We start from the raw sequence: 72,089 nt of genomic DNA on the forward strand, positions 1-72,089 counted from the left end.
TGGTATGTGAAGCATATTTGAATAATTGTGATGTGAATACATGAAAAATTTATATTTTGGTTTAAGATTTTCTGCGATGAATGTGAAAGTGTATATATATGTGATAAGGCCTAATGGTAGATGTGATGAATGTGAAGGTGTATATATGTGATAAGGCCGAATGGCCGATGTGATGAATGTGAAAGTGTGTATATATGTGATAAGGCCTAATGGCCGATGTGATGAATGTGAAAGTGTATATATATGTGATAAGGCCTAATGGCCGATGTGATGAATGTGAAGGTGTATATATGTGATAAGGCCGAATGGCCAATGTGATGAATGTGAAAGTGTATAAATGTGATAAGTCCCGAAGGGCATTTGTGTCGATTACTATATATGGGTTAAAACCCGCAGCCTTATGCGAGAATATTATATTGATTAACGTCCATAGGCTTCGTGCTTGTACTATATCCGAGCTTTAAAGACCCGAAGGCTAAATGCTAGGATTCAAGTAAGACTTTGATATTGAGTATCTGCAATAAGTTACCATCAAATAAGTGTTATGTATTTAAGATGTTCAAAAGTATTACTTACTCATCGGTGGAGTGATTTCGAGGTGAATTATCGATCGAAGAGGTAAGTAAATGTGATTAATATTATGACTCCAAATATGTGAATGATCTAATTGGTAATGGTATGCTGTATAATGAAGTATGTGATGAAATGTTCTTATGTATTAGAGCATATTCTACCAAAAGCCTTATGATTTGAGTATGGGTTGGGCTAAATGTACCAAACAAGGTAAGAATTATGTTTTTCACATTTACGTATATGTGATAAGGAATATGTTTGTTTCTTTATGTGCCTACTGGTAATTCAAGATTTGTCATGTTGAAATACTTAAAAATAAGGGTGTGATTATGAATAAGTGGAAAGGAACATGGAAAGTTGAAAATTGACGAAGAATGTGCTTTGGAAATATTCACCATCTAGGTCACTATTATTCAAGGTATATATATATATATATATATATATATAAGACACCAAGTAATTAGCTCTATTGATATTATGGTTCGAGATGAAGCTCTAGATTAACTTCATCAAACAGTTGAAATGAATGACCAATGATAGTGAATGAGAACACTTTGTTTTGCTTAAAACTTACTAAGCTCGCAAAAGCTTACTCTGCTCAATCATGTTTTGGTTATAGGTTGTGGATTCGACTACCACTTGGGGATCATCAAGACTTCGTCACACTATCTACCATTGCGGCAACTATGTAATTAGACTTAGCTTATGGCATGTATAGGATAGACAATATAGTAGAATGATATTATGACTATTGTATATAAGCCATACGAAAATGGCATCTGCTTGACGTTTACTTATAGAAGTTTAGATTTTATTCTGGTCGTGTTTAGTACTTATCTAAATGAATGTTCGTTATTTCAAAAAAAAAACAACATTAAAGAAGGGAGTTTAAAATTTTATTCTTCCGATCTTATTCCAAATTTCTGGTAACGCCTCATCCTATTCCGGCGACGGTTACGGGATACGGGTGTTACATATATGAATACACTTAGGCTTACAACCATGTTAGCCAACATAAGTCAATTTACATGGCCAAATATCAAATCAAGCCTTTGACAAATACAAGCCAATACATTGGCTAAAATAATAATGACACATATAACAAAATGACCAAGTCCCTAAATATGTCATACTTTCAAAATACTAAGATCATCAATACCCAAAAATGAGAGTTTGATAGTGTGATTTGAATCTCCGATGACCTTATATCCGAGCTAACTTGGTGACACTATAAAACATAGAAAATAAACGGAGTAAGCTATATAGCTCAGTAAGCTCGTATGCAAGAAATAAGCAATCTTCCTATGCATAGAACATTTAAATATCATAACATAATTAAATATAAATTTACCATAGTCACATGATCATGATTCATTCCATCACAAACTTACCTCATTTTCATCATTTCAAGTATTTAATAAACATGAGCTTTATGTACATACCTGAACCATCTCGAAATGAACTTATACGTATTCTCGTATTTGAAATACCCGTGAACCACTCAGAATAACAATGTCGGATACTCGAAAAATTTTGCACACTAAGTGCCACATATGTAGCCAAAGCTACCCAAGTCTCATATCACATAGTTGCTCGCCATCGAGCTATCAAAGGGCCTGTTCACACAAGTTGTAAGTCAAGATGTAGCTACGCGGTATTGTTCACACATGCTGTCAAGTATCTGCAACATATGCCGGTATACTTAGCCACCAGTAGGACGTACAAGACCAGCACCCGAATCACATAATCACATAACACATAATGACCCTAGTGACATGTCACTTGTATCCTAATATATTCCTAAGGTTAAACGGGATTTCTCACTTGTCGAATCATCGTCGATCTCGTTCGTAGAATTATACTCATTCACATAATTAAACATACAATTCATGCAATATTAAAGAATTTAAGTACAATTATTCTAAAGCTTATTTTTAACATACGAACTTACCTCGGTACAAAATAGTTAATAGTTCAATTTAGTCTACAACCTTGTTCTTTCCCCGGTTTAGGTTAGAACCTCGTCTTTCTTGATCTATAATATCAAATTTAACTCTTCAATCATCACATTATTCAATTTAATCCCAAAAACACCTTATAACAAAAATTACATTTTTGCCCCTAACTTTCCAACTTTTTACATTTTAGTCCCTAGGCTCGTAAAATGATTTTCATCTAATTTATTCATTACCCAAGCATAGCGAATCTTTTTCATTCTCATAACAGCCCATATTTTTCATTTATTCACATTTTTACACACTTTTTACAACTTTTACAAATAGGTCCCTATTTGACATTTTCAACAAAAATCAATTGGTAAATGATGTTTATCTAACACCAAACATACATTTTCTACATTAAACATCAAAATACATAAATATTCAACATGTGTAAAATTTTATACTTCATCTTCCTTTCAAGTTAGTCCTTGAAATAGCTAGATTAGGTTAAAACAATTTCAAAAACATAAAAATCATTAAAAACAGGGCAAGAACGGACTTAAAGTCGAGCTTGAAAGCTTGGCCAAAACCCTAGCTATGGAGACTATTCAATTTTTGGCTAAGGGGACTAAATTGAAGAAGATGGACACTTTTATTTGATTTATTTTGTCTTTATTAATCAAATGACCAAAATGCCCTTAATGCCAAACTTTGAAATTTCACCTAACCACGTTTATTTTTGTCCAACTTAAAGTATAATGGTCTAGTTACCATTTGAGGACCTCCAATTTAAAATTTCATAGCAATTAGACACCTCTAGCTTCTAAAACACATATTTTACACCTATTGCAATTTAGTCCTATTAGTCAAATTGGACACTCTATCGATAACATTTCTTAACTAAATTTTCACACAATCATTCAATCATATTGTAGACCTTAAAGAAATAATAAAATTAACATTTCTACTTCAGATTTGTGGTCCCGCAACCACTATTCTAATTTGACCCAAAAACAGGTTGTTACATTTACATTTCGAAAAAGACAACTTAATTTAGTAGATAATCTAAACAGGATTGTAATCTCGTAAAAGAATCAAAGCAAGTATTTGATTCGAATACTTAGAATGATTATTATGTCGTCTGCAATTTCAATTGGAGAGATAGCTAGTCTTGGCTATCAAAGCAGTTGACTCCACGGGTAGAGACATAGATGTACTCATTGGAAGAATGATACATTAGATTGGACCCAAGTTGAATTAATTCTGAATCCATTTGTGAATTAATTTACTTATGATGTTCATGGCATGATTTACCTAAATCCTGAGTTAGTCATTGACCATGCGTATGTAACTCATGTGTTTTGATATAAGTGGAGACTTATGCTCTAAATATGATCGAGCCCATAGCTGGTATGTTGGGTACATGACTTGTGTATGGTATAATTGTACTAGCAACAATGGAATTCATAGCTCGATTAAAGACTTAATGATACTCTCTCATTGGAATTGTGTGGATTGATAAATATGAAATGTGGTCACAGGTTGCTAGTTCTTGAATGAGCAATTTATTGCAGTTATTTGTTGTAAGTGATCATATTAATCATTAAGAAGACACAATGGTGACAATGAGATAAAATAAGATTGTATTGAGTGAATGGATTTAACTAAAAAGAATCAAGGATATCATATGAGAATAACACACACATAGCGAGATCATTGGATAAAGTAGTTGGATGAATTGCTTTCATAAAGAGTATACAATAAGAAGCTTTTAATCATAGTACTTCTTGTGGATTGACTCCATAATTAAGTAAATTGTGAATTATCAAAATGATACTTCTAGCCATAATTGCAAATACTCGAGCCTAATTGTATATGTCTTATTAGTCCCTTCGCTAGCTCAACAAAAGTTTGTTCAGACTGCATTTGAATTAGAAAAAAATTCTATGAATTTGGAAATAATTTAATTGAGTCGATTTATTTGATGTGAAATTAAATTAGGCGGTCATGAAAATTGTTCAACTAGAGAATTTGATTAAAAAATTTTCTTGAAAATTAATTTGAAAAATCTGTTATATTTGGGAAAATTAATTTTGATCAAGTAAAATTAAAATAATAAAATTAATTAAAATTAATATGATATTTTTAGAAATTAATTTTCAAGTCGATAATTGGCCGAATGGGTAAAAAAATTGGGCCTGAGAACTCAAAACCGAGACCGAGACCTAAAAATTGGTCGAACTAACCCAATATGTGAAACTGAACCGATGGTCCAACTGGTGGCTGGATTAGACCAATTAGGTCATCATTGGCCCCGACTGAACCGACAACAGCCGAACCAACTTGGGGTGTCATAAGGGTGTTGCACTTGTACCACCGAACACAACGGTGCCGATAGTGATATTTCTATGGCCGGCAAGTGGTCCTTCAACGATTAAGCAGTGGATGAATCACACTCCTATTGGGACTCTATCGAATAATTTAATTTCAAATTAACTATTCTAAAAATAATATTATTTTAATATATTTAATATTAAATTAAATTTAATACTTATCTTAATAGTATTTTATGAATTTAATGTTAAAGTGATTATCTTAATATTAAATTTAATGTAATATTTATCTTGATAAGTATTATATTAATTTAATATTAAAGTGATCACTTTTAATTATAGTTGAACTCTAAACTCTCCTTATATAAAAAGAGTCATGGGTCAATATTTTCACACATTTGAATTCAAGAGAAAGTTATAGAGAGAAAATTCTCTGAAAAAAATTATTTTAGAAGATTTTTAGAGATATTTTTCTTATTTACAACTTGACCTAAAATTTTAAAAAAATTACAAATTTGCCCCACTGGTAATTTTGTGGAAAATTTTCTGATTCAAAGCGAACTCACACTTGACAAACGTGAGCTTGAGGATAGAGGAGAAAACTACTCGATCGAAGTGTTCATCTTAGACGAATCCAAAAGGTACAATTTTGGTCAAGTGTTTATTACTTTAGATATCACAACCAAGTTCTTGTTTTTAGAAAAAAAATTTAAATCTCTGATATTTCCTCAAATCTATTTTCTATTGTGTTTTCCAAACCCGTTTTTTTTAAACATGTTTAGCTTGGACGAGTAACCTAATGTGTCGTTATAAAGGTTTAGCCTGGACAGGTAACCTGATATGTATATATTCCAACTTAGACAAGCAACTGGTGTGGTATAGACACTTGTGTATCTAAGTCCATTTACTAGGGTTCATCGAGCGAAATGATTATAAAATGAAAATTTGAAATGGGATGAAATGAACTTGGTGTTCAAATGGAAAAATATTGAATGCATTGAGCATGAATAAAAGATTGGAGTAATGTCTTTGGCATGCATGTGATTGTATTAAACCTTGATGGATTGAGTTTTTGAGATTAATTACCTAAAGTGACATGAATTGGCATGTTAAACACTTATGTTATCATAAGGTTTTGATTATAAATCAATGCTCACAATATTGGTGTTTTAATTGACAAGTCTAGCCAAAATGTTGCCAAGCTTTTATAACTTATAATTGTTAGGTAAAAATAAGGTAAGTTTTGTACTAAACATATGAACTTACCAAGCATCCTATATGCTTACCTTTTTTGTTTTCCTTTCCTTGTAGACCGTCACCTTGCAGAACTCGTCAAGCTAGATCATCTTAAAGCTCACACTATCACCAAATCGATAGTTATGCGATCATTTTGGGTCTAGGGTTGTGGCATGTATATAAGTGTCTTAATGTATACCCTAATGTATAAAAGTCTTGATGAGTTGAAATATTTTGATGAATATGTTATATGATGATGATTTTGAATTGTGGGTCATGACATGTGACTTAGTTAAGGCATGATTTGGCAATGGTTGATGCCTAGTTGAAAATAGTATGTTTGAGTGTCATACTTGAGAATATGTGTTGGTGTATGGTTCATTTTTAAGGTCATGAAGATTTTTATGATTGAATTGTATATTTATGCAAATATTGAGTTTGGCTAAACATGGTTGACATAGTTGGATGGAAATCTAGGATCAAATAGGCTTAAATGTTGAATGGTTGAGAAAGGTGACTTATTCTTGATTATTGATTTTTATGCTTAAGGCTTATAAGCTATAGATGTGCATAATGTGCATAAGTGTATGTAATTAAAATTGTATGAAATGTTCAATAAGGTAAAGTCTGGTAATTGAATAGTTGGTAGTTATATTTTGGTGTCATTTGAATTGTTTAAGTTTAATTAATGAATAAGTATTGAATGTCTTGATAAGAGGTTGATTTTGAATGTTTGAACTTGTTTGGCATGATTTGTTATGTTTTGAATCAAGTGGAAGTGGTAATTAGATGATCATATTGAATGGTTACGATTGGAAGATATGAAATAGGTACCAAAAGGTGCATCTTACCAAAAAACAGGGCTCACATCTCAATGACCAACATCCCTTGTCGCAATGTCACCAACAGTAAGTGACGTTGTGACGTCAAATTGTATGAAGTTGTGACATGACTTACTATTTTGGTAACATCACGACGTGGAAGTGACGAAGTCGCATGTCAGTCATGAATTTTCAAAACTTTACAATTTGGTCATATTTCTTGCTCAAGTTGACAAAATAGCTTTCGTAAGCTTGTTTAAGACCCATAAATGATTGTTTATCATAAATTGAATGTGATTGATGTTTAGTCACATGTGTAATTGATTAATTATTGCATATTTGACAGTAGTTGCTTCGACAACAAATGTAGCATTCCATAACTCGAACCCTGCGATCGAGTCGAGCGAGGGGTGTTACACATACAAGCCCAACAGTTATATTTTGTAAAGGAGGGTATCAACAACTAAAAACTATGTATCAAAACATAAGGCTCTACAATTGCAATTAATGCCTTAATTAATACTCCAAATGGCTCCAAAACATCCCCAATGGTTATAAATGACTACAAATCACTTCATTGATATATACTTATTAAGAACACTTCAAGATTGAGTAGATCTATATCCAAGCACAAAAATCAAGAGAAAAGCCTACAATTCTTCATTTCTTCATTTTCTTTTATACTCTTAGGTGCTTAATGTTAGATATTTTTATCATTTTCATTTTGAGAGAGAGAGAGAGAGATAACACTTATAATCACACACCTTTAAGAAGTCTTCATTGTTAACATTTCTTTCTCTTTGTTGTTATGTGTATGTATACTTAAGGTTTTTGAGGTACAAAACCTTAAGTGGATTGTAAAGTGTTTTGAGTTGAGCCATAAAAGCTAGAGAGTTTTAGTTTAGCCATAAAAACTTGGGGGGTCTATCTTAGCCTTTGTAAAAAGATAGATATTGTAAATGTTATATATTGTCCTTGAAAGGTAACAATTCAAGTATAGTGAATTAGGAAATGCTTGGTTCAGGTATACTAAGGTAGTGAAAGTAGGTAACTGGAGTCAAACCATTATAAATTGAATTATCCAAACTTTTTTTTTCCTTTCCTTATTATTTAGAAAAGTTTGCAAAAATTTCAAAATCCTTATTCACCCTTTATTAGTATTTCTATGCCTAACATTTATTTCGAAGTTTGTTTTAAGAATGAGAGGATCAAGTGGATTCGAAGGTATTAATTTGTAACACCCCATATCTGATTCGATTGCCGAGCCCGAGTTATAAGGTGTTACAGGCATATACAAAACAATTTATTTCTTTTCATAGTATAAATATCAATTTATTCATATCTAATTCAATACGACATGCAATTCAATCAATTTCGGGTTTATATTGAGCTTACGAAAGCTTACAACCAACATAATACAATCAAGGATCAAATCATAATAAAAATAAAAAGATAGGAAATTTTACAAACATAGGTCATATGACTGTGTGTAAGGGATGAGGTTGTTTGGGTGGATCACATGGCCATGTGGGTGAAAAGTGTAAATATTCAAAAGACGTTACACGATTGTGTCATCGGGCCATGTAACAAACTGTGCCCTGTGCACCAAATTCGATCTAAATATGTAAATCACATTGATGTGCCATATGCCCATGTATGGCACACAACCATGTATCAAGCCATGTCAACCTGTAAATACCTTCCAAAACAAGCTTTTTAACCTTAATCACTTATACCACAAGTAACACTTCATACTAAGTTTCAACAATTTTGAATGCATTAAATAACATAAAAAACAACACTTGTATCAATCAACCTAAGTGCCTAACTAATATGCCACAATTGACACCTCAATTTAACAATTAGAATTCAAACAAAACATCATATTCAACAAATCCAATATGACTTCCAAGGCACCTTAAAACAATTAAGATAACATACATCATTTGACCACTTTAAAGACCATTTAACAATGATTCAATATCAAGCATATAAACATGCACAAGCCATACCAAAACCCTTTAACCTAGCAAGTACAAACTATACTTTTACTAATTACCTCAAGCATATTACCTTATCAATTTATAAGCAAAACACCAACCAATTCAACAAGACAACGTTGCCATCACTCACATATTTATACATATATATACAAGGTTCTCAAAATGCCAACAATATCCAAATTAAGCCTTATTTAACCAAAGACTCCTTAAGTACATGTCATGACCCAAATTAAACTATTACCAACTTTTGAGTTCGGGATTGTCGTTAGATGCTGAGTCAATGATTGAAATGTAAAGTACCTAACTTGCGCATGAAAAACAAAACCGTACGCTGAGTAAACTTAGTGGTATTTCTATAATCCAAACATTAAAACATAATATAGTACATTCAAATGCACGAGTTAGAAGTAATGGATGATATGCAAATTAACATGTAAATTTCCACTTCTTCATAGCTTCTATTAACAAAATTAACAAAAGTACTAATATGTAGCATTACACTACCATTTCGCATTCATTGAATCATCAAATTTTAATATCCTTTTTCATCTCAATTTATAATAATCAATTTCTCAAGTCCACAACATAATCATCAACCAATCATCAATTTGCATGTGTGAAAGTATAACTCATAACAATTGAATTCAATTGCATAATTATAACATTATATCATATTTTTAAAACTATTCAATTTAGTCCTTATCACCAACTATTAATTCAGATCGATTTATTTAGCTCGTTTTATCATTTCCAGGTTACCTTATGTTATTACTGTGCAGCGTAGTTTGTAAATGCAACAATTGAAAAAGGTTTGAGTTATAGAAATACAAACCGTAAGCTCCGAGCTATTCGTCAACGACTTTGTCTTTTCATTTCTTTTTTGAGAAATCCAAGTCGATGTTAGCTATGCATTAACACAAATATACTAGTTCATCAATATACAAACAAATTCATATTCAATTGTAAATTTATGAAAATTTTGCATTTTATTCAATTTAGTCCCTAAGATTGGGACTATAGTACTTCTAGGACCTTTTATTTCTCATTTTTACCACTAATTTTTAAAGTTATGCACTTTAGTCCCTATTGCACAAAATCATCAATTTACTTTACAATTTAGTCAATTTTCAACTCTAAATTTAAATTCTATCAAATTAACACCAAAAACTTCAACTATTCAACAATGGTAACATCCTCAATCTTTAATAGTATCGAAAATACGACATGGGTCAGCTAACTTAAATTATTAGGATTCCGAAAATATAAAAGTTACAAGAAAAAAACTAAATTGAACATACTAATTGAAGCTTTAAACTTTGAAACCCTTGGTCATTGGTCTCCTATTTTTCTTTCTCCCCGATTCGATTTTTGCATGAAAATGGATGAAATGTTTTTTTTTACCTACTTTTCCCCCTAACTTGTTTATTATTATGTTTTATATATTAAATTAATTTAGTAAAATTTTATCACATTTTCTTCTATTACAAAGTACATTACCGTCCAGTACCACTATAATAGTGGTTTAATTGCTATAAAAATCCCTCAACCAAGTTCTACTTATTAATTCATTAACAATTAAAATTGATATTTTTATGATTTAGTCCCTATACCTTAATTTAGCAGTAATTCGATAAAAATTACCTAACCCAAATTCAATTCACTTCTAACACAACTCCATAAATATTTAATAAAAAAAATTTACGAGTACGATTTATGAAAACGGGGTTCCAAAACCTCACTTTTCGACACCACTGACTTTTGAATCATTACATAACTGCTAAGACATATGGTTATGGAGATTAAAATGGAGGATGGACTTTATCACTATACTTTAGGGACCAATTCAAACATTGTCATTAAAGACATGATGGAAGATAAGGAGAGACGACCTCCTAACTAGTAATAGCTTGAGTTTGTATCTATCTGTTACCCAATGAAAGAAAGGGCACTACCTTTGGTTGCTAGATTTGGTGTATGTTGTGGAGCTCTTTTATGTGCTGATTATTTTTTGGTTGTTGCATAAGTAAATGATATCAAGAATTCTTTCTTCAATAGAGACATGCCATGATATTGGCTACCGCCTATATTTAGGCATTGGCTTCAAAACATGACCTCAGTGGTATGGTTGAGATATGAGGTTGGGACCCTTGTGCTATGGTTTGTTGGTCTCTTTTTGGATTGCTTTAGGGCCCAACTACATATTTAGAACAAGAACTAATGGGCTTATGGAAAGCAAATGAAGTCACCAAATAGGCCTGGACGAATATCCAAATTAACCGACCACCGGAGAAAATGAATCCGAATTGTTCCTGATCCTAACCCGCCCCATTTTCAGAACCCGAACGGGAAAGTAAAAGCCCCTTATCTTGGGTTTAGGGTTTTACCCGCACCAAGCAGCACTACCCATATTCCACCATGGCGCGATTCCAAAGATCCGCAGTCCCGCGCCTCCTTTACACCTTGTACTCCACCAAAGCGGCGCCCTACTCTTCCCCCTCCCCGACGGCCGCCCTCCTACTCGGGAACTTCGAGGTCCGTCATTTCGCTGCTGGCAACGTCGCGCGAGCAAAGGACGACAAAGAACCATGGTGGAAAGAGTCCATGGAACGACTCCGAAACATCGGAATCTCCGCTCACATCGACTCCGGAAAGACCACACTGACAGAGCGGGTTCTCTATTACACCGGCCGGATCCACGAGATCCACGAGGTTCGCGGGAAAGACGGCGTCGGAGCAAAGATGGATTCCATGGATTTAGAAAGAGAGAAAGGAATTACTATCCAATCTGCTGCCACGTATTGCACCTGGAAAGATTACCAGGTTCGTATGGTATTTTGAATTTGACCTAATTTGACTCTTTGTGTTACTTATTATGACGTGCAAATTTTCCATCTGCTGTTTCAGATTAATATAATCGATACGCCTGGTCACGTTGATTTTACGATTGAAGTCGAGAGGGCGCTGCGTGTTCTTGACGGTGCCATTTTGGTTTTGTGTAGCGTTGGTGGTGTACAAAGTCAGTCAATTACTGTTGATCGGCAAATGAGAAGATACGAGGTGCCAAGACTCGCATTTATTAACAAGCTCGATCGAATGGGAGCTGATCCATGGAAAGTTCTCAACCAGGTACATTCATGTAACTGAATTGATGTTATTGAACTTCACACATTTAATAGTGGCATGCTGATCGTTTCTGTGCCTGGTGTCAGGCAAGGTCTAAGCTTCGGCATCATACTGCGGCTGTGCAAGTTCCAATTGGTTTGGAAGAAAACTTTAAGGGACTTATCGACCTTGTGCAGCTAAAAGCTTATTATTTTCATGGTTCCAGCGGGTTTGTTTCGATCTCTCTGGTTCACTTAATTTTTCTTCGTGTGACAGCCATTTTCATTTCCTGTTATTTCTTTTTGGTCATATAATAACTATTGCAGAGAAAAAATTGTGACTGAGGAGATACCAGCAGATATGGAAGCCATAGTTGCAGAAAAGAGACGTGAACTAATAGAAGTGGTTTCTGAAGTGGATGATAAACTAGCTGAAGCATTTCTAAGTGATGAGCCTATTTCCCCTGCTGATCTTGAGGTCTGTTCGGGGACTGGTGATTTATTTAATTCTTTTTTTCTACTGATAGAAAGTCTATTTGATGCTGCCCATCTAGTGTCCCTTTTGCATTTAAAAAATGGCAGGGAAAATAGCATGCCTGCCTTCACTTTGACTTGATGCCCATCAAATATTCAGAGTCCATGCTTGCTTCTGAAATTTGAATATGGATGTTATGGGCTGATGGCCTTTCAGTGGATTTACAATGATCCTTCATGTTGAATGGTCTTTCATTGTACTCTATACGTGCTGTACGGGTGGACGATGGAGGCTTTTTCTTGCATCGAACGTTACAATGTGATATTAGCTTAACTATTACCCAAGTGTAGACCACAACATTTATTTTTCTATTGTTTTAACTTACAGTTCTATATGTTGCTGCTTCTTTTTACTTGATTTATGAACTTGATGTGAGTTCTAAAATTTATAGCCTGCTCTGAGCAGGAAGCAGTTCGTAGGGCAACCATAGCAAGGAAGTTTGTTCCTGTATTCATGGGTAGTGCATTCAAAAACAAGGTATTTTATGATTAATTCTGTTCTTTGGTTCCCATTAATTTCAGTCAACCAACTTCTGACAATAAGGCAGCCATCAGAATTTCGATTATTTTATTTGTTTATTTATCTGTTGGATTATTAGATGCCACTTATTTGATACTTTCTCTTCTGCACAGGGTGTACAACCACTTTTAGATGGTGTCCTTAGTTACTTGCCATGTCCAATTGAAGTCAGTAACTATGCTCTTGATCAAACAAAGAATGAAGAAAAGGTATAAAATTGATTACTTCAAGTCCTCCCAAAAAGGTTTTGATGAATCTGGTCAGAAACTTTTTTTAATGTAATTCTTTTGTAATTCTCTTGTAGGTAATGTTGCCTGGAACCCCAGATGGACCACTTGTAGCATTAGCTTTTAAGCTGGAGGAAGGGCGGTTTGGTCAGCTAACATATCTGAGGTAATGTTGCTGCATCATTTTCCGTTGTTGTAGTGCATGTATTTCATGCTATATTACCTAACAATAATTTATATTGGTGAAGAGTCTACGAGGGTGTGGTTCGAAAGGGTGATTTTATAGTCAACGTAAATACAGGAAAGAAGATTAAGGTAAGTTATTATTATTATTTTATTTCATGTTCTCTTGCTCTAATTTTTTCATTCCTTTCTTGAGCTTTTGTTTTATTTGATCTTTTCGGGCAAACACATCCCATTTTTTGTAGTGGATGTTTTATTTGTTGTCTGTGAGTGTGAATTGGTCTTGAGCTGAGTTAGATGGACCTCCACAAATTCATTTATCAAACTAAAATTCGTTTTTGGTTAGCATTTTGTGATTTTGATAGAAAACACTATCAGTTGAGATTTTGAAATGCTGTTACCTATGATGTTTGATCAAGTATCTTCCATATGCATGTTAATTCCAGCCTGATATGCAAGGTGACTTCTCATCAAAATTGGGTAACATTGGTTCTTTTATTAATTGTAATGTTCATATTTTGTATGGTTCTGTTAAGTCAGGACATGTGTCATTTTTGGTGTTCTGTTTTATGTGATAGACTTCCATGACACTGAAATACATTTTTTCATTTTAACGTATTTTGTTTGTTTGTCTCCTCTTTCCCTTTCTCTATAACTGCTAACCTTATCCTCGGGGTTTAGTATACAATAATACAAGCTAAATATTTTTTATTTTGTCCCAGGTACCTCGTTTGGTTCGGATGCATTCTAATGAAATGGAGGTTGGGCTTTTCTTAACATCAGTCTTAGTAATTATGCTAATGGTGGGACCTTTAAATAGTAGTTTTATTTAATATTTTCCCCTTTGGGATTTATGCATGCAGGACATTCAAGAGGCACATGCTGGGCAAATAGTTGCAGTTTTTGGTGTAGATTGTGCTTCAGGTCCTACTACTCACTTTTCATACTATTTTTGGATGTTTAAATTGTTTTCAAGGAGCTTGGCTATGCTAGGGAAATAAAAATACCAAACTGATTGTTGGTTAAACATGCAACGCTATTATTTTCCCTTAAGAAAAGCCTGAAAAGCTTTTAGATTATCATAATGTATGGTTTTGCGTTTCCAGGTGACACATTTACAAATGGGTCTGTCAAATTCACCATGACTTCTATGAATGTCCCTGAGCCAGTGATGTCATTAGCTGTTCAGCCAGTTTCGAAGGACTCTGGAGGGCAAGTGAGTGCTTTCTGGTCACATATAAATGCTCGTGTGCACACATTTGTTCATATCATTTGGTATTTGCTAATGATGAATCCTGTTTCATTGAAATAGTTTTCAAAGGCTTTGAATCGTTTCCAGAGAGAGGATCCTACATTCCGTGTGGGCTTGGATGCAGAAAGTGGGCAGGTGTGATATGGAAAATTTATTTTCAATGATTCTTCTTATTCTTATACTATAGACTACTTTCGTCATTTACTAACAACGTATTTATTTATTACATAGACAATTATCTCTGGAATGGGAGAGCTTCATTTGGATATATATGTGGAAAGGATCCGGAGAGAATACAAGGTTTTCACCTGTTCTTTTGTTGAGTATATAAAATAGAAGGTTATAAGAATAATAGAATTGAAATTTTCACTTTTCAAGTAACTCAAGTTCCTTAAAGCAGGTTGATGCAACTGTTGGAAAGCCTCGTGTGAATTTCAGGGAGACTATAACTCAACGTGCTGAATTTGATTATCTACATAAGAAGCAATCTGGAGGACAGGGTCAATATGGACGAGTGTGTGGGTAAGCAGCTAAGATATTGTGTTTTTTTTTTTTTTTGGGGGGGGGTGGGGGTTGGGGCAGTGCTCATCTTTCCATTGAAATCTTATTGATATATCTATCATAGGTGTAGTTTCATGATGCCTGATTCGCTTGTCTGATACTGCTCTTTTCTGATCTGGGCTGACTATATATGTTTCAAGATTTTGTTTTCATTTTCTTTGTATAATTATTACTTGGCAAGTTTGTCCAGCCTTTCCTACCTTGTCCAATGATGTGATCTGTTGATTTCTTGTATTGATAGGTATGTTGAACCACTTCCGCCTGGGTCTCCAATTAAGTTTGAATTTGAGAACATGATTGTTGGACAAGCTATACCATCAAATTTCATTCCTGCGATTGAGAAGGGTTTCAAAGAAGCTGCAAATTCGTGAGTGCAAATCTTTGGCTCCCATGTTTCTGAAACTCATACGTAAGGAATGATGACTTTTTACGTAGTTTTAGTGTATGATTTGATGTTTTGGCCTTTTATTCTCATGTACAGAGGTTCATTAATTGGACATCCAGTTGAAAATATCCGGGTTGTTATAACTGATGGTGCTTCTCATGCGGTAGATTCTAGTGAGCTTGCATTTAAGTTGGCTTCTATCTATGCTTTCAGACAGGTAGGTCTAATGCTTATGATGTGAATTTATTTATTCTTTTGGTTTCCTTCCTATTATTCTTTTTGGCTCACTGTTGCTGGATTTTCTTATTTTCACTTGTGAGACAGTGTTATAGTGCTGCAAGGCCTGTGATATTGGAACCTATTATGTTGGTTGAGTTAAAAGTACCAACAGAATTTCAGGGTACAGTAGCTGGTGATATTAACAAGTGAGTCACGGCCTTTGTCCTTATACTTGAATGGTTTTTTGGACTGAGCAATTCTTTGATCGTCAACCTTTTTCATCTGAATTTCTGCATGTCAATTATGTGTAGGAGGAAAGGTGTTATAGTTGGAAATGATCAAGATGGAGATGATTCTGTAATTACCGCCAATGTAAGTGGAAATTTACTTCTCTTGAATAGTTTGGCTTAGCTGCATTCCAAACAATTGATTGAACTTTTGACCGCAGTATCTGGTTCTTATTGATGTTCTTTCTATTCTATTGAATTAATCATTCATTCTTTATGGATAAACTTTTAAGGTTACTTTTAAGGCTACCCTTGTGTTAAGTTAAACTCTGGTTCATCTTTCTTGAGATTGAATCAATCCTTTAATCATGTAAAGTAAAAATCTTCAGGTTGTCTTGACATTTGAGCATCAATGTTGTAGATAAAATTATATTTAATTATCCTTTGATGTGTGTAAGTCATGTTATAGTTGTGCATATGGTGTATTTCATGCTTATGCTATGCTGTACTTTAGAAACGTGATTTTCCATACATGCTACTGACATCATAGCTGAAAAATCATTTGCTCCTCTTTCCAGGTACCATTGAACAATATGTTTGGTTACTCAACGGCACTTCGTTCAATGACACAGGTAAGACAAAATCGATTCATAGACAGGGCATTTGGGATTTCCCTCCACATGTAAATTTATTTTCATACATGTATTGCATTGTGTGTGCACAGGGTAAAGGTGAGTTCACCATGGAATACAAGGAGCATTCACCAGTTTCTCAGGATGTGCAAATGCAGTTAGTGAACACACACAAGGCCAATAAAGCAGTAGAATGAAGGGACGGCTGAGGAACTAACCATAAGCCCTTAATAGTCTTTTCAAGTCTATAATTTGTTGTGATATTCATTTTTGCTATATTTATTTAGGCTATATGTTTGATCATATAGTAACATTTTTGGAAGCACAATAAGTTTAAACCGTCTGTTTGTTGGCCAACATGAGCCGGCAAACATTTATAGGCATGTTTTTTTTAGGGAATACGGTACTGTAAGGACTTATTTCCATACTGTCCCAAGGAAGCAGAGAAAAGACCTTACATTTCTGGATGCAGAACACATACATACAGAATTCCATGTTTTTTGAGGATGAGAACCCTTACCTTCAAAACTTTAGATCCTATGTATGTAATATTGCCATCACAGTCCTTCCGTTTAACTTGTTCTGAGTCAGTATTAAGGTATTGGTTTAAATTGAAATTTTTAGCAATCGACCAAGAAATGGTTTCTTTCGTCTAAGCTTTTGATGAAATCATTGGAGATACACGATAGGTCATATCTTTTGGATGTATAGCTTCTATTCGTATGTGGTTGCATTATTGTTGTTTCATTTGTATGTTGTGTTGGCTATAAGTTGATAACAGACGAGATGTTGACAAGGCAAATAATATGGCATTGCATGATACAGAGCTACTTTTGTCCGTTTCCACATTTTTCCACATACAATACGTGGTGCTTGTGCCTCTTCTATTTTTCTTTCGGCTGTCTTACAGTTTCTTTCTCTTTTCCTTTTTCAAACATTTGGTGGGATTGGGAGGCAGCTTTAATCTTCATTTCTAGTTTCTTGAATACGGTTTTAGTTAGCTTAAGTTGCAGGTTTCATATATAAGAAATGTATCATAATTTATATTTCTTTAATTGCTTACTTTTAGTTTACTTCCTATTTATTGTTTGAGAAACAAAAGAAGAAAAATTGACATCGGCACACTTCCTAATTTTTAAACACTGCATCCTCAGAATATAAGAATAAAAAAAAAAAAATCTTTTCAATAACTCCAGTATGATTGAAAGTAGAAGAGAAAGAAAAATGAAGTGAATGTCTTGAGTAAAGTAAGTGGAGGATATCTTCCGTACACAGTGTGTCAAACTTTATCTGTGTCAGCCTCTCACCAAATGTCATCAGAGGATCAGTGTACTCCCATATTTCATTCATTATCATTATCTCAATTGGGTTGATGCAGTGTCTATTGAAACAGTTTGATGAAGGAATTTAATTTCTCAAGAAGTGAATAGAAAATGAAGAGTTTTGTAAGAATTGCATTACTGGGGGTGACGTTTACGCCACATTTAAATGTCTGCCACTATTGCTTAATGATCATTAAATACGGGAAAAAGCTTGATCTAACAAGGAATGAAGTCCTTTCTTAAAATGATCAAACATTTCTACCACCCTCCCATCAATTAGACGCAGCGGGAATTTGGATGAGGTCCGTACTAGGACAGATATTGGCAAAGCAGTCTATTAAGTTCCAAGCTGCAGCTCTAGTGTTTTACAGTTCATCTCAAACTGTAATCGATGCGCAGTCTCACTCCAAACATAATCAACTATGTGTTGAATTACACTGTTTTTCTCTTTTAAAAGGAGAAGGAAGTATGGGATGTTGAATGATTGGTGTTAATTTCAATTTTAATTTATTCTACACTCGCACCACTCAAGTTTTCGGGTGAAATAAACAAATATTCTTTTTTAAATAATTTTGCAAAGCAACTGGAAAAAATTGTTAGTTCTTTTATTAGTTTAATTAAAATGTTGAATTTTTTTAGTGGATAATTATTTCAAGGTAAATTATTAAAATAGTCACTTTTGTTTGTCTCAAGTTATATTTTAGTCATTTATATTTGAAATGTTATGTTTTAGTCACTTACGTTATCATGTTCTAACATTTTAGTTACTGAACGTTAATTGTTGTCAATGGTGTAACAGTAAGCTGACATGGCATGTTAAATAATAATTTCAAACAAAAAATTTAGGTTAAATTATATAACTGGTCCCTATATTTTTTCTTTTTGAGTAATTTAACTTTTTTTTATGCTTTTTGAACTTTCTTTTTTTCTATTATCTTCTCCTTATGTTTTCCTCCCTTTTCTATTTTTTTTAATGTAGCTTTTTTATATTTTCCATTTGTTAAAACTAGTCATTATACTTTTATTTTCATGAACAATTTAACTTTTTCTTTTCTTTCTTCATTTTCCTTTTCTTCTTACCTTTTAATTTTATCTCTTCTCATATTCTTCACTATAGAAACATAATTTTTACCCACGAAATAAACCAAGTCATTATTTCTTTCACATGATTTTTAAATTGTATTTCACTCAAATCCGAATATCAATATTTTTTTAATTAAATATTGATTTGAATATAACCTAATTTTGAAACTAAAATTGGATCTAACCTAAACTCGAGAAACTTTGTTGAGCGTGGACTGCCATAAGTCATGATTGGCAAGGTCTTCGACTGAGGCTAGCTTGTGGACAAGGTCATTGAGAGATCCAAATTGGTTTGTTAAAGTGATGATGGACAATGAGGGTTTATAATTGTGCGGTGAGAATATGCGAAACAATTTTTATTTTGGTTTCAGCTTTTGCCTTTTATTTTTTCATAAGCATAAAAAAGTTTTAACAAATGGAAAACATAAAAAAAAACTATGTTAAAAGAGATGGAGAAGGGAGGGAAACAGATAGAGAAGCAGAAGAGAATGAAAAAAAAAATTAAAAGAACATAAAAGAAAAAAAATTAAATTTCTCAAAATGAAAAAATATGGGGACCAATTGTATAATTTAACCTAATTTTTTTGTTTGAAATGATGATTTAACGTGCCACGTTAGCTTATTGTTACACAGTTAAATGTAATTAATAACTCAGTAACTAAAATGTTACAACACGTTAATGTAAGTGACTAAAATATAATATTTTAAACATAAGTGACTAAAATGTAACCAGAGGTAAATAAAAGTGACTATTTTAGTAGTTTACCCTTATTTCAAAGTAGTCAATAAATTTTAAAATTTTTAAAAAATATTTAAAATATGTGTTTTAATAAATTAAAAATTAAGTTCAAGTTATAAATATAAAAGTGAAATATTTAAAGGACAATGTTATCCCTATGTTTGGATTAAAAGTAGGAAAAAGTGAAAAGCTAAATAAATTAAGAATTACTTATTATTTTGTTTGGATAGTTAAAATTAGTGAAAGAAAGAAAAATTAAATAATTTTAATCATTTTATTTAGATAAACGTGGAAAGGAAATGATTCATTATGATAATATTTTTACAAATTATAACCTTTTCTTTATAAATCTATTTATAAAAGAAAGAGAGGACAAAAAATCATTTTACATCGTAAAATTTACTTTCCTTTCTTTAGCTTTCTCCCCAAAATTGGGGTAAATAAAAAATAAGGGAAAGCAATGGATACTCAATTTTTTATGGCAATTATAGAGAGAACTTTTAAAACGATTTTAGCCATTAGATTAAAATAAATGGCTCTAAGCTTTAGATTTTGTGTTTAACATACCTTTTTTTTTTTAAAGAAACTAGGCTTGTATTATACAGAACAAAAAAAAGGAGGTCCAGTACAAGATAAATAGAAACCAAGCAAGACAAAAAATGAAAACCAACCAGATCAAATCCTAAAAAAGCCCAATACATGGCCCACGCAACAAATAAAAACCCTAACAAACGGAGATGATCAGATATCAAAAAGCTGAATGGCAGCAGAAACAGTTGGAAACCAAAAGATCTATCGAGAAAGAAAACTAGAAAGGCTAACACACTAACTACAAGCACAAAGAGAAATAGTGGCGATCCAAACAAGGGCACAGAGGCATCGCCGGAGCAAAGAGAAATCTTCCGAAAAACCAACCCCAAACCCCTAAACACTCCCAAAAAAAACAACAAAAAACCCACGAAAAGCGCCCCCACCCCTCTCCATTGCCCCTAAAACACCTCACAAACTCGAGAGATGATCACACTTTACCACCCGTTTCATAAAATCGAGAACACCTCTGCACATATAAATTTCATATCTTGGATATAAGCGTCGAGGATCGATAGATCAGGTCGGGAAGATTGGACCTTACAAAGTACCGTGAGGGAGTCGCCTTCAACAATCACATATGGGAAACCAAGAGCCAGGCCTAAGTGGACCACATGAAGACAAGTAGTAGGAAGAGCTACAAAAGCCGAAGGTATGTGTTTACAGACCACTGTGTGTGAACCCAATACAATCCCATGTCTATTTCTGATAACAACTCCCGCGCAAGATGTCTTAGAAGGGGAATGAAAATCCAGCATCAAAGTTGTTTTTCAAACAGCATCTATTTGGGGGTTGCCACTGCTCAACCCCAATCAGGCGCCTAGGAAGCTTCACCTGTGCCATATCTAATTCTAGAAGGTAAGTCTCAACCTGTTGAATTAAAACATGCATTTGTATAATGACATTTTTGTATACACGACGATGTTGAGCATTCCAGATAAACCATAACGCAAACACAACTTTCTTGGAAATTGTAATAGGGTAAACTTGAATGATGTAAAATAACCAGTTCTGCAAGCATGCCTCCAAAAGCTCACTAGGCTAAGTTATGTGCCGGTCCACCCATATACCAACAACAGAGGGACAGTCACAAAAGATGTTCTTTAAAGTTTTAGCAGCAGCCGAGCATTGAGCGCAACAAGCATTAAAGGGCAGCTGTTGGTTGTACAGATTAAAGAAACTAGGGATGAAATTATGGAATATACGCCATGTTGTAAATCTTTTTGATTAAAAATACTAGGTTGTATTAAAAACAAGAATCCAACAAGAAAAGCCCAAAAAACTAAACAAAGCCCAATTCAAAAACAAAACTAAAAACAGTACCAAAAAAGAAACCGAAGCAAACTAAACGTTAAAAATGAAAAAAAAAACATAACAAAAGCAACAGCAACCCAGCCTCATGAGTTGTCATCTTCTAGAGAATTTTAAAAATATCTGCACCTCAACAAACAAGCTCCTGGAGAAGACAATCTGATGAAATTATAATCGATTCAATTTCTTCTCACAAACCACACATTCATTTTAAAACTTGACTAGGTTACGGGTTTCATCTTTATCCACGATCTATTTCTGATTCAGTGATTTCCTGACCAACATATCCATTAACAAGGTACGTATTTCTTCCCATTTTTAAACCTTCAGTTGCCAAACAATGAGCAAATTCGTTTGCTAGTCGTCTCACATGTTAAAACTTACAGCCATGAAAAACCTCACTCAAATTTTTAACATCATGAATATAAAGTCCTATTGTTGATTTGTGCCTCTTAGTATTTTGAACTTTCTTGATTACCGTCAAAGAATAACCTTCAATCACAACATGCATAATCCCTAAATCTCTATCCACAATAACTGCTTGTAAACAAGCAATGGCTTTAACTGCAAAAACTAAAGGTATATTCTCGTGAACCGTCGTATTAGAAGCTAAAATATCTCCTTTAAAATTTCTGACTATGATTTCTAAGCGGGATCTGTTTTCCTTGATATCAAAAGTAGCATCAAAATTGATTTTAAAGAACCCTTGCTGCGGTGGTCTCCATCTATCAGAGTCTGGGCTTAAGGCAAGACTCTTTCTATCAAGCTTTATTAATTCATGAATATAATGCTTAATGAACTTCGTTGTCTCTGCTCTAGATTTCTTTTGCCCCTCATGAATCCATTGATTTCTGCTAGTCCAGATAGCCCAAATGGCACAAACAAATATTCGGCACACATCCACCCTACTGTTTAGCAAAACCCAGGTAAACCAATCCATAAACTCAAGTTGTGACGTTTCTTATAATCAAACATAATCTAAATTTTCCCATGTCTCCTTTGTAACAGAACAATCATGAAAAAGTGTTCCCTTATTTCCAACCCTTGTATATATCTTGGGTAAACAACCTCAGTAGTTAATCTCTTTGGTTGAAGATTCACTAAAGTAGGAAGATAATTAAAAGTAGTTTTCCAAGTTGTAATTTTTATTTTAGAAGGAAGATCAAGGTTCCAAAGTTTCTTTTAGCATTTTGTATTGTCAATCGGCTTGTAATTATTTGGGTTATTAAAATTACCTTGTAAAAGTAACTTGTAACCGCTATGCACCGTGAACTCATCCATCAACTCGCCCCTCCACACTAGAAAATCATTTACACAATATAGAAAACGTGGGAATAACCTACAAGACACTATTAATAAAGACCTCTTTTCCACCTTGAAACAAAGGTTATATACACCAATTTTCAATCTTATTGCACAATCGGTCTTTTAAATGTTGAAACACCCTCTTTTTATTTCTCTCAATGATATTTGACAAACCCAAATACCTTTCTAGCTCAGTAGAAATACAGACCCTCAAAGAGGTCACAATCTGCACCCCAAGGGACTCCTCAACATTAGAGCTAAAATAGATAACCGACTTGTCAAAATTCACACATTGTCAGAAAGAATGCTCATATTCTTTCAAAATATGTTTCAACACCAAAGCCTCTCCCTAGGTTGCCTCTTTAAAAAGGATACAATCATCTACAAACAATAGATGGGATATTGGAGAACCCCTTGACTAATTGTGGCCCCCTTTACTAGATCATTTTGAAGTGTTGATCGCATAAGGGAAGACAATCCCTCGCAATAGAGAAGAAACAAGTACGGACTAAGAGGGTCATCCTGTTGTAGTCCTCTAGCTAGAGAAAAAGGACCCTGTAACACCCCTAACCCGTATCCGTCGCCGGAATAGGGTTTCGAGGCATTACCGGAAAATATACAACTTTCATACATTCACATAATCACTCAGATCATATTCGAAAGCTTACCTTTGTAACTTCAATTAAATAATTCTTGAATCATTAATACACAAAGCACAAAACAATTTTATTGTATTCGCATATAACCATTTTGTTATCTTATAGCATAAACTATTATTCATATGGTCAAATATACTTCTTTTACATTGAAAATTCATGCACAAATTACCATATCAATATGAACCATTTTAAAACACAAATGTTAAGTCATATCATCTAATTCGTAAGCTAAAAAACATGTCTAATCATCATATATTCAAACAACTTATGAACCATTTCTAAGCATAATTACTAAGTCAAAACATACCTAAATTTATATGCTAGCACAGTAACAAAATTACTAATACACAACCAATTCATTTTATCACCTATTCAACTATCAAAATTAACCCTTTTAGTCATACCAATTCCACCATTAAATTTTAAGTTAAAATTAACATTTAATAATTGAATACAAATATCAACTCGTTACTTTAAATATCAAACCACAAACAAATATGTCATTTGCATACGTATCTAATTTATCTATCATTAGCCGAATATGCATGCACATCATTTACCAATTCCAAGCAAATTTTACAAGAAAAAGTATATATCAAATTTTATGTCAATAATGAACCACACCAAATAACCAAAATCACAATATAGCAAAATCATCTCATAGTTTAACAAAACATGTACCACATTTCACATAATAATCCATTTTCAATCTTCATTGCTGAATACATCCATTCATGATATCATGCATATCTCACACATATCTTATATCATTAAAATACACATTACCTTTGAACATGATCAAGCTAAAACCAATCATTAGGCATATTACTCAATCATATATATTTCCAACAATAATTTCACTATATGCCATAACCAAATATTCTTTAATACCAAATCACATAATAAAACCTTAACCAAACATAACAACCAAGTTCACATATATTTTTATCTATGCATGAACCATAGCCGAATCAACCAAACACACATCCAAAATCACCAACCATTTTCAATGCGTATAACACATATAAACTTGACTAAAGTTTCATATACTCACGTAAAATATTAGCCATTTTCGCATGGCTTAATATATACATAACTTCAAACTTAACCAAATATAATCTAGCCTATACATGCCATAGGTTCAAATTCAAACTTATAAAGTACCAAAAACAATCGATAGTGTGATAGACTTTGCTGACGATCCTCGAGCTCGTAACTAGCCTCCAAAATCTATAAAACAGAGGCAAACATAGACACACACAATAAGTTATCATAGCTTAGTAAGTCATAAACAAATAAATAACTCAATGACAATATCAACTCAATTTAACCAAACCAATTCATGCTATCATAATCACATTTAATTTCAAGCTTACAATTTCATATACAACATATACTTTCATATATAAATTTTACCTTGGCCGATTATACATATATCTATTATCAAAGTAACATTCAATTTCAAAACCATAGTACCATTATATAACTAAATATATATACACTCATAAGCATATACTCTTGAATTAAACTTTAATATCTCATACTTATACATAGCATGTGGCTAAATATACTTCACAAATACACTTATATTTACATTAGCATCATGCATATTTTGCGTGACATATCAAATAACCAACTTACCTTATTTTCAAATAGGTAATCAATTATCACATATCTGTTCATTTAGCTCAATTTACACATTCGATCACAACTTAACGTTGCCCATTGAACCATTCGGAATTGAATAGGATACTCAGAGAATCACACATATCATACAATGCCAATGTCCCAGACATGGTCTTACATGTAATCACATATCGATACCATTGTCCCAGACAGGGTCTTACACGAATCAAATACGATACTGATGTCCCAGACATGGTCTTACACATAATCACATATCGATGCCAATGTCCCAGACGTGGTCTTACACGAGAACACATATCAGAAATCCTATGTCATGACATATGTATCCTAGCTATTCCTAAGGTTCGTACGGGGCTTTCAAATGTCGTAACTCGGTCGAATCGAACTTGTACACATAGCTTTCAAGCATATTCACATTCGGCTATCATATATATATTTTCATATAATTCATTTCAGCATATAAAACTTGTATTTATTTAAAATTAACAACATCTATTTGCTTATAAACTTACCTCGGACAACAGTAATCGGAACGGGACGACTAATCGACAACTTTAGTTTTCCCCCAATCTAAGTCCGATTTCTTTGGTTCTTGATCTAAACATATTCAAATTAAAATCATTCAAACATATTTTCATTCAATTTAGTCCAAAAGCACATAAATGGTCAAATTGCCATTTTACCCTTGACATTTTACACTTTTTACAATTTAGTCCGAATTGTACAAAACACAAAACATGCAAAATTTGAATACACTATGCTTAGGCCGAATGTTCCTTATGTTCATACAAGTCCATACATTTCATTTATTTCACATTTTAGTCCCTCAATTTATTATTTTTTCAATTTAGTCCTAATTACTCAAAATCATCAAAAATTCCAATACAAAACATATTAATCCACAACATATCTTTCATAATTCATCAACTAACATCACAAAACTCAATTATTCATCAATGGCATAACTCAAAATATTCATCAAAATAAAAAATTCAAGCATGGGCTTTGTACATTACACTGCAACAATCTAAAAAATGTAAAAATTATCAAAAACCGAACAAAAACTAACCTCGAATCAAGCTTCCAGAGTGTCGAATACCCTAATCTATATTTTCTTTCTTTCTTTCTCAAGTTTCAGTAAGAACAAAGTAATGCATGCTTATTTTAATTTAATGTTTTATTATAAACATATTATTACACTTATTACATATTTAACCTTTAACTTAATATGTAAAACCATTATAACATAAGGTCAAAACCGTCCATCATATATAATTATGGTCTAATTGAAACTTAAATACCTCATGTAATAAAGGCAACATCAATTCGGCCCCTTTCACATTTAACCTTAAAATTTTTATTTTACGCGATTAAGCCTTTTTTTATTAAATCGACACTCAAACAGCAAAATTAAAACACAAAATTTTCACAGATATAATCACACATAAGAAACACAAAAATAATTTTAAAATATTTTTCTAACTCGGATTAATGGTCTTGAAACTACCGTTCCGAATAAGGTCTAAATCAGGCTGTTACAGACCTAGATTACCATTCAAAAACATCCAAATAAAAGATGGAATTGATGCAATGCATGATGAGATCTACCCAAGCTCGTGAAAACCCCATACTTAACATCATTGCTTCCAAAAAAACCCTATTCAACATGGTCGTAGGCCTTACTTATATCCAGTTTTAATGCAAACTTCCTCCTTAGACCCCTTTTCTTTCATCGAAACTTATTAAGAATCTAATAAGCCGAACATGTTATCCGTAATCAAACGACCAGAAACAAAAGTGCTCTGTGCCTCATCCATACACAAATGCAAAATAGTTTGAAATCTATTGACCACAGCCTTGGAAGTAATCTTATAAATGACAGAACAAAGGCTAATAGGGCGAAACTAAGTCATTCGCGTAGGATTCATAATTTTAAGAATAAGCACAATATTGTTTTTATTAATATCAGCAAGAGACATCCCACCATTGAAACAAAATATGCTAGTATTTCTAATAGAATAACGCTGGAAGCCCATCAAGGCCCAATGCCTTAGTTGGTGCCATTACTTTTAAAGCCTCTTGGATGTTATCATACGTATAAGGTGCTAGTAAAGAGGCATTCATGACATCTGTAACACATGGAACAACCCTCTCAAGAATGCATCGCGGATCTTCTAGTTCTTGAGACATGAACAGATACTTAAAGTAGGTAGTAGCAATATCGCACAACCCCTCATCCTCACAGACCAAGGTGCCATCATCTGTAATCAAATAGTGTACTCTATTAATCCTCTGTCATTGATTTAAAAATTGATGAAAAAATCTCGTTTTACGATCCCTCATTTTTAGCTAATTTGCCCAAGCTCGCTGTTCCAAAAACAATTCTATCATATCAATCTCCAAATTCAACTCCAAATGAGCATTCAAAAGGTCCATCAAATTATCATCCGTTCGATCCACCATATCAAGAGCTTAAAGTCTATCACGCAAATGCCGAGTCCTCCCACCCTTACTATCCTGTAATCTAGCAGCCCAACCCTTTAGTCCCTAACAAAGTAGTGTCAACCGCTAGGGAACACAACCCTTAGTACTACCCCAAAGTTGATGAATCTCAGAGTCACAAGAATCTTCCAAAACCCACTAGGACTCAAAATGGAAAGAATGCACCTTATGCTGAAAAGCTTTCAGTGTTAATCAGAATAGGACGATGATCTAATATCAAAAGAGGCAAATACTTCAAAGAAAAAGGCGAAAAATGATCCTGCTAAGTAGAATTAGCAACCCCTCGATCAAGCCATCAACGAATATTATTGTCAGCTATATTACCCTCTTCCCAAATGAACTACGGACCCTCGTAACCCAAATCCTCTAGAAAATAGTTTGACAGGACATTCTAGAATTCTTCCATACGTTGTTCCTTTCTGACTATCTTACCTCTCTTCTCATAAGAATAAAGGATTTCATTGAAATCCCTACAGACCAACCAAGGAAGACTCTAATCCTATCCCAAATTTCTTAAGAAACTCCAAGCCTCTATCTAAAACCACACATCTAGAGACCCATAGAATCCTGTGAAGGGCCTGTAATGACCCAAAATTCACAAGCATCGAAAAAGTACATTAACGGGCCTCCGTCTTAGTAAATCGAGTTCAAAAATAATTACTAGAAATATTTATGAGTTTAGCAATGTGTTTAATTAGGTTTAAATTAAGTGAATTTAGCTTAATTTAGAGTAATTAGTAAAAAAGACTAAATTGAATAAGGAGTAAAAGTCTAATTATAAATTAATAGGAAATAATAAGGACCAAATAGGCAATTAAGCCTATTTGGGAAGATGATGACAAAAGAGAGTAAAAATCTAATATATTTTTTAAAATAATGATTATATAAATATTTAATTTAGTTATAAATTTCATTAAATCAATTTAAAATAATTAAATTTTTATATGATAATAAAGTATGATTTTGACAAGTGGATGGTAAAAATAAAAATAAAAAAAATACAAATGTAATAATAATAAGCATACACTTGTAACATGATTACATGTTTTCTTATTAATTAAGTAGAAGATATTTATATATTATATATAAATAAATTATTATAATATATTATTAGTAACTAAAACAAATAAAAGAAATAGAATAAAGAAAAGAAACAAAAGAACAGAGAAAAGAAAACAGAAAGCATTCGAAAAAACGGGGAAGAAAAAGGAAAGAAAAGAAAAGAGGAAAATTGGGATTTTAAAGCTTCAAGGTTGTTTGCTAACAAGGAAAACGAGGCATCAGCATTCAAAGGAAAAGAAAAGATCGTTGAGGACTAAACTCGTATTCCGGGTTTGTATTACTATAACTCAAACTATTTACTAAATGTATACTGAATTTATAGTTATGGAATAATTAAGTTAAGGTAAGTAATATATTTGAAATTAAATATGAGAATGTGTGAAAATTTATTTATATATGAATTAAGATAATAGATGTTTGAATTGATTGTGAATTGAAAATTTGTATGTAAGTGAATTGAAAATTTGTGTGTAAATGAAATTAAAATTGGAAAAGTAAAATAATACCCTATTAACTTGACGGACTAGATTTGATACAAATGGCATGCCATTGGATTTGTGATGTGATGAGGAGATTGTAGTTCGGCTGAGAAGATGTTTCTGTTATTATATACTTTGGTTTATCCGAAGAGGCATTTCATGCCTTACTGGTGTGTTATGGAGGATTTATAATATTTCAGGTGTGTTTGGGTTGGACATTCTGGTGTGTTTGGGTGGAATCCGCGTATCTGTCAAAGTCCGAGCCTTGTTAATAGGGTAAGTAATTGAAATAAAATTTTGAAAATGAGATTAATTGTTTTGGCACTATTGAAAAGTATGAGAAAGAATATATGAACTAAATTATGATTTGAGTTGGTATGTGAAAAATGAAATATGAATTTAAGATTTATGAAGTAATATAATTATATATATAATCAGTTTAAATGATTATAAAATTTATGGTTGATGTTTGTAATTTATTAATGTTAAATAGTCTTGATTTATAGTAATACCACTGAGTATGAAATACTCAGCGTACGGTTGTTTCCGTGCATAGGTCATTAGGGTTTCGGATCCAGTCTAGCATCCAAAACAAACCCAACTCCAACAAGAAGATTTTGGTGATGTATTTCTTCCTTTGGTTAAGTGGCATGTACTAGGTAGTTGAATATAAATTATGTGTATACATTAAGTTAAATGATTTTGGTTGTATATAAAGGATTATAATGTTTTGGATTATGAATATGATACAAAGTTATGAAATGGTAGATTTGGTATTAAATAATTGAAATGAAATAAATATTATTAACTATACTTATATACTAACATGTTATCTTGTTTAAACTAAGGTATTAAATTATTATTTAATAAAAATTGGATGAAATTGAGTATACTTAATCATTGGTTGGAGTATTGATGTTGGATTGTTTTGGGTTTAAAGTTTGCAGGGGGTTTTATGTAAAAATAAGCAGAAATGCTGTCGAAATTTAAAAAAAAAATTAAATTAAATTATGAAAAATTTTCGGAGAATTTGAACAAGTTCCGTTTCACTTTTAAATTTACGTTTTAGCTTCGAGCTATATTATTAGGACTTAACTATTATATTATTCTATGAATATTATTATTTATTTGTGAATTATTTTGTAAGTTGTCTGATATGTCTGGTAATGCCTTGTAACCCTATTCTGGCGACGGTTTGAGGTTAAGGGGGTGTTACAATTGTTGGTATCAGAGTTATCAGGTTTAGTCGATTCTCGGGCTAAATCGAGCTCAGAAGTGAGTCTAATAGTACATGCCACTTTTGAGTCAAAATTGAGTCGGGATTTTTGGATGCTGACCTATTTGTTTGTTTTTATTTTATAGATTAAAGATGTCAGATGAAAGAATAGAAGATACCGATCAGGAAATGTATACTGGTGATGAAGAGTCGTATCGATTAGATGAAATCGAGTCGGTAACACCTAGCATAAATCCTGTAAGAAACCAACCTCCTAGAGAAGAAAGAAGAAATGATAGAGATGATTCTGATATATGGAGAAAAATTTCCGATGCACTACAAAGAATAGTAGAAATTGTTCCTGCTATGACTTCAGTTCCAACTCAAAGACAGGCCCCGATAAAGGAATTGAGAAAGTATGGTGCCACTGAATTTATGGGTCTGAAAGGAGTCGATCCGTCTGTAGCTGAAAATTGGATGGAGTCGACTAAAAGAATTTTACAACAATTAGATTGTACCCCCCAAGAGTGTTCGATTTGTGTTGTATCGTTGCTACAAGAAGAAGCTTACTTATGGTGGGAATCAGTGGTTCGACATTTACTAGAGAATCAGATAACTTGGGATCTATTTCAGAAAGAGTTTCAAAAGAAAAATATCAGAGAAATGTATATCGAAGACAAGAAACAAGAGTTTTTGACATTACAACAGGGTGACATGACAGTAATAGATTATGAGAGAGAATTCTCGAGACTCAGCAGATATGCCTCAGATTTATTCCAACTGAAGCTGACAGTTGTAAGAGATTTTTACGGGGTCTACGAGATGAGATTAAATTACAGTTGGTATCTCAACGTATTATTGAAATGGTGGACTTGATTGAAAAAGCTAAAATGGTAGAACAAGTGTTGGGCTTCAATAAAAAGACTGATAGTGTTCGACCAGCTGGGAAGCGTACGGGAACTACCAGTTCGAATCCTCAACCGAAAAGACCAAAAGAATCTCAGAGTGATTGGAGATTCAGTTTTAGATCGGACAAAGGTGGAAGAAACAGGGGTAAACAGATGACAATATCTATTGGTAGTGTGATGGTCCATCCCGAAGTATAGAAATTCCAGACTGTGAGCACTGCGGAAAGAAACATTTAGGTGAATGTTAGGGGATAACCCGACGATGTTTTCGATGTGGGTCTATAGATCATTTCATCCGAGATTGTCTGAAAGGTGAAAATGCCACACCTGTAACATCTCAAAGATCAGTACCTACTGTTCGTGGCAGAGGATCTAGTAGGGGTGGTTCGGGTTCTGTGTCTAGAGGTGGAGGTGTCAGAAGAAACAGCGATATAGTTACACAACAGTCAGAGGCTAGAGCGCCGGCCAGAGTGTACGTAGTCCGGACCCGTGAGGAGGGTGATGCACATGATGTTGTTACATGTATATTTCTATTGTATTCTGAGCCTATTTATGCTTTAATTAATTTGGGTTCGTCACACTCATATATAAATTCAAAACTAGTTGAATCGGGGAAATTAGAATCTGAAATGTCTAGAGTTTCTATAGAAGTGTCTAGCCCTTTGGGACAAACGGTGTCAGTAGATAGAGTATGTCGGAGGTACCCATTAATAATACATGATAAAATGTTTCTTGTAGACTTATTGATCATGCCTTTTGGTGATTTTGATATCATTTTGGGTATGGACTGACTATATGAACATGGGGTAGTTTTAGATTACTATAAAAGAGGTTTATTTTTTAGACAGAAAATAGGGATAGAATTGAAGTGAATGGCATCCGTACAAGTGGTTCGACACACATCATCTCAGCAATGAAGGCTAATAAATTATTGCAGCAGGGTTGTTTAGTATACTTGGCATACGTTATTAATTCTGATTCAATTGGGAGTCAGTGCAGTCAGATTAAGACTGTATGCGAGTTTCCAGATGTATTCCCAGAAGAATTACCGGGCTTACCACCTGATAGAGAGGTTGAATTTGCTATTGAAGTGTATCCAGGTACAACACCAATTTCTATACCTCCGTACCGAATGTCGCCCACTGAGTTGAAAGAGTTAAAGGTGCAGTTACAAGATTTACTAGATCGTGGATTTATTAGACCAAGCATTTCACCCTGGGGAGCTCCAGTGTTGTTTGTTAAAAAGAAAGATGGTTCTATGCGGTTATGCATTGATTATCGACAGTTGAATAAAGTGACGATCAAGAACCGGTATAGATGATTTGTTTGATCAGCTTAAGAGAGCTTCAGTATTTTCAAAAATTGATTTGAGATCTGGGTATTATCAGCTGAAGGTGAAGGAAAGTGATGTGTCTAAATCTACCTTCCGTACTCGTTATGGCCATTATGAATTTTTGGTAATGCCATTTGGATTGACCAATGCCCCAGCTGCTTTTATGGATCTAATGAATTGCATTTTCCAGCTGTAGTTAGATCAATTTGTAGTGATTTTCATTGATGATATATTGGTATTTTCGAAGACAGAGGCAGAACATGATCAGCATCTTCGAATAGTTCTACAAATTTTGCGAGAGAAACAATTGTATGGAAAGCTCAGTAAATGTGAATTCTGGTTATCAGAGGTTGTATTTTTAGGACATGTAGTATCTGCTGACGGGATTAGAGTTGATCCAAAGAAGATTGAAGCAATTGTTCAGTGGAAGGCGCCAAAGAATGTATCGAAGGTGCGCAGTTTTCTCGGTTTAGCTGGGTATTACAAGAGGTTTGTAAATGGATTCTCAAAGATAGCACTACCAATGACTAAAATATTGCAGAAGAATGTTCCTTTTATCTGGGATGATCAGTGCCAGAAGAGTTTTGAGACTTTGAAGCAAATGTTCCTTTTATTAACATTACCATTGATAAGGTTAATGGACATAAATGGCCTAATGTTTGATGATTAAATAATGGACATAAATGGCCTAACGTTTGATGATTAAATGGTTTAATAACCAAAGGTAAAAATGTAAACTATGTATTAATGTATTATTAATAAAAAAAAACATAAAAAAATATGGTTTCATTCATCTTTCTTCAACCAAATAACAAAAGAATAAGAAGCCATTGAAGCTTTCTAACATTCGGCCATTGCATGATTAAATAGGTAAGTCTATTTTGCTCGGTTTTTTATGATTTCTACATTTTTGTGATCGTTGCTTTAAATACTAGCTAGCCTATGCCTCAATTTTTGAAAGTGTTGATGACTTTGAAAGTTTCCATTGATAAATTCATGTGTTATTGAATGTTTGATGATGGAGAATGAGTATTTGTTGATAGATTATCATGTTTTGTAAAGTGATTTTGAGTAAAAATGCATATTAGGGATTTTAAATTGAGAAAAGTGTAAATTGAGGGGTTAACTTGTGAAATAAATAAAATTTTTGGGCTACTAGTAGTCCCTATGGAATTTGGTCAAGCATGGGTTAAATTGAATTTTATGAATTTTGTGTTTTTATGAAATAAGGACTAATTTGAGAAAATGTGAAACTTTAGGGGCTAAAGTGTAAAAATGCTCAAATAGGTATTTTTGGATGAAATTGAATGAATTGGTGATTAAATGGGTTAGTTTTGAATACATATAGATCAAGAAAGGAAGAATTCAGATTTAGATCGGGGAAAATCGAAGGTTATCGAGTAATTCTGATTCGTCAATTTTGAGTACGAGGTAAGTTTGTACGTGATAAACATTGTTATAATTATGCTTTTAATGCTTTAATAATGCATAAATTGTATATATATGACTACGATTCCGTAAGACGACAAATCGACTATGTTTGGCACTTAGTGTGCGTTTCGAGATAGCTTCAGCTATATGTGGCACTAAGTGTGCAATATAGAGATAGTTTCGATTTAATGTGATGGCACTAAGTGTGCGATATCGTTATAACTTTGGCTAATCATTTTGCACTAAGTGTGCGAGTTCTTAGAGTATTGAAAGATATCCGAATGATTTAACATATTGAACAAGAGGTGAGAATGAAATAAATAAATACGGGAAAGTACAAGTACGTACGATATCTATGTGGTAGTTGATACTATGTGTATGAAGCTTGATGAATTTATATATATATGATAAATAGTCATGGATTAGAATCGAATGATGATATGAGACTTACTAAGTGTTTATTAATTGATGATTTGTATATTATGAACTATTGAGTAAATATTTGGTACGAACTTACTAAGCTATGAAGCTTACTGTGTGCTATTTGTTTTTGTTTTATAGAGTATCAAAGCTAGCTTGGACATCAGGGATCATCGGGAACCATCACACTATCGACTACTTGTTGGTACTTTTGGAGCTTTGTATTTATGGTATATGGCATGTACAGGCTAGTGTTATTTTGGTATGTTTGAGTCATGATTTTAGCCATGAGATTTGGATTGTAAATGTTGTTATGTATGGCCATTTAAGTTGGCTTGAATTGTGTTTGATAAGTGATATGTATGTGATGTATATAATGCCTTATATGTTGGCTTATTTTGATATATTTTCTATAGTTGTTGATATAGCTAAAAGGTTGTTCTTTTGATTGGTTATTAATTGTTTTACTAATGCTTAGAAGTTGGCATATTGTGGTTTGATTTGAGATGATGATATGGTATGTTATGTGACTTGAAATAAAGGATAAGTTGATGAGATAATGCATTTGGAAATTAGGTAAGTTGTGATGATTTTGGCATAATGAATTGGTATGTTTGAATATGGAATTAAATGGTTGAAATGGTTGTGAATAGATGGCATGATAGGTGTATGATTTGGCATGTTTTTAGTTGCCTATATATGTGTTAAAATGATACCATTTTGATGGCTAAGTGTGTATGAGAAAAATGTGGCAAATTGGCTTTGCAAATAGCCTATTTTTATCCACACGGGCAGAGACACAGACATGTGTCTCAGCCGTGTGCGACACATGGTCGTGCTACACGGCCGTGTGCCCCCTAGGGTACCCTTTCAATTTAAAGCAGTATACCCTACAGTTTTAACACAGCCTAGACACACGGGCGTGTCTACTGGCTGTGTGTGACACACGAGTTGGCACATGGGCGTGTGGTCGGCCATGTGACCCAAGTCAGTAACCTCTCTAATTTTCCCACTACCATGGCACATGGGTGTGCCTCCGGCCGTGTGGTACAAGTCAGTATGTATGTCCTGTTTTCATACAGCTTGTGACACGAGTGTGTCTGATAGCCGTGTGAGGCACACAGCCTGTTAACAGGGGCGTGTGACCTTTAAAACTTGGAAATGTTCTAAGTTTCTTAAAACTTGTGAATGTTATCGGTTTAGTCGGTTCTAAGCATGTTTTAAGGCCTCGTAGAGCCCTATAAGGGACATTGTGAATGTTTTGAATGGATTTTAATTATGATTGCACAAATATATGATTTATGTTGTGATTGATCGGTAATGCCTTGTAACCCTATTCCGGTGACGAATACAGGTTAGAGGTATTACATGCATTTAAGCCTTGTTGTTCACCCATGTAGTTGCCCCAAATTGTGTGATTTTATTCCTCTTTTAACAAGTCAAACTTGCCATAAGTTGTGAGACATATCCCCTTTTTCATTCATTGTCTCACACCCTTGCCAAAACCTCATTTCTTGCCAAAATGTTGTGATACAATGAATCTAGTCATGGTTGACCAAGCTACACACAACCTTGCCGTCCCCTACCCTCATTTTCACCATATTCTTTCAAAATTTTTATTTTTTTCATCTTCTTTCTTTCTCAAATTGAAAAAGATCCCACCACCATCTTTTTTTAAAATTTTTTTTCTTCAACCACCACAACTAACTCTTCCACCACTATCAAGTGACCTCCTAGCCACCTTAAACGCCACTTTCTTACTCCTCTTCCCTTCCACCGCTGTGCACCGCTATGACCGTCGCCACGAACCACCGCGAATCTTCTCCTCCTCTATCTATTTATTTTTTCTTATTTCCTTTTTCTTCCAAACTCTGGTGACCTAACCCTCCTCCCTTTTATATTTTTCTCACTACTATCAGATCGCCACTCCACCGTTGTTGGAGCATCATTGTGTTAGACCACTGTTGCTGTTGGTGATAAATTTTTCCTTTTTGCTTCCTCTTTCTTTTGCCGATTCCTTAGTGAATAAAACTCACATTTTCTATCACTTTATCAATTATTTTTATATCACTCAAAATTGTCGATCTCATTTCATTCTCGATCCTTTGATCATCTAGTATTAAATCAAGTGTAAGTGAGGTTGTTCGATTTGTAAATCCTTCACTTAGAAATACCATGGTTGGTCGAATGGTATAGTGTTTTATTGTTATCAAAATATTTTATTATTTGTTTATCATAATACTAATCCGATTTCATAACAACTTGAAGGACCAAACGACGCCAACCTAAGAAATCCTTAGTAAGTTAACGAGTGCAACGAATCCAAGTGTTGATTTAAGGATTCATCTACAAAGTTTAGATCCAAGCGAAATCTCTTCTAATAGGATTGTGGCAATCGGATCTATGATTTAAGGTGTGGGATCTAAATATTTGATTTGAGTATAATCTGCCATTATTTTATTATTAAATAAAAAGCTATTAAATAATTATTTGTGGGTACACTAAGTACTCAAAGCGGAGTTGAAAAACTCATCAAAAGGGAAATTCCAAGTAAGTGTTCTTAAAATTATTAGTTCATGAAATCTATGACTCGTGATGTATTGATGTATGTGATGATGACATGTGTGCAAATCTCATCTCTGTGTTATGTGATACATGGCTTAATTGATATGTGATGATTTAAATATGTGTTATATATACATGTGTGTGATGAGATCCATGATTTAATATGAAAATATATTAAAACATGCTAAAGTGAATAAAAAGTGAATAAAATGTGATATGCGATATATGATATGTGAGCATGTTTACATGCAAATGTGTAAAATTGAGACATATGCATTAAGTGAGACTATGAGCATGACTACATGCGAAAAGTGATTAAATGTGTTAAATTTGAAAATGGCCATATCATATGCTTGGGGTGGGTCTTGTGAAAGGGGGAATTTATGTGGTAGTTTATCTACGATTATGTGGTCGTTATTGACAATTATGTGGTGGCTTGTCCATAATGTGTTATGTGGCCGTTTTTCGACATTTATATGGTGACTTATCTGCAAATGGTGTTATTGGATGGACGGGTTTTGGGGAGCTCGATATTGGTATGTAGCAGAGATGGGTAGGAAAATTCTTCAAAATGTGTATTGTTACATAAGCACTAACAAAATTACCTAATTGCAGAGCAACAATTTTCGAGAAACAACCTAACGACAAACCATGAACTTGTACCCAAAAATAGGAGTAGACCAACGACACAAGCATTGGGTCTTTATTTGGTTGCAAACAATGAAACACTACCAGGTGATTATTGAAAGTCCACAGGGCACTAGTCACCACCCGGTCAATGTCAACTTGATGGAAGAACTGGAAGAGAAACCATTAATCCCCCAAATAAGAAATTTGAATACCTCCAAAGGATGCCAAAGATTAGCCAACGTTGTGCGCGTAACAGGGAAATGCACCACACTGACAATAATGAAACAACCCAACAAACATAAATCATAAAGAGGTTTTGGTGTTGTCGAAGCCCTCACAATTTGAATTTCATCATCCTTTATTTCTGAGATTTTGAGAGCAGCCAAGTCTTGTTCCATAACTGTGTGGAACCTCAAAACCTCCCACCCACTTGATCCACAAACAAATAAACAGTAAAAGAAAGGAAACTCGAGAAGAAAGAACTTTCAAAGAAGACAACCAAGAAGGAAGTAACCACCGTGCCAAGAAGTAGACAAACCCCAACCTTTCTCTTTTTTTTTTTCACTGTGTAATTGAAGTCCCAGGTTAAAAGAATTTAGATAATTTTACTTATTTATTTAATTTCTTTTTTTTGTAGTAAAAGAATTGGAATGAAAAGGAAGATAATGGGGTTATTAAAATTAAAATTGGGTGATTTCAACCAAGAAAAATTCTCAAAATTTTTAGAGTGAAAAAATTTATTAAAAAAACCCAAAATTTTTAAAGTGAAATGGTCAACCAATTTTTCAATCAAGAAAAACAAATACTAAATGTCCAAATTTATTAATTTGTTTAGAATAATTTTTTAATATTAATAATCCTAATCTCTTTCCATTTTTTAAAAATTAAATCTGAAAATAAATAGTATCCAAAAATTTTCACCTTGAAACTTTAATTGCATGGTAAAAAGAAAAAAAAAGGAAAGATTATGTGGTGGTGTTTTTATTTTAATAGCTAAAAATGATTTTGATTCTCATTTTAAAAGTTATTGTGACCCTCAACTTCCCTTACTTTTCCCTAGCTTAATTTACAAAGTCTATCCAATTAAAGAAAGAATGATACTTTCCCTTACTTTACTTTCCCCTCGTCACCTCCAATTCAAACATAGGCTAAAAGAATAAAAACAATTGAAATTTTTTTTTACATGAAATGATAAATAGTTCATTATCTACTTGTTATTTTCAACACTTTTGATTAAAAAAATTTATCATTTATTTTTTATTGTGTATTATTAAATATGCTTAAAAACTAAATAATTAAAAATATTAATTTTTGTTGATTTAATTTTTCAACGTGTTATCGAACAAGACCCTTCATTATAATTTCACAAATTATAATTTCACAATGGCTTAAATCATAAAATGGTACCTAATCTATACTTCATTACCTAAATTGGTACTTAAGTTATACTCCGCTATCTAAATTACCCAAACCATTAAAAAAAATCTCTTAGTCAATCATTTTATGGCACTTGGCAATTTTTAACTTAAAAAATCCAAAAAAATTAAATATTATTTCCTTAACTTAAAAAAAAAAAAACACTCATACACATATTCTATTCTTTTGTTCTTTCACCAAAGAACTTCCCCACAATTCTTTCTTTGCTTTTAATGCATTTGTTAACTGATAGTTTTTTTTTTTTTTGCTATCTTCTTACCATTTTTCCCACTCAACTTCTTCTCTATATTTGAATTTCATGTTTTATCTGGGTTTTTTCATTATAAAACTTTACTTAACATTAACTATTTTATATGCAAAATATAAAGAAAAGAACAAATAAATTTACTTTTAAGAAAAATAATAGATAGATTTTGCATTGGGGGTAAGAAAGGACTCAAAATTGAGATTTAAAATAGAAAAAGAAGCCTGTCGGAATTTGGGTTGTCAACAAAAATTAGAAACTGGGCTGTCGAAGAAAATTGAATTTGGATTAATTTTTCGACAAGTTTTTTAAATTTCGTCATCGGGTTTCTTAGGTAAAGAAAAAAGAAAAAAATATGTTTATAATTTTTTAAAAAAGTTTTTTTACGTTAAAAATTATCACATATCACAAATTAATTGATTAAAAAATATTTTTAAGATAGAAATACTTTAATAATGGGACATAGTTTAGGTACCGTTTTGAGTAATGGTTGTGATGCAAACTTACAAAAATAGATATAGTTAGCTACCAATTTATTTATGATTAAAATATGAAACAGTGGTTTTCATTTCCCAATCACAGTCCATGAATATCCTAATGTTTGGTTTGGCATGAACTGAAATTGCTTTGGTATGCAAAACACACCATTTCACCTCTTTTCTTTATTGCCAACCAATTAAAACAAACATATAGTGATTTAATTGGTAATGTTAATTCCCAGCAATAGAGGAGGAAGGTGAAGTGGGACCATGGCACCGCGTGGCGTAAGCCTCACAACCCAACCATTTTAAATAATTGCAACTGGGGCGAGATATTGGCCCAAACATCGTGGGAAGGGAACCCAACCTTCCTCTCTCCGTTTTTCTTACTGTGGTTTTGGCCCCCACTCATACGTAAACATCATGTGGGTGTTACTGTAATTTCTTCTCCCACTCTCTCACCTACATTGTGTGAAGTTGGAGTTGGCTTTCACAACGACAGAGACTAGAGAGAGAAAGATGGGGGGTGTTTTGTATTTTAAGGCGTCAAAAATGTGCGACCTTGCCTTTAATCAACAAATATTCCAGAGGGTCCTTAAATGAAGCTTGCTCCCGTAAGTGTAGGGAATTTTACGAGCTGAACCAACTCCCTCTCTGGGAATCCCAAATCCCCCACTGCTTCTTCTATGTGTTTAAGCTTGTAAGGTCAGCTTCTTTTTTCTTTATCATATTTTAATTGCTTTGTTTTTTCTGTGGAGCTAAAGAAACCACCTTCAACACCGACATGTCCTCTCGCCTCAACTGTTCATTCTCTAATGCCCCTTTCTTAAAAGATAGCCATTAAAACTTCAACACTACTTACTTATCCTGCCCCCCCTCCCCCCCCTCGATTTATTTCTTGTAAAAGCTGACACTTTTACCATCCCTTTCCTTGTCTCTCTCTCTCTCTCTATCCCTTTAATACTTTGTTGTTGTTGTTGTTGACAGATCATCAATGGTAAGCAATCATACCGACAACAAAAACGACACCGTAGCCTCGCCGGAAACAAGGGGAAAAAGGGTTTTTCTTTGAAATTTTGCTGCTCCCACACCATGTTGGAATACGAATGGGGAAACCCCTCTTCAATCATGTTATCGGGTGAAGAGACCGCCCAAGAACCCGACCCCAATCGTCAGCTTTTCCATCACTATGCCACCACCACCACCACCACCCACCACCAACCTTACAATGAAACCCTCCTTTCTCATCACAACCCCACTGTTTTTTCTCACCAAAACCTCTTCCATAACCCTAACCAAGCTCAACCCCCCCAACACCCTGCTACTCTTCATTCCTTGTACGACCCGCACTCCTACTCTGCCACCTCCGCTTACTCCACTGCCCACGCTTCCTTGCTCTCACTGGACCCAGTTTCTGCCGTCGGAGGGAGTGGAGGCGGTTACTTTCTTGTTCCCAAGACGGAGGAAGTTTCTAGACCTGTTGACTTTACTGCCAGGATTGGTCTCAACTTAGGTGGGCGTACGTATTTTTCCTCCGCCGAGGATGACTTTGTGAACCGGCTTTATCGCAGGTCTAGACCCGGAGATCTCAGTTCAACCAATTCCCCCAGGTGCCAAGCCGAGGGTTGCAATGCCGATCTTACCCACGCTAAGCACTACCATCGCCGCCATAAAGTCTGCGAGTTCCATTCCAAAGCTTCCACCGTCATCGCCGCTGGGTTGACTCAACGATTCTGCCAGCAGTGCAGCAGGTTGAAGAGTTTTAAACTTAAATTAAAAACAAAAAAAAAAAAAAAAAAAGAAGAAGAAAGAAAACATTTCCCATTTTGCAGTAAGAAATCGTATTAGAGTGTTGGTAAGTAAGCAAGGTCTCTGAAAGAGAGGAGTGAGGATAGTGATGTGTTGGAAATGACGGACGTGCCCCTGTAGCTGTCTGTGATGGCAATGATTGCCCACTCGTTACGTGGGGGGTGATCCCGAGGGCATTTGTGTCCGTGAAAGCTCCCTGTTCCTTCCGTTTTACGTACTTATAGTAGGGTGTTAGTATTAACTGAAACATACATTTAATTAGCAGTCAATTACCGAAACACCCTCCACATGCATTCATATTGTCACTCTCTCCGCAATACGTTATATTGCATTGTGTTATTGTGAATATGGATGGGGCTTATCTAAAGAGTAGCATTGTTGTGGACTGCTATTGCTTATACTTAAAAACATTTGGGCAGATTCCATCTTCTGTCAGAATTCGACAATGGGAAGCGTAGCTGTCGAAAGAGACTGGCCGACCACAATCGTCGCAGGCGAAAATCTCAACAGCAGCAACCCAATACCACTCAGGAACACCAGAAGCACCTCCAGCTTGAAAGTGGTGGCAATCCCTCCTGTGATAATCCCCCAAGTAAGGCTTTTTCACAATGAAAATAAAAATAATAAAAAGCTTCTCTTTGTCATATTGACCTGGAAAATAGTAGCCCATTGATTAGTTCTTAGCTTCAAAATTGATTTTTTGTTTGTTTGTTATGGGTGATTAATACAGGGTCACCGCCGGATTCTGGGGTCCAGTCATCTTCTTCAGTAACGGTGGCAGCTTCGCCGCCCCGAATTTCATTGGATTGTTTCAGGCAAAGACCCCACAATGCAACGGTCTCTTCATCATCATCAGGCACACTTTTTTTCTCAAGTGGGTAACAGTTAACAATGGAGAAGCTAGCCAAGGAATTAGCAAGCTGAAAACGTCCCGTCTCTGCTATATTCTTATCTCTGAATTTTCAATATTGTTTAATATTCAGATGGTGTTGGCTTATACTAACATCAAGAAATTTGGACTAATTAATAGAACATCTAATATATATATATATATATATATATATTTGTTATTATTGTTATTTAGCTGCAAATATATTTGGCAGGTTTATTTTTACATTTGGGGAATGGTATTATTATCCTTTTGTCTGGTAATGGGATTTTCCCGGAAAATATACATGCCAAGAAAAAAGAAGAAAACTAACCCAAATGGTACGAAATTTCTAGGAAAATTCAAAGTTGCGGACTAGGGTCTAAGGGTGAGGTGGATATGAAACGATCAAGTTGTCTCCTCCATGGAGGCCGGCCGTACCAAAGCAGAGTTCTCATTTAAGAAAGAAAGAAAAATAAATAAATATCTGAATATCGTCATCATCATTGCCAGTGGGTTGATGTGTGGCTGAAGACTTAAGTTAAAATGAGGGGACCCATTGGGTGGACAAAGTATCGCCTTACTAGATCTCAACCTAGCAAATTTAACATTTGATTTGATGCATCCCAAACCCCATAAAAATATGAATTACCATAGCTAAGCTTAGATGATGGGTCATGACTTAAAAATCTAGGATTTGTGCTCGATTCCTCAGGGTCTTTTTTTAGTGTCCGTACAGGAATATTATTGTGATGTAAGTAGGCAATGAAAGCATGTTGGTCATTTTGATTATTATTTTGCTTGAAATATAAAAGTGGGTTGAAACTGACGCGACATTCCAGTTGGCACTTTGTGTCCAACTGATGATTACGAAAGTGAAGATGTTTGTTTTTATTCTTATGACGATGTGCATGTTAATGTGGGAAGTCATTTGCCTTGCCTTTAGCCTTTACCCTTGTTTATATCATTCCCAACCCTCCTTGCAATTTCCAGGAAATTCATAGCGGGGTCCTCCTTCCCACTTTTTTCTCATTTTTGGTACCCATTTCGTTTCAACATCTATGTGTTTTAACTTCAACGTTCGTTTAGATCACCATCCAAATTTTATCCATCACCATTTACAACTTAATTTTTACATTTAATCAATATATTTTGAATTATAATAACCATTAAGCCATAGCAAATGTTATGAAATAAAAATTAATTTTTTAATTACAAATTAAAAGAAAGATGTCATTGTTAAAGCTAATTGAATCCCTAAATTCTAATGGCACTAATGAAAGAATTTGAGTAGTAGTCTACATGTATTTAATTACTAATCTGGATAATTATTTAAACAAGTTAAACAAATTATTTACTAATATATTTAAGTCTCTGCCACAGATCAATTAGTCACCAACTTGGTTAAAGAAATTATGAAAATACCCTCACATGTATAACAAATTATATTATTATTATGAGGATATTTTTGTCTTTTTATAATTTTAATAAAATAAATAAAATATTTACATATGGTGAGATTTGAACCTATGCCACCAACATTTATGAAATATTTTCTTTATAAACTCAATACAATCTTGAGAAAATAATAATACCATGATAAATAATTAGAGTGCATTTAATATTCTTAATATAATGTATTTACGTATTTAAATTTTTTTACACACAATTTAAACTATTTTTATTTTAATTTCATACGTACTACATATGTATTATTTTTATTTTAAAGCCTTACATTTTATTATTTATTGTATATTATTTTTACACATATAACTGTAATTTAAATACGTGGTTTTCATATATATACACATATAATAGAAATTCTAGTAATATATAAACTCATTAAATATTTTAGTCGTTTAGTTTCTTCAAACAATTAAATTGAAGTAGAAAAGGCTGTATTAAATGTTTAGGAGGATAAAGCTAGCTAATGTTTATTTTTTCACTTTAGTTTTATTTTTTAGACACTTTTGGTTCTCAACTTATAAATTTTAATACAATTAAGAATTTAATAACACAATGTAGCTATTCGCATGGTAGTTCACATCTGATTTATAAAAAAAAAGTCATAATTTTAAAAAAAAATTATCCATGTCAACTATGAAGTACACATGAACTACCATACAGGTTACAACATCAACACCTTTAAAATTTTAACAGTTCAGTAAACCTTTTTTGTAAAAAAAAAAATTTGACTAAAATTTAAAGGTTAAAGGTCAAAATGGTCTACAAAAAATTAGGACCAAAGTGACAAAAGAGGCAAACTACAACACCCAATATCCAATCCGATCACCAAGTCCAAGCAATAGGATGTGTAACACCCCTTAGACCGTTAGAAAAATATGGCGTATAACATTCAGTGAGACAGATTGGCCAATGGACTGGGGCAATACTGGCGGATTTAAACTTTCCGGCTTAACTTAAATTTTTAGAAAAATAGTTATGAAGATGTAACACCCCTTACCCGTACCCGAGACCTGGACAAAGTACGAAGCGTTATCGGACACATACTCAGACATTTCAGAAAATACGAGTTATAAAATTTCATTCTAATTTAAAACCAATCAAACAACATCATAGTGTCCCTATTATGGACCTACAAGGTCCAAAATATAAATTAAAATCGATTCGGGACTAAACCGAGAACTATAGAAAATTTTAGTAAAATTCCTAAGATTATGCCTCACACGCCCGTGTGCTTTGGGACATGCCTGTGTCCCTCACCCGTGTTGAATTATTTGAATTTATTTTTCATTTCGAACCTACAAGGGTTTTCACATGGCCAAGCACACGCCTGTGTCCTTCACATGGCCTAGACACGCCCGTGTCCAAAAACCTGGACATTCTGTTTATGATGTCATCATTTATTTTGAGGCACACGGCCAAGGCACACGTCCGTGTTCTTAGGCCGTGTCCACCACATGATTGAGACACACGACCGTGTCTCTGCCCGTGTGTTTATTACCATGCAAACTTACCTAAAATTAGGTGCAGGGGACACACGGCTAGGCAACATGCCCATGGGGCTGACCGTGTGTCACACACGACCTAGACACATGCTCGTGTGTCTACTTGTGTGGACCTTTTTAGGGCTATTTTCCAAGCCTTTGGTCACCCTCTATTATCCATACACCTTAAAGACTTCAATGGTATTTAACATGGCCTAATTATACTCTTAAACAACCTTGGCATAACTCATTGCGTGTTAACCTCATCTCATTGGTTTAGTACATGCTAAATTATCTTTTTCGTATTAGGGATTAACATAACACATTTTACATTTTACACTTAGGCCATATTATAACCATATACCATTATATGCTATGTTCACTCTCAAATTATTAGGTCCCATTTCAACCATCCATCCATGATAAACGTCATCATCATATCTCATGAAGCATTTAAACATAAACGTGCATCATTAGTAGGTTAACAACCTATATCAATATGAGCCATATCTCATGGCTATATACAAAAGAATAAGTATATCATTTAAGCCCTTACATTGGCTAGCCAAATGACACATATAACAAAATAACCAAAAACCCTGTACATGCCATTAAACAAAATAAAAGTATCTATATACCAAAGCAGGACAAGTCGATAGTGTGTTAACTCTCCAACCGTCTTCCAATCTTCACGAGTCCATGAGCTCTTTAAGACAGGGAAAAGAGAAGGGCGTAAGCATTTATATGCTTAGTAAGTCCGGATAACTAGAAAGTAAACTTGCCGGTTAATTAGCATACAACTATATTTAGGCAATAATTCCAACAAGCATGAAATAGTTTCCCTATCACATGCATTCAATCATCAAGTTAGTCTCATAACAATACATCATGTCATTAGTCTTAGATGAGCTCATCAATTCAATATTTCCATTTCTATTTCTCATGTTAATCCCATTGAATTTCTTGAAAATCTTGATGAATAGCCCAAATTACCGTCAAGTCATACAAGTGATCATCTCAAGTATGCACTCTCGCGAATCTTACATCTTACGGCGGGATTACCAGTCCAGGCTAAATCCCCCGTAGTAATAACTCATAGAGCAATGTCGGGATTATCAGTCCAGGCTAAATCCCCTTTTAACGACAATTGCTTTATAAACTCGGATCTGAATTGCCAGTCTAGGCTAAATTCAGTCTTCAATCGGATTACCCGTCCGGGCTAAATCCTTAATGCACTCATATTCTTCGGGAGGCTTGATCACTCAAGGAACGCCCGTCGGGCTAGATCCTTTCTATTTTGAGATCATCGGATTACTCCTCCGGGTTAAATTTTTTTCTGCAACACATGCACGATCTCATGTCATGTAAGCCATAATTTATCCATCGAATTTCCCTTTCTATTTCAACCGGGACATTTATCATCTTTCATTTACACTAGCATATTTCATGGATCATCATGCAATGAATATCTAAATTTTTATACATTCAAGAACATGCATATTTAAGTATATTAAGAGTTTACTTCGGGTTATACAAACTTACCTGGTGATCGTTTCGGATTCATGTCTCGGTTATTCCGAAACCTGTCGTTTTCCACGGTCGACGTCTGGAATTGGTTTCTCGGGGTCTATATCAGTAAAAATAAATTATTAATACCTCACATTGTTCATTTTCGGCTTAAGACTCACCTCGAGCAAAATGACCAATTTGCCCCTAACCTTTCACACTTTTACAATTTAGTCCTAAGGCTCATATAATGAAATATATGAAATTTCAAAGTTACCTAAGCCTAGCCGAATATTTTTCTTGCCTATAACAGCCCACACTTTCTTTCATTTCACATTTTTCTACCTATTTTCACAACTTTCAGAAAATGGTCCCTTAAGCCATTTCAATGAAAAACTAATTAGTAAAAGTTGTTTACTATCCTTTAAACTCTCATATCCCTTCATAAATCATCAAAACACAAACATCTCATGCATTGGTAAATATTTGAACATGAACCCTAGCTTGAAATATGGGTAGAAATAGAGAGAGCATGTTACGAGGATCTCAAAAATACGAAGAACGTTAAAAACGGGGCTAGGGAGCACTTACTATTGAGCTTGAAAATGTTGAAAACCCTAGCTATGGAGACCCTTTAATTTTTGGCAGCCATGGAGAAGAAATGGCTGAATTTTGCTTCCTTTTTCCCTTTTTATTAATTTTATTACCAAATGACCAAAATGCCCTTCCTTACTAAACTTTCAAATTTTTTCATGTATGCCCATTTTTGTCCAAAAACTTAAAAATTGGGAAAATTACTCTTTAAGGACCTCTAATTAACATTCCAAAGAAATTTCATACAAATTACTTCTAGAATCGAAGTTTTGCAATTTATTCAATTTGGTTCTTAATTTCCAATTGGATACCTTACACATAGAATTTCTTCATGAAACTTTAACACATGCTTATTTTAATATCCTAGACCTCATAAAGATCATGAAATAATTATTTTAACATCGAATTTGTGGTCCCAAAACCACTATTCCGACTAGGCCCTACTTTGGGATGTTACAGAAAATTTCCCTTTTAGTTAAAAACCATTATTTTTATTTCATTTTGTAACACATTTTTAAAGAAAATAATAGGAACTACAAAAGGAAAATCTATTATCCATCCACTGCGTAGCTATGGTGTAACACCTCTTGTAAAATCCCGAAATAGGGCCTAGTCAAAATAGTGGTTTCGAGACCACAAATATGATATAAAAAATATTTATTTTATGGTTATTATGAGGCCTAGAATATGAATATATGCATGTGTTAAAATTTTAAGAAGAAATTCTAAGTATAAGATGTCCAATTGGAATTAATGACTAAATTGAATAAATTGAAAAACTTGGATTCTAGAAGCAATTTGTATGAAATTGCTTTAGATTATGAATTATAAGGTCTTGGAGATCAATTTACTCAAATTCTAAATTTTTGGACAAAAATGGGCTTGCATGGATGAAATTTTAAAGAAAGGGCATGAGGGCATTTTGGTCATTAGGCATTTTAATGAAATAAAAAGGGAAAAATAAAGCAAAAATATGCTCATCTTCTTCCCATAGCTGCCGAATTTGGAGGACACCATAGCTAGGGTTTCTTCAATTTTCAAGCTCAATAGTAAGTGCTCCCAAGCCCCGCTTTTCATGTTCTTTGTATTTTGAAATCTCAAGAACTTGCTCTCCATTTCTACCCATATTTCATGCTAGGGTTCATGTTTGAAAATTTACCCATGCATGAGTTGCTTGTATTTTGATGGATTATGGAGGGATATGAAAGATGAAAGTGTATTAAACATCTTTTCCTAGTTGATTTTCATGAGAAACCCTTATAGGGACCATTTTGTAAAAGATGTAAATGTGTGGTAGAGATGAGAAAATAATGGATAATGTGAGCTACCATAAGAGAGGAAAATGTTGGGTTAGGCTTGGGTAAGATAGGAATTGCATGTGTTTCATTATATGAGCCTAGAGACTAAAGATGTGAAAGGTTAGGGGCAAAACAGTCATTTGGACCGGGGGTAGATATTAAACTTGAAATGTATAATGTAGTGTATTAATAAGTTAATTTTGTTGTTATAGACCCCGAGGAACAAATTCTGGAGGTCAATCGTGGTAAACGCAAGGTTTCAGAATAACCGAAACACAATCCCGAAAAGAATACCAGGTAAGTTCAGATAATTTAAAGAAAACCCCTAATATACATAATTGTATGATTTATGAACACATGATATTTGCATTTATTGATGGTATGAAAATGCATGAAATGCACCTTTGGTAATGATTTGTTGATAACTGTCTCGGTTGGGGTTAAAAAGGGAATTTGATGGATAAACCATGTTTTACATATGAATTAAGATCCTGCATGTGTTGCAGTAGGGATTTAGCCCGGACGGGTAATCCGTGATCTCAAATATGGAAAGGAATCTAGCCTGGACGGGTGTTCCTTGAATGATCGAGCCTCTCGAAGAATATATGTGCATTGGATTTAGCCTGGACGGGTAATCTGAATTGGGTCTGAATTTAGCCTGGACTGGTAATTCAGATCCGAATTCATTAAGGGGGTTTGCCGCTATAAAGGATTTAGCCTGGACTGGTAATCCCAACATCACCTTACGAGTTCATATAATGGAGGATTTAGCCTGGACTGGTAATCCCGCCATATGATATGAGGTTTGCGGGAGTGCATATATGTGAAATGATAATTCGTAAGAATTGACGGATAATGGGTATTCCATCGAGATTTCCTAGAAACTCAACGAGATTTACATGGGATATATATATATATGTCTGTGTGAATGAAATATTGAATGATGAGCTCATCTAGTTAAATTACATGATACATGATTATGTGACTAACTCAATGATTGAGTGCATGTGATAGGAAATCATTTCATAATGGATGATTTCATGAACTAAGTATGGATGTATGCTAATTACTCGGTAAGTTTACTTTTCAGTTATTTGAGCTTACTAAGCATGTAAATGCTTACCCCTCTCTTTTTCCCTGTCTCTCAGAGCTCAAGGACTCGAAAGGATTGGAGGACAATTGGAGAGTCAATACACTATCAACTAAACAAGCTTTGGTATAAAGACTCTGTTTATTTTGTTCAATGGCATGTATAGTACTTTTGAGTATTTTGTTATATGTGTCATTTGATTTGCCAAGTAAAGGCATGTAGAAATATGTTTATCTCTTTGTATATGATCATGAAAATTGGCTTAATTTAAGTAGGCTATGACCTATGATTTTATGCATGGTTTTAATTACTAATGAGGGGTTGCTATCAATTGGCAATGAGTCACATGAATGAGCCAATTTCGGATGGATTAATGTAACATGGAAACCCATGATACTAAAGAGGAAATAACCATTTATGTATGAAACCAATGATATGAGGTTTCTATACAACTATTTTCATTAAGGTTATTTAAAGCTGTTCTCTCTCAAACTTGGTAACCACTAAACACAAGTAGTAGAAAGGGGTGATTAAAGGCTTGAAAAATAGTCTAATAAGGTTCACACGGTTGGACACACGGGCGTGTGTCTAGGCCGTATGTGACACACGGTTCCCTCCCATGGGCATGTGCTATGGCCATGTGTCCCCTGCACTTAAAATTTTTGTAACGCCCCCATGCCCGAGACCATCACCATGACTTATCAATATCAAACATTTTCTCAACCAAACATGGCTATATCATAAAATTATTTACACAAAATAAGTATATTGCTATACATGCCATACTTAAGTTTTACAAGCCATTTACCCAGATGAAAGTCCTTTGGATAGTGTGATCGAACCTTGACCCGTCCGATTCCCGAAATGGCTTGTTCAAAACTACAGAGAAATAAAGATGAGGGAGTAAGCATAAATGCTTAGTAAGTTCATATGTAAATAACAAGTAACATAACAATACAAATATACCAAACAACTTTAGCATGGTATCACCAAAACATATATCACATTTCTAAACATCATTCATCATCTTACCACTTTATCGTTGTTGTATCTAATTTCAACCCGAGGGTTAAGAACATACCTGTCCAAAGTGTCCATTTCACAACACTTACCAAAACGTCACTTGCATCTTAAGTGTTCTTCCATTTCACTAGAAATTTCACCCGTTGAACACATCGGAATACAACTCGAATACACGGATAATTTGCACATAAGTGCCTCATATGTAATCAAGAAATCATGTAACCCGCCCCTAAGTGAACTCGGACTCAACTCAACGAGATCGGGCATTCGCATCCATAAGTGAACTCGGACTCAACTCAACGAGTTCGGATGCCTAGTTACATTTCACGAACTCAGACTCAACTCAACGAGTTCGGACATTTGCATCCATAAGTGAACTCGGACTCAACTCAACGAGTTCGGATGCTCAACCATCCTAGTGACATGTCACTTGTATCCTAATCTATTCCTAAGGTTCAAACGGGCTTTTTCCCTCGATCTCACATTTGCCGTCTTCCATGGAATATCGAAACCGATACTCAGTAGCAATTCATATTTATCAAGTAGTAAACATAATTTGCATATTACTCAACATTAACCACAAAGCATAATATTTCACGATTAAAAATCAGCATATCATATAATTAACATTAATAACTTAAAAATAACATTTATGCTACATTATTTACACATGAACTTACCTTGGTACCAAAATATAAAGATTTTGCAATTTAGTCCACAATCTTTTCTTTTCCTCGATCGCGACTTGAATCTCGTTTTTCTTGATCTATAATACCAAATTAATCTTATTTAATACATACATTCATCAAAACAGCATTTAATACGAACTTTGGAAAAATTACACTTTTGCCCTAAACTTTTGCATAATTACACTTTTGCCCCTAGGCTCGGAATTAAACTTTATTCCTTATTCTTATGTTTTATAACATGCTGATCACTTTTCCTTCTATGGAAACATCAAATTCTCTCTCTAACATATACTTGTGACTATTAGGTATTTTTTGATTAAGCCCTTTTACTCGCTTTTCACTCAAAACCGAGTAGCACAAGTTGTCTAACATAATTTAAAACCTCATATTCTATCATAAAACATCAAAATACACAAATTTCACCTATGGGTATTTTTCCAAATATAAACTCTAGGTTGAATTATTGCTAACATAAGCTTAATCGAGCTACCGGGATTCCAAAAACGTAAAGAACATTAAAAACGGGGCTTGGAATCACTTACTATGGAGCTTGGAAGCTTGAAACACAAACCCTAGCTATGTAGAACCCTTGAAATTTCGGCCTAATGAAGAAGATGGACAAAAATTGGCTTTTAATTTTGTTTTTAATTCATTTTAATAACTAAATGACCAAAATACCCTTACTACTAAACTTTCCAAAAATTCCTTCCATGTCCTAATTTTGTCCATGAACTTAAAATTGGTCAAATTTCTATTTAAGACCTCCTCATTAATATTCCAAAACAATTTCATACTAAAAACTTCTAGAATGCAAGTTTTGCAACTTATTCGATTTAGTCCCTACTTTCAATTTAAGCACTTTAGGCATAGAATTTCATCACGAAATTTTCACACAATCATGCAATCATATCATAATCATCAAAATAATTATAAAATTATTATTTCTATCTCAAATTTGTGGTCACGAAACCACTATTCCGATTAAGCCCTAATTCAGGATATTACAATTTTAGCTCAAAGTTGTACACGGGTAGGCCACACGAGCGTGTGCCATGGCCTTGTTAAAATGATAGTGTCATCCATAGGCAGGCAGCACGGGTGTGTTCCATGGCCGTGTTGATTAGTCAGTGTTGCCCACGGTTGAAGGGCATGGGCGTGCCCCAAGATACACGGGCGTGCGAGTCCACACGGCCCACCTACACGGGCGTATGTCCCTTTATGTTAAGTAAAATTTTTCTGAGGAGCCCAAGGTAAATCAAACGTGCCCGTATTTGTTCCGCATTGCTTTCCGATATGTTATAAGTCTCGATGGCCTATACAAGGGACGAGATGTTCATGATTGAAAGGTTTTAAATTCAAATGAAATTTTGTGATCCAAGTTAGTATACTGAAAGTGTAAAGTTCTGGTAATGCCTTGAGCCCTTTCCCGGTATTGGATTAGGGCTAGGGGTGTTACACCTCTAACCTTTTTTCGTCCCCAGACTAGGGTTAAGAAACGTTACGGTACAAATCGGAACAAATAAATTCAAATAATATTAACAATGCTATTTAATATTAATTATTTAAATCTCATATAAATCTAACAAACATACACATTTGGGCCTTAAATTGAATTTTCAAGGTGTATCAGCCCGTTTTTAGTCAAATTAAAATAGTGGTTTTGAGACCACAAATATGAGGTAAAAATATTAATTTTATTATTATTTTAATGTTTATAGCATGATTGAGTGATTGTGTGAAAATTTTGTTAAGAAATTTTATCGTTTGAATGGTATTCGATAAAAAGGACTAAATTACGTAAAGTGTAAAAATAGAGTTCTATTAGCTAAAAGTATTTAATAGCTATAAAACCTTAAATTAAAGGTCTTTAAGTTGTAATTAAACCATTATTATAGGTAATGGACATGTATGGACATAAAACAAGTGAATTTTAATGTTTTAAACCAAAGTTAATATAGTAGTTTATTAATAAAGGTTAATTAAAACAAAACAAAAGCAAATTTTTGTCCATCTTTCTCACCATAGCCAAATATTGAAGAGAAGAAAAGTCTTTTTCTGTAGGGTTCATTTGGCCAAGCTATTTTGGTCAATTAAGGTACGATTTTTTGTCCCGTTTTTAATGGTTTCTATGTTTTTGAGATCGTTGCAGCTAATATTAGCTAGCCTAGGGACTATTTTGCAAAACTGTTAAAGATTTTGAATGATTCCATTGATGAATATGTATGAGTTTTGAAGTTTCTTAATAGATTATAAATGCTTGTTGATAGATATACAAGTTCTGTTAAGTGATTTTTAGTGAAAAAGCAAAATAGGGAATTAATTGAGAAATGTTGAAACTTTTTGGTTAAAATGTGAAATAAATGAAAAATATGGGCTGCTAGGGGTATAATGGTAATTCAGCTAAGCATGGTTGTTTTGAAATCTGCATGAATTTGTGATTTTTTGTAATAAGGATTAAATTGTAAAAATATGAAAGTTTAGGGGTTAACGTGTAAAATAGCTCAAATATATATTTTGGATTGAATTGAATAAATAGATGATTAAATGAGTTGTTTTTGATATTATATAGATCAAGAAAAATAGAATTTGCAATTGGATCAGGGAAAAACGAAAGTTATCAACTAAACGACTTATTTCGTTGTTTCCACATTCGAGGTAAGTTTGTATGTGATAAATTTTATTACAAATGTATTTTATTTGCTTTGATATTGTTTAAATTGTGAATACGGAACTGTGGATATGAATTATAGTGTTTCGACGATGATTCGACATTCGAAATCCCGGTTGAACCTTGGGAATAGTTTAGGATGCTAGTGACATGTCATTAGGGGATACGTTGAGTTTGCTTCGGGCCATGATATAGCACTTCGGGTGCGAGTTATACCGATCTGGCTTTGGGTCATGCATATCGGCTGATTTGGCTTTGGGTCATGATATCAGTACTTCGGAGATAAGTTACTCTGATTTGGCTACGGGCCATGGTATAGGTACTTGTTGTGTGAGATCCTTTAGTATCCGACTTCTATTCCAAATGGTTCAATGGGTAAATAAAAGTCATGGTTGAGTATGATATTGGTACAAGATGGTACAGGTATGTACATGAACCGTATAAGCTTAAATCGAAGAAATTGTGAATTTTATACATAAGATTATGATTGAAAGTGTGAAAAGGTTTGTTATGTAAATGAACTATATGTGGTTTATATTCAATTTGATGAATTGTATATTTTTTATTTGAGTGAGATTATTTCATACGAGCTTACTAAGCTATATAGCTTACTTTATTTATTTTATCATGTTTTATAGTGATTTCAAAGCTAGCTCAGATTTGTGACCGTTAGAGACTTCGTCACACTATCCAATTATCAATTTTTGAGCTTATGTTTTGAGTATATGACATGTACAGGGACTTTGGTGATTTTGGCTATGTGTTAGTAATGGATTTGGTTATTTGAAATGTCTTGTAAATGTTAAATATTTGGTTTTGTGCATAGCCATGAGAGTTGGCTCATTTTGGTAGTTTTGGATGTATATATATATATGTGCAAATGGCTTTTGATGTGTGGTTTGTGATTTAGTTGTATATATAGCCATGGAAGTTGGCTTAATTTGGTTGGCTTGGCTATGTGTTTATATTGTTTTGATTATGTGTTAATTGATGAATATGTTATGCTTGTGAGATTAGACCAATTTTGCATATTTGAGATAAGTTATGTTGATGTTTATGATAGTGGATTTTGACATGAAATTGAATGGCACATTGTGAGATTTTATATCTTGGATTAAATGGTATTAGAAATGTATGAAATATGCTTGTTTGGAATTGATTTAGATGCTCAAAAATGCTATGATTCGGTGCCATTTTTCTTGTGTAGGTATATGCATATTTGGGTGGCAAATTGGCTTGATAAATAGCCTATTTCTGTCCACGCGGCAGAGACACGGGCGTGTGTCTCAGCTGTGTGTGACACACGGTTATGCTACATAGCCATGTGTTCCCTAGTGTTGAAATTGAAATCAAGTCAGTATGCTCCACACGGCCTCACACACGGGCGTGTGACTTGGCCGTGTGGCATAAGTCAGTATACCCTATAGGTTTGGCACGGCCTAATACACGACCTGGCACACAGGCGTGTGTGGCCATTTTTAGGGTACATGGGATAGCCACACAGACATGTGTGTTGGCCGTGTAACCCAAGTCAGAGAGTTACATGGGGTTGGACACGAGCTGGGACTCGACCATGTGCTCCCATTTCGAATGTCTACACTGCTTGGCCACACAGACGTGTGCCCCCTGTTTTGAGAAAAATTTTCAAAGTTCGTGAAAGTTTCTTAAGTTATCGGTTTAGTCCCGAACCACTCCCAAAGGATGTTTAGGGCCTCTTAGGCTTGTATTAGGGACAAATTGATTGAGATTGAATGATGAATGATTGAATTGATAAAATGTATGCTAAATGAATGTTTAATTGTTTTTTAAGTCCAGTAATGCTCTGTAACCCTATTCTAGCATTGAATATGGGTGAGGGGGTGTTACACGAGGCCCTAAAAATAGTTCGAGATCAAAATGAGACTAATTTGAAATAATTCAAAAAATCTAAGAAAAAGTTAGAAATTTAGAAAACAGGGGTCACATGGCCATGTGACATAGCCTAGACCATGTAGTGTTCGAACAATGAGACATGTGACCGTGTCTTGGCCCATGTCTTAAATCGTGTAACTCACTGACTTAGATCACAGCCATGTCATAGGCAGTGTGTCAGGCCATGTAACTTCTGACTTAATACACACGACTGTGTTGCAGGCCGTGTACCAGACCGTGTGACTCACTGACTTGATATACACAATCGTGTGGTAGGCCGTATGCACAAGAATAAACCTTAAAACTCAAGTTTACCATTTCATGATTTCTTGGACACTAAGCAATCCATTTACTAGCCATTAGACCTATTCAAAATGCCATTAAACATGTTCAAATCATTCTAAACCAACCGTTTTAAGTGTCTAACCAATATACCCTCAATGGTACCATAAGTATACACACATATACAACAGTATAAATCATCAACCATTCAAACATACAATCTTATCAATTTTTAAGCTAAATATCTAACCTTATAACTTGCCAAATTAACACCAAACATGTGCCATATTTATTACTAGCTATGCTTACCAAAAACTTAACCACAACTTCACAAAATGAACTATATTCACCACCAAACCTAGCAACTATGTAACTATCATCACATTACAAGACAACATAGATCAAAAGTTGAACTAGTTACATGCTTTATATATATACATATCAAATGAGGTCATTGACATAACAACCTATTACATGCCATATAACAAAAAATAAACGTTCAAAAACTACCGAAATCGGATGAATAGCGTGATTTGAGTGCTGATTCAGTCTTCCGACCTAACCAAAAGATATCTACAAGAAATGCAAATCACACAAGTAAGCTTATTGAAGCTTAGTAAGTTCGACGAACAGAAACAATGGATCTTACCGAAATAAACTTAATTAATACATAATACAGAAATGTCATAAATCATAGTCCTACCATTCATAACCAAATCACAGGTGAGTCATAAACTTGTATATGAGAGAATTAATTCAATCAATTATGATATATCAATAACTACACTCGATGAACATTGTAAGGGATTTAGATACATGGTTAACCAGCCAAACACACCAAATCACTTAAATGAGCTAACCAATCGAGACACACCTCGGCACCAAGTGCCAATCCCGTAGGCTTTACATTCGCCCACGAAACACACCTGAAATACTATAATATAACGCGATAATTCATAGAAAATGTTGAACTTCTATAAATTCACTAAACATGAATGAATTCATAATCATCATCTCAACATCAACCAATCCTATATAGCACGCGATATAACCTATTGGCATGCCAAACGTATCCTATCCTATGTTCATTGACTCACATATTTATCATTTAACAACATTTAATACAATTTCTTTCCCAAAACAATTCACTTACCACAATTTAATACTTTCAAATCAATTAAGAATTTTTAATCCACAAGCAATTAAATATTTAAATTATACTAAAATTTAACCGAACGAACTTACCTAGTTTGAAATGTAATAGTTTTAGAAATTCAGGGACTATTTCATAATTAATTTTACATTTTATGCCCTTTTATTTTTTGAAATTACATAATTGCCATTACCACAATTTTCTTTCAATTTTAACTCCATTATCGTCCACTATCTATCAAAAATGTCTAATTGCCTTATAAACCCTCCCTCCTTTATTAATTAATCTATTAAGTTATCTAACTACAATTATTGCTAAGTTTTGCACCTTTTACAAATTAGTCTTTTGTCTTTAATTAGTTATCTAAATGTTAAAATTTCTTAACCAAAATTTAATATGACTCTAATGACCCTGTAAATATTCTATAAATAATATTTATAGTTGACACTATGAAAATTTATAGTCCCGCAACCATTGTTCAATCACCAGTGAAAAACAGGTTGTTATAACTCTCCCCTCTTAGGAAATTCTATTCTCGAAATTGTTACCTGAGAGTAAATTTGGATACCGTAGTTTCATCGATTCCTTAGTTTCCCAGGTAGCCTCTTTAGTACCATGCCGATGCCATAAGACTTTTAGCAACAGTACTCATTTATTTCGAAGTTCTTTGACTTCCTAAGCCAAAATTTTCACCGGTTCTTTAGAATACGTCGAATTTGGCTGTAATTCAATTTCACTATGAGGAATCATGTGTGAAGGATCAAATCTGTACCTTTTCAGCATTGAAACATGAAACACATTGTGAATTTTCTCAAGTTTAGGAGGCAAAGCTAATCTGTAAGCTACAAGACTGATTCTGTCAGTAATCTCATATGACCCGATAAATCTCGGACTCAGCTTTCCTGCCAAATCGTAATACTTTCTTCCATGGAGAAACTTTTAAGAATACTCGACCGCCAACAGTAAATTCTATATCTTTTCTTTTAGAATCTGTGTACGATTTCTAACGATCAGATGCAAATTTGAAATAATCTCGAATAATTCAAACCTTGTCTTCAATTTTTTGAATCAAATCAATCCCCACCATTTTGGATTTGCTCAGCTCAGACCAATACAACGGTGTTTTACACTTTCTTCTATATAAAGTTTCAAATGGTGCCATTTTAATACTAGATTGATAACTATTATTATAAGTGAATTCAATTAACGATAGATATTTTTCCCAGCTACCCTCGAACTTGAGTATACAACATCATACATGTATTCCAGAATCTGTATTACTCGTTCTAATTGCCCACCAATCTGAGGATGAAATGTTGTACTGAAATTGAGTTTAGTGCCTAAAGCCTCGTGGAGTTTACCCCAAAATCTCGATGTAAACCTCGGATCATGATCAGAAATAATAGATGTCAGTACTCCCTATAATCTTGCAATCTCAGACACATATAATTCTACTAGCCGCTCAAGTGAGTAATCTATTCTAACTGGAATAAAGTGTGCTGATTTAGTCAATCTGTCAACAATCACCTAGATCAAATCTTTCTTTTCCAAAGTTACAGGCAAACCAGATACAAAATCCATCGTGACTTGCTCCCATTTCCACTTAGGAATCATAACAGGCTGTAATAATCCTGACGGTACCTGATGCTCAGTTTTTACCTGCTGACAAATTAAACATTTTGCTACAAACTCACAAATCTCACATTTCATACCCGGCCACCAGTACATCTGTTTCAAATCACAATACATTTTCATACTACCGAGATGAATGAAATATGTACTACTGTGAGCTTCTGATAGAATATTATGTTTCAAATCTAGATTATTCGGAACACAAATTCTACCACGGTAATCAAATTTCAATACCAATACTGTATTCAATAGCCAAATTACCCTGAACCAAATTTCATTTCATAAACAACATCGGATCATCACTTTGCAATTCTCAAATTCGTTGAAGAAATAGTGGGTTAGTCTTCAAAGTTGCTAGTACAGAACCATGGTCATTTAGATCCAAATGAACATTCAACACTCTTAGTGCAAATAATGATTTTCTATTAAGCGCATCTGCAACCACATTAGTCTTTCTCGGATGATAATCAATAACCAGATCATAATATTTCAGTAGATCTAACCAACGTCGCTATCTCAGATTTAGTTCCTTCTACATCATTAAGTACTTTAAACTTTTGTGATCAGTATATACATGACGTTTCTCACTATACAAATAATGCCTCCATATCTTCAAAACGAAGACAATTGCAGCCAATTCGAGATCGTGAGTCAGATAAATTCTTTTATGTACTTTAACTATCGAGAAGCATAAGCTACTACTTTCCCTGGGTGCATCAACACACAACCCAAACAATTGAGAGACGCATCATTGTAAACAAGATATTCTATCCCAGATTTAGGCTGAGTCAATACTGGAGCTTCTGTTAACATGTTTTTCAGCTGATCGAAACTTTGTTGACAGTTATCAAACCAAACAAATTTGACATTTTTCTATAGTAACATGATCATAACTGAAGCAATAGTTGAGAAGTTTTTAACAAAATGATAGTAGTAACCTATTAAACTCAGAAAACTTCGCACTTTTGAAACATTTTTCGGAGTTTTCCAACTCATTACAGTAGAAACTTTACTTGGATCGACTTGAATCCCGTCAGGTGATACGATATGACCTAAAAATCCAACCTCTCGAAGCTAGAATTCACATTTACTGAACTTTACATACAACTATTTTTCTCGAAAAGTCTGTAACATGATTCTCAGGTGTTGAGCATGTTCAGATTCTATTTTAGAATAGATCAATATATCATCAATAAACACAATCACAAATCTATCCAAATGAGGATGAAATAGCTGTTTCATTAAGTCCATAAAAGTAGCAGGAGCATTTGATAATCCAAATGGCAATACCAGAAATTCGTAGTGGCCGTAACAAGCTTGAAAAGTAGTCTTTTGCACATCACAATCTGTAACTCGCAACTAATAATACCCGGATCTGAGATCTATCTTCGAAAATATTGTGGCACCTTTTAATTGATCAAAAAAATTGTCGATATGTGGTAAGGGATACTTATTATTTATTATAACTTTATTCAACTGTCTGTAGTCAATACACAACTTTAAGGAGCCATCTTTCTTTTTCACAAACAACACTAGTGCACCTAGGGAGATACGTTTGGTTGAATAAACCTTCTGTTGAACAATTTTTACAACTGAGCTTTCAACTCTTTCAACTGAGTTGGTGCCATACGATATAGTGATATCGATATCGGTGTAGTTCCAAGAACCAGATCATTAACAAACTCAACCTCACGCTCAGGTGGCAAACCTAGTAATTCTTCAAGAAATACATCAGTAAACTCATTAACAATTGGTTACTGGTCTAAATTCAATTTTGAATCTCAGGTATCAAGTGTATATGCTAGAAATGCCTCACTACCTTTATGTATCAATCTCTTTGCGAAAATAGCTGAAATGATTTTAGAGATAGTGTTCAGTCAGTCAGATTCAACTGAAATCATTTTTCCTGTCTGGCATTTCAAATCAATTCATTTCTGTCTACAATTTACCATGGCATCATGTAGTGATCACTAATCCATGCCCAAAATAATATCAAATTCTCAAAAGGGTAACAACAACAAATCAGTAGGAAAATCACAGCCCTGAATTCTCAGCAAACATTTATGACATATTGAATTAACTAATACACTATGACCCAGTGGATTAGTAACTCTAACATTAAATTTAGTTAACTCAACAGGTAAATTCTTATCCGTTACTAATTTCGTGCAAATATATGTATGAGTTGACCCAGGGCCAATTAATGCATACATAGTAACACAAAATAGATAGAATGTACCAGCAATAACGTCAGGTGCAGTAGCTTCCTCTCTGACTCGGATGGCGTATGCTCGTGCATGAGATCTAGCTTCTAATTAGACAGTTGTGTCTTTAGTGCCACTGTGATTTGCTCTAGTGTTATTACTTTGGCTTGGACGTCTACTCCTTTGTGGTGTTGACATTTGCTTTTCATTCTTTTCATCATTTTCATGGATTTACATAACCCATCTTACCATTTCATAAAATCATCGGTATCTGTAGTTTCGTATATAAACCTTTCCAATACTTTAGTTACCCGTTGAACTGCACAGAATAACATCAGATACTTAAGAACATCTTTTCATATAACCATAACCTTTTCAATAATACTCACACGAGATATGAAATGGGCCTGTTCACACGAGCTGTGGGCTGGGATGTTTGCTACACGATGCTGCTCACACGAGCTGTGGAGAATCCGCAACAAATACATGGCCTTAGCCATCGGTAGGACATCCAGGACCAGCACCCGAAACATATAATCCCTAATGACATGTCATTTGTATCCTAAGCATTCTCTAGGCTCAAATGGGATTTTTATCGTCTAGTATTCAAGTATCAGATTATTACTGAATCTATTGTAAATAACATAACATTAACAAATAATCAAGCAATATAATAACTAATATGCGTAAAACTCATACGAACTTACCTCGACCACAACGGTTGTATCAAGAAAAGTCGAGAATTAATTCGAAACTTTCATTTTTCCTTGATTCAAGTTCGGTTGATTCTTTTCTTGATCTAAAGAATAATTTAACTCAATTAAATATTTCAATTGATTACAATTATCCAATTCAAACCTATAATCCATGATAACGTGAAATTACAAAATTATCCCTAACATTTTAACTTTTTTACCATTTAGCCCCTAAATTTAAATATTATAATTTAACCAATAAAAATAAAATATCATAATACCCAATTTTTCTTAAGGTTTCGTACAACCCCTAACTTTCACTAATTCACAACATTAATAACGAATTTTTCTATTTTCACCATTAAGTCCTTAAACTCTAAATTCATCAAAATTTACTTAACAAAACATGTCTATCTAATAATTAAACTTAATAATCTATCAAAAAAATTCACAAACACTATTAACTCATTCATGGAAAAATCATAAAATATTACAACTTTACAGCTTAACCCCCGAACTAGCTAGGTTAAGCTAAAATGAGCTCAAAAACATAAAAAATCATTAAAAATGGAACTCAAAAACCTTACCATGCAAGCCCATGAATTTTCCAAAATTTAAAGCATGAAAATGGGGTTCTTTGGCTGGGAAAATAGGTGGAAGAGGTGGAATTAAGAAGATGATACATTTTATCCTGTTTTGCTATATTTAATAATTATTTATTTACCATCTTAGCCTTTAAAAATATCAAATTTTACACAAACACCAATCCACCAAATTCCACTAACACACATATATGGTATTATTACCATTTAAATCCATTCATTAAAGATTCCACATCCAATTAGCCTTTTAACAAAAGACATCAACTTTTGTACCTTTTTCCATTTAGTCATTTTTAATTAATTAACTATCTAAACCTCAAAATTTCTCAACGAAAATTTAATATGACCCTAATATAACTTTATAAACATTAAATACACATTAAAATATTACTCACTCATCAAAATTGTGGTCCCAAAATCACAATTCCTGACACCACTGAAAACAGGTTGTTATAGCAAAAATTGAAAAAGTTAGTTTCTATTAGTTAATTGATTAATTTAAGATAGGTAAAGGGGTTTATGTGGAAATTATGACATATTTAAAGGTTAGGTATGGTTGATGTTGTTTTATTATGTTAATATATATTTTTTATTAGTTAATTAAAAGAAAAGATAAATTAAGTTGTAATAAAATAAATACATAGGCATCATCTCTTTGATTGTTCTTTAGCCACCGAAAAACCACCGTTAAAATAGAAGAAGAAAGATTCAAACTTCCTTGCCATTTGGTCAATTGCATGTAAGTGTTACTAAGCTCGTTTTTAATGATTTTTTATGTTTTTGGTATTGGTTTAACTTAATCTAGCTAACCCGATAGTCAATTCGTAAGATTGTTAAAATTTTAGCGGTTTACCATGAATGTATTAGAAGTGTCTGTGAATTTAATTGAAAGATTATTAAGGTTGGTTGTTAAATATAATTATTTTGTTAAGTGATTTTTTTATGATTTTAAAGTTTAGGGATTTATTTTTGAAAATAGTAAAATTTCATGAAAATAGTGTGAAAATGATGAGAAAAATGGACTGCAATGGACCTGAGGAAAAATCAGCTAGTTTGGTTTTTCATTAATTGTGGTTAATTTGTGAGTTTCAGGTTTGGGGACTAAATTGCATAAAAGGTAAAACACTGAGGGTAATTTTGTAAATTTTCTATTGATAAGGGTTATAAGTTGAATTGATTACATTAAGTTATTTGAATGGTTTAATTGAATGAAAATTATTATTTAGATCAAGATCTAAATCGAGGAAAAGCTAAGGTGTCGGATTTGTTGTCGACCTCGTTTTTGCAATTGTTTTTGTTGAGGTAAGTTCGTATAATGGTAAACTAGTTAATTTCTATTTTGAATGAATGCTTAATTAACATTATGCTTTATTTAACTTTTATTGAATATAAATTTTTAACTAGTAATTTGGAGTAAATTGTAATGTTTATTCAATTGATGCATAGTTATGAAAAATATGGAAATTTATGGATGTATGTTGTAACAATCAGTTTTTCAATGCTGTCGGAAATAGTGGTTTTGAAGGCTACAAATCCAATGAGGAAGCTCGTAAATGTTATTATTTAATATTTATGAGTCAAATATAGTATTAAAATAAATTTTGAATTGGCAATTTATGCTATTTGAATGAATAATTAGGTTCAAGTGGTATGACCCTAAAGTCAAGTGGTTTTAGAAAATGAGGTATTAGGACCTTGTTTCTATAAACTGAGCTGTAAAAATTTTATTAAATATTTACGGTGTGTTATTAAGGTTGTATTTCATTAATTTCATTAAGAAATTTTGATGTTTAAATGATTAATTAATTAGAAAAGACTAATTTGTAAAGATTTGAAATTTAATAGCAATAGCTTTATTTGTATTTAATGGATATAAAAGCATGAAATAAGGGCCTTAAGTAGTAATTCAACCAATTTTAAGGTTAGTGGATGATCATGGTTTGGCATTCAGCGAAATTTGGTTTAATATTTGAGGGTAAAATGGTAATTAGCTAATTAAACTTAAAATTAAGTAAGGAAAAAGATGATATCTTTTTATTTGGAGAAGGGGATGACTGAGACACCATTTTTTTAGGGAAGAAGCATTCAACAAAATTGATTTTGATGCATGGTAAGTGTTTTTATTCCATTTTAATGATTTTTATGTTTTTAGGCTCATATCAGCTTAATCTAGCTAACTTGGGGGTCAATTTATTAAATTGTTAAATGTTTAGAATTTTACCATAGATGAATTTGAGATATTATTGCAAGTTTATGATAGAATCTTAAACTTGGTTGCTAGATAGGACTATTTTGTAAAGTAGTTTTTGGTAATTTTAATGTTTAAGGACTAAAATGTGAAATTAGTCAAAGTAAAAGGACTTGTTGTGAAATAAAAACAAATATGCTTTGTAATAGGGTTCCAAACAATCAACTTTTTAAATTGAATAAAAATGATTAATTTGCATGTTTTGGGCTTTGGGACTAAATTGTATAATAGTAAAATGTTGGGGTAATTTTGTAAAAATGTAAAAAGGGACTTAATTGCATAAAATGAATTGATTTTTCTGTTAGTAAATCGAATGGGATTATTATTTTATATCAAGAAATAATGTAAAATCGAGGAGAAGAGAAAATTATCAAATAGCCCCTGTACTTAGTCATTGCTGCAATTTAGTTTGGTAAGTCCGTATGAACTGTAATCGTTATAATGCTATTTAGATTATATGTTTAATACGTTGTTTTTAATGTAAATGAATCAATATATATGAGAATGTATCCACATTATGACGAATTGACAGATATCGAGTCCCGGTTGTTATTAGGGATTTCATGTTTCGGGTGCTAGTCTTGAATTTCCTACCAGTGGTTGAGGTCTTGCATTTTTTGTAGATTCTCCACAACTTGTGTGAGTAACATCGTGTAGCTTACCTTCTGACCCACAGCTCGTGTGAGCAGGCCCATTTCACAACTTGTGTGAGCATTAATGGAAAGGAAATGTTACAGTTATTTGTAAAGGCACACTTCGTGTGAGCTTTCCCGAGTATCCCATGTAATTCTAAATGGTTCAATGGGTAAGAAAAGGAATGGAATAGTAAGTGACTTAATGAAAAGGTTCATGGCTATACGAAAGGGTTGATGCTTATGTAATGTATCCTATGAAATTCTACTTATGATATAAACGAGTTTGTATGTGTTGTTGATGAACCTATTAACATATGAGGTCGATGATGCTTGAATAGGCTTATACTAAACTCATAGCATTGGTAATGATTTATGTTTAATCTCTAGATTGTAATATTGAAATTAGTAAGCAAATGGAATAAATCATGATCGTATAGTAATGATGATGAATTAAATGTTATGTCTATACATGGTTGATTTCATATGTATCATGAACAAGTATACTAACTTGTGAGTTTGATGTTGTTATATAAGCTTTATTTAAGCTTATGGCATTGGTAAAGGTTTATACTTATTCTATAAATTTCATTATTGAAATGGTAAGCTATGTTTTAAGTTTATACGAGCTTTCTAAGCATTCATTGTTTACGTAGTTGTTTTCCTTGCTTTATAGATCATCAGAAGCTCGATTTGGTTGGAAGCTCATCGGAGACTTATCAGACTATCCAGTAGGGAATTCTATAGTTTGTGAGTAATTTGGCTACAGGTTATAATGGCATGTATATGGTGAATTGAAATGGTATTATGGTGTATGTGTTAACGGTGTTTTGTCATGTATAAGCTTTGGAAAGCTATGTTAGTTTGGTACACTTTGATGCCTTACCAAGATATGTGATTTAGATTACTTTAAAGTGCTTGTCTATAAGGTTATCTTAGCATGTTGATTACGGCTTGAAAATGATTGCTTGTGACATTTTTTAGTTCATATTTGAGCTAGGTTATCATGTATGGAAATGGTAATATTATGATGTATAGGTCTTTTGTATTGATAGCACATGGATATATTAAATGGTTGATTTAGTAAGTTTATGTATTTGAAGTTTATGTATAATTGAAGAAATTATAATGTTTATTAAGTAAGCTCTTTTAAACTACTTTAGGGTAATTGAAAGGTACGGTATTTTGGTATGCTAGTGATGGCTTGAAAATGGTAAATGTGATGTGTTTTCGTAGGTGTTTGAATTAGGTTGTTATGTTTGAACAAAATGGCATGTTTTGATAGTTGATGTTTTGGTATGTTTATGGTTCCCATGAATGGTCTATTGGTTAGACAAGTCAAGATGTTTTGATTGGAATGTGTAAGTGAAATTGGATGATGTTTAAGACTTTTGAAAGTGTGCACCAATGGATTAGATGTTTATGTATGGTTTGGTTATGAAATGGTTTGATCTTAGGTGAATTTTGGGTTCACACGGCCTGAGATACTGGCTATCACATGGCCGTGTGAGACACAAGACCTGGCGACACAACCCTGTGTCACTTGTGGTTCCTTAGGGTTCCAAGTCAGTGAGTTACACAGTCTAACATACGGGCGTGTAGGGTATCTTAAAGAGTTACACGGGTGAGGACACAGGTTGAGACACTATCGTGTGTCCCTTGTTCGAAAGTTACACGGCCTAGGGTGATTCCACATGGCCTGGCCACACGGTCGTGTGACCCCTTATTTCCAATTTTTTGCAACTTTTTCCTAAACTTTCCATTTTATTTCAAATTGGTCCTGAATTGGTCCTATGTTATTTTTAGGGCCTCGAGGGCTCGATTTAGGGACAGAATGCATGTAATTGAATGGACTATGATATGATTAAATTTTTTAATATTTTGATGTTAAATATTTTTGATAGTACGGTAGTGCTCAGTAACCCTAATTCGACCATGGAGATGGGTTAGTGGTGTTACATATGTATTAGAAATGATATAATGAGAAGAAGTTAAAGGTTGGATATGGAAAATGTCATGTTTGAACCTTGTGAATACTTAGGATACAAATGACAGGTCCTTAGGGATTATATGGTTACGGGTGTTGGTCTTAAATGTCCTATTAAAGGCTAAGGTCCTGCATTTGTTGTGGATTCTCCATAACTCATGTGAGTAACATCGTGTAGCTAACATCTTGACCCACTGCTTGTGTGAGTAGGCCCATTTCACATCTCGTGTGAGAATTATTGAAACGATTATAGTTATATGAAAAGGCACACTTTGTTTGAGCATTTCCCGAGTATCTGATGTTATTTTATGTGGTTCGATTGACAATTAAGGTTTAAAAATGAAAAGGTACATTCATATGACCAAAACACATTTTAAACACACTTAAAGCATTTCCTGAGTATGAGCATCATTTTACCAATTCACATTTTATATTCCCAATTAACTTGACCCGAACTCGGCCTCAGGAAGGATACACGAATTCCAGCTAACATACAAATTTGACACCTAATCCTCATTGGAACATTCAAAGTATATAAATCATGCCTAACGCTCATCGGTATAACCAAAAAACAAGGAGTGCCCAACACTCATTAGAACGTCTGAAAAAAATGTGCCCAATGCTTATCATATACTCTATACACAATCTATCCTATGGCATGCCAACTATATTCAACTTTTCACAAATAATTAATGGGGTAACAAATGTTCGATTACACTATACAATCCTATACATATACCATTTCTCATTCAATTTCATAATTACATTTCAATTCATCATCAATTCAAAACTTTCTCATAGCACATAACATGTTTCAACCCATTTTCATATCACATATCACGTATCAATTAAATTATGCTACTTTCTATTTTGTTCAATTCGGTCCAATATCTCGATATTCAATATCAATCACAACGAATCAATTTATACGACAATTATATACTCAACTCGATACTCAATCATGCAAATAACATGAATATGCAAACAAGCAAACTGATTTCGAATCATAGAAGTACAAACTGAATCCTCATGTTACTTATTGACGACTCTCGCTTTTCCTTTCTCTCTCAATGACCCCACGTTTTCTTTAGTTACGTACAATAATACCCAAATAAACAGTATCAATTTTCATCAATTCAAATTTACATACAAAGGCAAATATATATTTTATTTTATTCAATTTAGTCCCTATACTTAGGATATGCATATATTTCAATATTTAACATTGGATCAAAATTCAATTCCATATTATTTCATTAGGGGTCTATACTTTCTATTCCTAGCATAATCTCATAACATGTTTTCAATTTATTTAATTTGGTCCCTCATGTTACAAACTTAACTACCAAGCTTATTAAGCTTTACAAGTTAGTCATTATCATAATCTAAGCTTAATTTCTATTAATTTAAAGGCTAATTCATCAATTTCTCAACAATGAAAACTTGCTAAAAATTTTAAAAATTGAACAAATAGATACATGAGCTAGCAATCAGGCTCCCATGATCACAAATAATCTATAAAAATTATGTAACACCCCAAACCCGGCCCAATCGTTAAGGCCGAATTCGAAAAGCTACATTGCCAACCGGAATGGCCCAAAAAATCTATTGTAGTTTGCAAACGTACTTTTAAACCATCTGAATAAATTGTCTTGAAAAACCTTCCTAAAACTCCCAACATTGCTTGGAATATTGAATCATCCCTATTCTCTTGATTTTTTCCTTTAGTAGTAGACACATTAATGATGCCATTTGTCTTAAGGTCAGATACAAGTTCTTAAAAAAACTAACAAATAATCTTGAGCTAATTGACATTACGCTACTCGGAAATCACATACCACAAGTTTGCATACATCAGGTTTTCGTATTGCGTTTTTGAGTCTAAAGTTTTATGTTAATCTATAGTTCAAAAATAAACCATCTAACTATTGCCTAAATGTATACAGTTTAAGGTTTACAGTTTTAATGTATAATTTTAAACAATATAATATTAATGTTTATCTACATTTTAGCAGTGACAATACTAACTTCGAAACAACATCGGAGTTCTCGATTTTATTTTAAATCTTATGAATTTTTTCTTGTGGCATGGTTCCCAAAATACCCCTTTCAAATATGCATGCACACTCAACTAAAATTCACGGTCCGAGTTTTGAACCCCTAAACCTGGCCTAGTCATTAGGCCGAATTCAGAAAGCTGCATTGGCCACTGGAATGGCCCAACAAATCTTCCGTAGTTTTCAAACATACTTTTAAACCATTTTCATAAATTATTTCAAACTAGTGAAATTGGGAATTTTATAAATTTATGACTTTAGTATTTTATTTGAAAAAATTTGATCGTTGTTCAAAACTTTCGTAATTTCAATTGTATTTCAAAATCATTATTTATTTATTCAAAACAAAAATGATTTGGTTATTCATCATTATTCAAGAAAAAAATGTTATTTTCAAAATTAAATATCTTTAGAAATATCATTTGTAATCATTAGTAATTTTGAAAACAAAGTCTAATTTTATTAAAAACTTGTCTCTAAGCATTGCAAATAAAACTGTAATGTTAACATATTTTTATATGAATCTCAACGAAAAATTTTACTGAAATCATATTTTGTTAAAAATTGATATTGTATGTAACTTTGATAAAGCATCAATAGATGATTTAAAACCTTAAAAACCAAGTCGTGGTCTTGTCTAAAAATCATTTCCCATTGTCGAAGGGGAAAAGAGTTATTTTGTCAAGTTTTAGTAAAAACCAAATTTCATGCATAATCTTATCAAATATTAATTTATGCAGTTTTTTAAAATTAATGTCATGCAAGCAATTTATGCAAATCAGAATGAAAAATCCCCAAAATAAAGTCTCATGCCACAGTCCATACTCAAACTTATTACAAACCCAAAATATCAAAATAAAATTTAATTTTTTTAATTTAAAAAAATCATCTGGGAAACTCGTCCAAATGTCGTCATCGAATCCTAACCTCGGGGTTATGTATAAAATAAAAAAAAAACTAAAGGGGGTGAGCTATAAAGCCCAGTGTGAGATTAACATAAACAAAATCACATACATATAAACATATACATTATACAATCATAATAATCATATCAATTTCATATAACATAATATTTCACATTTATACTATACATGATCTTGTTAATACACATTTCGTAAAATGATGCAAATTTTATGAAAATGGTACTACCAATCTCCGTTACACACCAAAATCGAGTTCCCCAAAGCTCATCCATCCAACACACCAAATTGTGAATAGTGTCACCAAAATGCAGATAAACTGCTAATAATCAATATAGTGGACAAGCCACCATAATCGCAGATATACTGCCACATAATCAAAATCGTGAACAATGTCACATTAATGAAAATAAACTGTCACAACTTCCACCTTTCACATATCCCACCCCATGCATGTGATATGGCCAAAATCACTCACACCATAAAGACATGTTTAACATGCAAATCATATATTTACACATGGTACCAAAATTTCACATTTTATAATATGTGAATAACACATATGTCATATGATCACTTAACATGAGAATGAGATTTACATATTTTTCAAATCAATAATAATCATCAATATCACACAACATGCTTTTCACAACATATACGGTTTGGAAGTCACTTACTTGCCGTAGTCCATAATGATGGGTTTATCTCTCTTTATAGATACATAATGTATCCTTATCAAACAACATAATTTAAATAAAAACATTTTTATCAATATATAACAAAGACTTAATTTTTTTTAGTGTTAAAACCTACACCTAAAAGTAAATCCAATACAAATCATCACTCTAAAGAAATACCCACAGTCGGATCTAATCGATAGGTTACCTACTTATAAAAAAAAGTGATCTTTCATTAGGGAGGTTGTTTTTAAACAATTTATAAGATACATCAATTTAGGTGTTGACCACTAAAGATGGCAAAAATTTAAATAAAAAGATGAAGAGTAAGGAGACTTGAACCTAGAACATTTAGGCTCCTAACCACTAAGCCAACTCACTCCTTTATGATTATTTTAACAGAAACTATTTAAAAACATGGGATGTCCTTTGCTAAGGGTTTGAAACAAAATTGTACCAAATAGAAATTAACAAGAGGAAAGGGATTCG

General features: G+C 33.4%; 2 protein-coding genes and 1 long non-coding RNA gene across 7 annotated transcripts; all 3 read left to right on the forward strand.

The window, feature by feature from the left end:
- Window positions 1-11,192: 11,192 nt before the first annotated feature.
- Window positions 11,193-17,386, forward strand: LOC108455579 (elongation factor G-1, mitochondrial). The gene is made up of 20 exons (XM_017754130.2): window positions 11,193-11,726; window positions 11,811-12,032; window positions 12,116-12,237; window positions 12,335-12,485; window positions 12,948-13,019; window positions 13,175-13,270; window positions 13,366-13,454; window positions 13,537-13,603; window positions 14,194-14,232; window positions 14,335-14,395; window positions 14,578-14,687; window positions 14,784-14,858; window positions 14,955-15,023; window positions 15,124-15,245; window positions 15,526-15,651; window positions 15,766-15,886; window positions 15,994-16,094; window positions 16,200-16,260; window positions 16,694-16,747; window positions 16,840-17,386. The coding sequence occupies exons 1-20, from the start codon at window positions 11,322-11,324 to the stop codon at window positions 16,942-16,944; spliced, it is 2,268 nt and encodes a 755-aa protein (XP_017609619.1). The 5' UTR covers window positions 11,193-11,321; the 3' UTR covers window positions 16,945-17,386.
- Window positions 17,387-20,465: 3,079 nt separating this feature from the next.
- On the forward strand, window positions 20,466-35,211 carry LOC108480551 (uncharacterized). 4 transcript variants are annotated; one of them, XR_008285732.1, is made up of 5 exons: window positions 20,543-21,131; window positions 21,207-21,337; window positions 21,460-22,088; window positions 22,610-22,716; window positions 22,799-23,038. It is a non-coding gene; the product is annotated as an uncharacterized LOC108480551 (long non-coding RNA). The 4 variants fall into 4 exon arrangements; XR_001870647.2 differs by having other exon boundaries at window positions 20,466-21,337; XR_008285731.1 differs by lacking the exons at window positions 22,610-22,716; window positions 22,799-23,038 and adding exons at window positions 34,250-34,332; window positions 34,894-35,211 and having other exon boundaries at window positions 20,542-21,337.
- Window positions 35,212-40,417: 5,206 nt separating this feature from the next.
- LOC108483184 (squamosa promoter-binding-like protein 8) lies at window positions 40,418-43,030 on the forward strand. 2 transcript variants are annotated; one of them, XM_017786451.2, is made up of 4 exons: window positions 40,418-40,812; window positions 41,095-41,858; window positions 42,336-42,508; window positions 42,647-43,030. In XM_017786451.2, exons 2-4 carry the CDS (start codon window positions 41,200-41,202, stop codon window positions 42,796-42,798), a joined length of 984 nt encoding a protein of 327 aa, XP_017641940.1. In that variant the 5' UTR covers window positions 40,418-40,812; window positions 41,095-41,199; the 3' UTR covers window positions 42,799-43,030. The 2 variants fall into 2 exon arrangements, with proteins under 2 accessions (XP_017641940.1, XP_017641946.1); XM_017786457.2 differs by having other exon boundaries at window positions 40,418-40,807.
- The last annotated feature ends 29,059 nt before the right edge of the window (window positions 43,031-72,089 follow it).

This window comes from Gossypium arboreum, chromosome 7 (assembly GCF_025698485.1).
Source record: "Gossypium arboreum isolate Shixiya-1 chromosome 7, ASM2569848v2, whole genome shotgun sequence".
Taxonomy (NCBI): Eukaryota; Viridiplantae; Streptophyta; class Magnoliopsida; order Malvales; family Malvaceae; genus Gossypium; species Gossypium arboreum.

Coding starts and splice junctions, on each gene's coding strand:
- LOC108455579 (XM_017754130.2), top strand. CDS start 11,322: ATGGCGCGATTCCAAAGATCCGCAGTCCCGCGCCTCCTTTACACCTTG. Junction 13,455..13,536: donor GGTCAGCTAACATATCTGAG/GTAATGTTGCTG, acceptor ATATTGGTGAAG/AGTCTACGAGGGTGTGGTTC. Junction 14,859..14,954: donor TGGATGCAGAAAGTGGGCAG/GTGTGATATGGA, acceptor TTTATTACATAG/ACAATTATCTCTGGAATGGG.
- LOC108483184 (XM_017786451.2), top strand. CDS start 41,200: ATGTTGGAATACGAATGGGGAAACCCCTCTTCAATCATGTTATCGGGT. Junction 41,859..42,335: donor TTCTGCCAGCAGTGCAGCAG/GTTGAAGAGTTT, acceptor ACATTTGGGCAG/ATTCCATCTTCTGTCAGAAT. Junction 42,509..42,646: donor CTCCTGTGATAATCCCCCAA/GTAAGGCTTTTT, acceptor TGATTAATACAG/GGTCACCGCCGGATTCTGGG.